The 72089-nt window shown below is 34.8% G+C and overlaps 1 protein-coding gene across 4 annotated transcripts; it reads left to right on the top strand.

The window, feature by feature from the left end:
- Positions 1 to 47797: 47797 nt before the first annotated feature.
- On the top strand, positions 47798 to 51180 carry LOC131077036 (B3 domain-containing transcription factor FUS3). 4 transcript variants are annotated; one of them, XM_058014400.2, is made up of 7 exons: positions 47798 to 48105; positions 48321 to 48937; positions 49085 to 49183; positions 49449 to 49549; positions 49699 to 49745; positions 49841 to 49917; positions 50441 to 51180. In XM_058014400.2, the coding sequence occupies exons 2-7, from the start codon at positions 48353 to 48355 to the stop codon at positions 50768 to 50770; spliced, it is 1239 nt and encodes a 412-aa protein (XP_057870383.2). In that variant the 5' UTR covers positions 47798 to 48105; positions 48321 to 48352; the 3' UTR covers positions 50771 to 51180. The 4 variants fall into 4 exon arrangements, with proteins under 4 accessions (XP_057870383.2, XP_057870385.2, XP_057870382.2 ...); XM_058014401.2 differs by lacking the exon at positions 47798 to 48105 and adding an exon at positions 48117 to 48203; XM_058014402.2 differs by lacking the exon at positions 47798 to 48105 and having other exon boundaries at positions 48112 to 48937; positions 49094 to 49183.
- The last annotated feature ends 20909 nt before the right edge of the window (positions 51181 to 72089 follow it).

The following is a 72089-nucleotide window of genomic DNA, read 5'->3' as shown; positions in this document are numbered from 1 at the left end:
ACTCTCCAAATACAAATGCACATCTTCACTATAACCAACCTATAACACTTGCCACTATTTTTGTCAAAACACAATAAGGAATTTAGCTTATGTTGTTATGTATTAATATTAGAATTAGAAAATATATTGTTGTGCATTAATATAGCCCAAAATATACATCCATATTCTTATCAACAAAAAATTATAATATATTAAAAAAAATCTCAAATATATCACCATCAAAACTTATATCCACTCTCACATCAATGAAAGTAGATTTACATTCATAGCAAACACATTTTTGTAGAATAAATTATTAACCTATATGATAAATGTGAAAGTTTGATGGATGCACACCATGTTTTTGACCAAATTACTTAGCGAAATACTTTTTCTCGTTATTATAAGTATCTTCTTTTACAAAACTCTATTATGAAATTTTATATATAATATTACTAAATATATTTAAATTTAAAATTATTTCATCAAATATTTTAATTTTAAATTCAAAATAATAATCACATCAACAATAAAGATTGGTAAACAATATTGCACTCCTCAAACTAAACCCAAATAAACCATGACAAGTTATTTATGACATTTAGAATGGATTGATTGTGAGTTCTTATGTAATTGTACCTATTTTATTTGTTGGTCTAGATAATCCTTTTACCACATCATTATAGTTAGATCAAATTTAAAAAAATTTAATGGTAAAGTCCATGTTGTAGATACCTAGATGGCCTTGAGTTCAAATCTTATGCAATTAAAAAAAAACTAGCAATTACACTTTAGTGTGCAACAGGTACGTTGAAGAGGTGTGGAAGGTTAATTGGGAAAAAAATTGGTGTATTTTTGCATGCTATGAATCAAAGGTCTCCCTAGCAACAAGTTGTATGTCAACTCTCTAGACATGACATGGATAGGTGTAGGTAAAGTAACAGGACCTACCTTAACATGCAAGGTGATGATACCTAGTGAAGATTTAGCATAGTTATCGAAACCACAGATGGTGAGAGAGTCAGGCTTAATAAGAGATGTATATGTTAGATAATTGATTAATCCCAAAGACACTAAGAGGGGGGGGGGTGATTCAGTGTCAGACCGGTAAATGAAAGATTTAAACTTATTTACAACTTTGTAACTGAGATTAATATGCCAGTAAGCAAACAAATGCAACAAAGAGAAATAAAGGAATCAACATCAATGCACACCATAACACAAATATTTTGGCAAGGAAACCCGGTAAAGGAAAAACCTCGATGGGATTTGTGACCCACAATATTTACTCACTGGCCATATGAATAAATATTACTTATTACAAAAGGGGCCTACACATGCAGGAAGGCGAACTGCCTAGAGCTCACGGACTACAACATCACACTGATGTAAACATAAAATGAACTCTTACAACTTGTATCAAAATGCTAGATGAGTTCATTGTTATGCTTTGTCTGATACCGATTCTGCCTCTGCCAAAAACCCTAGGCGGTATGCTGTCAAATGATTCCGCTTATACAGAATAGTCTTCGCTCTGGTTTGCTTCTTATTCTCTCCAAAATAAACACATCAAAATTCATATACAACTATTCACTATCATATCCTATATTATCTCATATTACCGCTTCCTTTTTTTATTCAAATGACCTACAATAACTCATAAATATATGAGTCTTTACAATACAACATGTCGGCCATACAATTATAATTTACATTCCAATTTATTTCGCATATACAATACTTATTGTCAAGTCGGCCTGGAATGCCAGTGTAATCTTTTGTCGGTGTAAACTGGATGCCAATATGAATAATCCTTGTTGTATCTGCTGGTGCCGATAGGTGAAGTCTATGGCCAGTTGAACCTATGGAACCTTGTTGCCATCAATGACAACATCCACCTTTCTCATCTGAGTGTATAATGCCAACAATATCAACATTAATCTTATGCAACAAGTTAATGCTACAAACATTAAGGCCAAAACCATTCTCAACTAATTTCCTTCTTATCACACTATCATTTATAATAACCACAATTATTAAGGGATCATATTGTTGTTGAACTTCACTAGAGGGAAGCTCATCTTGTGTAAACACAATCTGAGCCTTAGATGTTGTAATAGAGTGAATGAAGGAAGACATATTATTGGATGTCATTGTGGATGGGACATTCAATGTTTTCAAGGTATCATGTAGTATTCCATGATGAGTCGAGGAGGTTTGAAGAAAATCCCAAAGGGATATCTTGGCAGGAGTAGCTTTAAGTTGTTCGATAATATCATATTCCTTAACAAGGGTTTGTGAAATATGAGGTTCTTGAGGAAGAATGGGCTGACAATCGTGTAGAGGAGTCGAAAGAATCAAAGGAGGGTTAGGTTGTCTATTGTTTCTCATGTTATAGATATGGGCAACTACATTATAACTCTCCTTAGTTATTTGTCTAGCATAGCTAGAAGGACTCTTAGTGGGATTCGTTCCTTGAAATGTAATGATAAGTTTGTTTGGAGTGCTAAAAGAATCATGACTATACCCACCTTGAACCGTGAAAAGAGGTTGATTAGGAAGAGGCGAAGTTGGAGAAGGACAAGCACCTTGGACAACAAAAAGAGGTTTTCTATGTTCATTCAATACAAGAACCTTGTTGGTGATTTCCACCTCCACGAATAGCCAATAATGTACTGAAAATGTGTGTGCAAGAACCTTGTGTGTGTGCAAGATCCTAAGAATGGAAGTAAACAACCTATAGCAACCCTAAAGAGTAAACCCTAATTGCTTATAATTGACAAAGTAAATTCTCTAAATCCATAATGCAAAGTGATCTAAAGCATGAATATGAATAAAAATGAAGCTTATGCAAAGACATGAAAACAACATGAAACCATACCCAACCCCAAGGGAGAGGTACAAGCCAATCGTCAGTCGGTGATCTCCTATTGTTCTTCTATATCTTCAAAATCTCCCAATTGATAAAATGATGCTTGATGAATGTTTGATGGATGAATTTTGAATGTTAGTGAAGACTTCAAAGTTCTACTCTTTTGCTGCAAAGAAGGCTCTAATACTCCAAAAACCCGCTCTTAGATTCTTAGAAGAAGACCCCTTCAAATGAAGAAACAAAACTCTTAAGTATGAAACCCTAGATCTTAATTTCATGTTTAGGCCGACCTAGAATTTGAATTTCCCACTGATATTTTGGGGTTAAGCATTATTATATCATAGGATTGTGCTCCCAAAATTTCAGGAAAAAAGTCGCAGACCATGTGCATTCTCGCCATTGTCCAACCAAATTTTTACTAAATTTTTGGGGTCGTTAGATATGATGATATTAGATCACATCCCAAAGTTACAACTGATTTCAAGATGTTTTGATATGCGAAATCAAGCCTAAATGGTCAAAATAAGATATAATTTGGGTTTATGATTAAATGATTCATTGGAGGAACAAGATGAAAAGGGGCACACTTAGGGTAAATGGCCCAACTTTATAATATGAAAGTGATGAAACATGACCTTTGATTTAATTAAATGCTTAAAGGGGAATTATAAATACAAGATGCAAGACACACTAAGGTCGGTGCTAACCTAAGTCTGAAATTGTACCACCCTACCAAGGGTGTACAATTTATGACAATACAATTTAATCATTAATAAACTATATAAATCAAACATTAATTAATTAAATCAATAACAACATACTCACGACCCATCAAAAGACCACAACTCACTGGCTAACATGGCGAATCATGGCAAGACAACTGGCAACCAAGGTACATAACTTAAGCCTAGAGTATATGAAGGGAACTCATGCCATCTCTGATAACTTGCCATTGGGATTAAAGACACGCTCAAAACTGTGGAGCCAGGTTGATTCAATGTCTCGTACCTACAAATCTTGCATCCACCAATCCATGATACAACATATACAATAATATATCATTGAAATCAAGCTAGTGATAGATAATCGCAATGCCACATCATGCTCACAATGAGTGATGCGACATTGTCCCCATCACGAATACAGTCACAAAACAACCAAACACATCATAACGCCAACTCATCACATATAATCAGGAAGTAGGGTTAGCATAATCATAATACCATCAAATTCATAATTCATATAATTTATCTAGCATAGCAAGTGCATATAAAGACCATCAGATATAAATCCATCATATATCATGATCATCAATAACAAGATCATCATCCATACATACGTCATCAAATATCATATGTCCACATGAATATCTAGCATCATAATGAGCATCTGAAATATAAATGGAGTCAACACATAGTATGATACCATCCATCATTATCATAAAGTAAACTAGGATATGCCAATAGGGTCTATTAATGTACAAAGAGAAGGGTGAGTCGGGGTGGGGCACTACAACTAGATTGATTAAGTGATAGTAGAAGCCACATTTGTGTGTATTTCAAGGTGTTATCTCTTTGAGTTTTCTTTATTTGTTGTTTTGTGAATTTTTTTATTATTCTATTTATTAAAGAAATTACAATTTTTAATATTTAATATTTATCGTTTTAACAATAGCAAGGAAGGAAAATTGAGATGGGGGGGTGTGAATCACTTTTCACCAAATTAAACAATTTAAGAAGAATCTCAAATCTAATCAATTGCAACAAAAATAAAGATAACAACAAAAAAACACATAACACCAATATTTTGATGTTGAAATCCTGATCAAGTGAAAAACCACGGTGGGAACCTACCCACAATGAGATGATACTCTATAGCAGTATGTATAAATATTAATGGGGATGCACATGCATTGAGGCACACTGCCTAGAGCTCACTACTCAAAATACAATGAACCACAAAGTTAGCATCTGCCAATTTCTAATGACAGTTCCGGTTAAGCTCATATGTCTGCCTTGCATCACATACTTCTCAATACACCACATCGAAATATGAATTCACTTGTTTGCACACACACCACTCTCTGATAATGAAAAATCAACACCAACACCCCAATTACATGAATATTGCACCCATTTATACAATCATCAACCTTGACTACAAGGTCAACCAAACCATCAACACTTAATTACAAAATTACATCACATGATACATAAATCAACCAATCCAATATCATAGAAAACATAGTATGGACCTAAATCAACTCGTCTAATGCACACCATCACTAAAAATCTTGCCAAGATCAACCACAACACGTTACACCACTAAAAAATACCGCATAACATGAAGAAAATCACTAGAACCATAAGATCATCAAGAGCACACACAATGACCAATACAAACCAACAAAACAAATATGACATGATGATAAAACACCAACAAGAACATTAGAACCATCCGCAATAGCTGCACCAACACCAGTTAATCAAATCTTAATCGATCAACACACTAGCACTCAAGAACACTTATCAGTAGTAGCTCAAATAAAAAAGATAATGTGCAAAGCATTAAATCATGAACCATCTAAAATTAAGATACACACAAACATTTCAAACACTCTCCCAAATCCACAAAACAAGATATGATCATACCGGAGCACAATGGATCAAATACCAGAACACTGCAATACTGAACACTAAAAACCAATCTCCATACTGAAATCCTCAACTCAATCAAATCATCACATAGCATAATGAAATCAATAAAGAATGAAGTATCTCTAGTTGATTCAACATAGAAAATAGATAAACCAATCACATCAACTCACTGCAATTACCAGATCACCAAAATATTTCACTACAACACCAAAACACAAGAATATGTTGACATCAATGACAACAACATATCCTAGCAGCAACAATATCCAACAATCTCTCCCTTTTCCATTGATGTCAACATATGAGTGTTAAAAAAATCAATGCAAAGGAATAAATCAACACCAACAAACTCCAACAAGCTCCCCCTAAGATCATGCACACAAAGCTCCAAAGATAAGGCAATTTTTCACATGCTTCTCCCCCTTTGACAACAATTCCAAAGACATAAATAGATCAAGCTTCTCTCCCCAAACTAGATAAGATATCCCTCTAAGAAGAACAAACTCTCCCCCTTAGGATAAACTCATAAATTTGAACAACACACTAACTACTCCGACTGAGTAGTAGCATCAACTCATCAACTTGGATAAGAAGATAAGACTGTGAAGTCCACTGGATTGATGCATCTCCATGTACATAGTTCTCATTAGAAGGGGTAGAGACCCCTAACGCGTCTCTCAAATACACAAATGTATCTGTAGGCAAAGGCTTAGTAAAAATATCTACAATCTAATCCTTTGTAGATACATACTCCAATTTAACTTCCTCGTCACTGACTTTCTCCCTCAAGAAATGATACTTAATTGATATATGCTTCATTTTAGAGTGCAGTACCAAATTCTTGGAAATATTAATAACACATGAATTGTCAAAATAAATAATAGTAGGCTCATCATACAAAACTCTAATGTCTTTCAGCATCTGCTTCATCCAAACTACCTGAGTATAGTTACTAGTAGCAACAATGTATTCAACTTCAATAGTAGATAGAGATATAGCATCTTGGTTCTTACTTGCCCATGAAACCAACTTCTTCCCCAAAAAGGAAGCTCCACCGGTAGTGCTCTTCTGATCATCTACATCACCTTCCCAATCAACATTTGTATAAGCACATAGCATGAAATCATCATTCTTCGGATACCACAACCCATAGTCAATAGTCCCCTTCAAGTATCTGAAAATCCTCTTCACAACAGTAACATGACTCTCTTTAGGATCAACTTGAAATCTGGCACAATGAAAACAACATGTATAATATCTAGTCTAGTCTAATTCAGGTACAACAATCCACCAACCATAGATTTGTACAAGGTCTGATTAACTTTTTGAGATTCATCTTGCTTAGACAACTTGCATCCAATCAGCTTAGGAGTTCCAACAGGTTTAGAATCAACTAAATTTCTTCAATAGTTCCGTCACATACTTAGACTGAGAAATGAAAATGCCTTTACCAGTCTGTGTAATCTGCAATCCTAAGAAGAATTTCATCTCACCTATCATAGGAAAGGATGTCAACTACAACTAAAGTCTCAACCTGAAGTTTGGACATTCACTTTGTGAAGTTATTATCTCCATAACTGAATTTCATTTGTTTATCAACCCAGGGATGTATTACTTGAAATGGGGCTGCACTATATATGCACTAAGTTCTTGCAATAGGTATTATGCATTACTGCAACAACTAAACCTATTTGAAATAAGTAAGCAAGAATTGTAACAATTGAATGGCTACAGAAAAACTTTGCATTAACATAAAACCCAATTAAAGAACTTGTTAACTAAGTCCAAAGCCGACAAACAAGAATTAATCTATTTGCTTTGGCTGCAGGAATAATCATAGGATCTGTTTCCAGTAGCTGCAGGAACAGTCAATTGCCAGAACGACTACTGCAGCAGAAAGGGAAACTAGGTTAACAAATGCACATGAATACTCACCAAGTGGGCCCCCCTTGGATGAGTGTATCCAGGCTTACAAATATAACTCTTAAATATTTAGAATAACATCACTTTATTCATTGTCCTTCAAAAGTTGGTACAACATATAGAATGAAAGAAAGCTAAAAATACTCTACAACTTTATTTCTAAATCTTTTGTATCTCTTCCGCTTCTCTTCTTCTCTCTCTAACCTCAAAGAGGAGGCACAAACACTTATTTAAAAAAAAACTACAACAACTCCCTACAATCTAGGTCACGTTGATGAAACAAGGTGGAGAACATTTATGATAGAGAACAAATAGAGTTAAGCCACTGAAAAATTTGGATCACTACTAAACCACATCCAAGAATATAGCATGGTAGTATTACAATAATTAATGTTTACTGAAGACAGACATAAATAAGTCTTGTGTGCCCTGCTACTCCTTTGCCACTCCTTACACCCATTATTCTCTTTGATGATTTGAACTTTTAACCACCCCTTGAATATCTCCAATTGCCTTACTGACATGATAGAAAACTGCCATAGTAGCATCTTATTTATTCTTGCAATTAAAAAGATAGAACATACAAGCATACACATCTATCTATTTTAATTAATCAAAACACTTATATATTTCGCACATGATATCACCTATGATAATCTGCATGGCAACATGATTAATTGGTATGGCAATAGGAATAATTGGTCAAGACAAAACAAGATTTAATGATTTCAGTTAACATATGTAATGCATATAGTCAAACTTTAATACATCATTACTATCCCATTATACAAATTAAAACATGGTAAAAACTTATGAATTTCAAGAATAAAAAGAGCTAATATCTCAACTCATCATGCCCCACAACTTAGTGTCTTGTTGATCCTCCAGCAAGAGGAAAATTTCTGATTTGGGCACTTACTCACAAATCACCAATAGTTCCCTGTCTTGTCCCTCTTCTGGCCAAATTCCAATAAAATCCCTTCATTTTTTCCAGTCTGGCTCATTTGGCTTCTTCGGTGGCCTCCTCATATGGCTTTTCTACAACCCTGCATCCCAATAATGACAACATAATGATAGGTGGCTAAAATATCAAGGGTAGCCAGGTATTTCTCTTCACCCTACCCAAATGGATGTATTTAGGGGCTCTTTGTATAGCTACATGAAAATTAGGGAATGAATGAGGTTCGCCCTTTTTTAAGTCCTCTGCAAGATTATTCCAACAGTGAACCAGACAGTCCATTGCAGTTGTATTTTCATTTGTAATCAAATGTTCATATTCCTGGTACGTTTCCTCTCTTATTGGTAACACCTGGCTTCTTACATCAGATCTTGCTAACAATTTCTACCAATCATAATAAATAAGTCATGGATTTTTGGCTTCAGCTCTGAGTGGTAATGGACAGTCGAGTTCCAAATTTCTATATGTTTTGGCTTAAGTTCCCATGCTGATCTCATTTTGCAACCATGACATTAATGCTTTTATTTGAATGTCACCAATGTATAACAAGGGATTCCATTTACTGTCATAAGTTACAACATAGTTATGCAAATAGAATTCACATAACAAATTTTTAAGAGCTGTTGGAGAGGTTTGATAAACACTATAAAATTCTTCTAGGGTATCTAAAGAAGGACTAAGGTCTCTAAAAATGTGGTTTAGCTTAAAACTTAAATACTTCTCTTTTAGATGCAAAGCATAAACCCTTGGAGGAACCCTACATTGTATCAACTCAGGAACCATACTGGCAATTGTGTCAACTTTAGATTTTAATTCCTCAATCTGATTATCTCTCTTTTCAATTTCTTTCTGTTGTTTATCAATAATCCCATGTAACCTAGCCCTCTCTATCTCCCACTGCCTATAAAATGTAAGTGCAATAGACAAACTAGTGAGAGATGAAGGAGGTCTATTATTTGTTACCTGAGGGCGTGATATTTCTTCAACAGGTTCTCCAAATTGTTCTGCTACTTATGCCAGATTTGAAAGTCTGTCGGCACCATGTTCTTCCTGTGATTTAATCTCCATTTGACTCTCATGCCCTTCTTCTGATGTTTCTACTAAAATGATTTCCATTGTTTCCCCTATTGTTTGAACTTGCTTCTTACTCTACCGAGTCCTTCTTGTATACATTTTTGGAGTGGTTGTAGGAATGGTTCTTGCAAGAGGCGTTGCTGCAGGAGAACTTGCGCTACTTGAGGTTGTACTCTAGTTTCTCCTTTTGTGACAATTTTCTCTACTTCTTTCCCTTTTCCTTTAGAAGATGCCGCTCCACTTTGATGAGTGGAGGGATACTCAATATTTGTTTCCATAACCATTTCTTTTGCAATAGTCAAAGCTTCATTGGCAACAAGAGCATCATCCTCTGCAAAAACTCTAGGGTATGAGAGTTCTTCAATATCCTCTTCTTGGTTTGCTAATTCTTCTACAACAGGAGCATTTTCCTCCCTATATTGAAGTATATCTTTGAATACCCCCCATGCCATTTGAGAAACATCCCTAACAGAACATTCTACTAACAATTTTATCAAGCCATGATGACTGACATAACGATTTCCTCCCTTTTGTGTTTCTTTCGCACTTATGAAAATAAGGTGATATAGAAAATTGGGAACATTTACCCTTCGGCCATGTCGTAAATGACTAAGCAGTTTAAAATGGACTGAATGCAAGTTTGAGTACCTTCCATTACAGGTAATGTATTTCATCACATACAATGCCACCTAGGGCCATTCCATTGGAAGAGATATCTGTCGAGTTCCCTATTTGTCCATCCTTAGGGGTCCATCTGTTGGGCACCTAAATTCTGCCCTAGCGCTTCTTGCATCCTTAGATTCAGGAAACAACTCCCCTTCCTATAGAAACCCAGTAACTTTAGCTATTCGTTGCTCTATGGCAATAACTCTCAATCCCTTGACAAAGGTCTCTCCTTCATTGAATGTACACATGAATTCAGAAGTAATTTCTTCATTGTAATCTATTATTTAAAAAAAATAATCAATCCACCCATGCATACGGAAATAATGCTTAGACAAGACATCCTACAACAACATGTCATGAACTACAAGTTCATGGCAGATAGGATCTCCACCCATGACTAATTTGGCTCTGAAAATAATTTCGACAACAGAGAATGGGGAACTAAATTAACCTGCAGAGCTGAAAGTATTTTGCTTGAAAATACCTTACTTACTGCCAGTTTCTTTCAATGATTTTGGCGGCAAGATGAACTGATCACTCATGGCAAAGAATGTCTTATTCAAAAATGATGTTAGAAAAATCAAAATAGATTACTGACAAGGATGGATAATTACTTGACTTGGAAAATCGAACCATAAAACACCCCCCCAATTGATGATGGCACATGTCCACACATGTGGAAAGGACAGAGGGAAGGGTACGTGGATTTAAAATAGGTAATATTCATAGAAAAATAATAAATGCATAATTAAAAAAAAAAAATTATGTACATACCTGTAGTCATACCAATAAATGTTGCATGAAATGATTAGCTAATAAAAAGGGATGAAATAAGATGATGTGACATGAATGAAGTGATAGACAGATAGATGGAATGAGATGATGTGGATGGAATAAATTAGTATCGAAGAATAATATTCCCATAAGATATGGAAATATTTTTATGAAAGCAGGCTTGAAGAATTTATTGAATGCTAAGAACATTCCCTACAGAAGTTGCAGGAACTGCTCCCTTAATGCCTTCTCTAGTTGCTGTAAAAATTGTTCTTTGGTTGCAGGCTTATGATACAAGCATAGTCGATGACCATTGACTAGAAGATTGAATCTAACTGGATCTATAGTGGTCAAACGGACTGCCCCATTTGTAAAAACTTCATCTATTTCATATGGGCCTAACCATACTGTCTGCAACTTCCCTATAGTGTCTCTATATCTTGAATTGTATAGCAATGCCCAATCACCTGTTTTAAATTTTCTCTCCTTTATGTACTTATCATGCCACTTAGGTCTTTGATTTTGAACAATTTATGTATGTTGGATGACCATCTTTCTCAGCTCATCCAAAGCATTTAATTGCAAAATGTGGTCTATTTGTGCTTCAGAGAGAGTCATATTCAATTGAAGAGTTTTTCTAAGAGTTTTGTGCTCAAACTCAATGGGCATCATTGTTGTTTTTCCATACACCATTTCAAAAGGTGTAAAACCAATTGGTGTCTTCCATGTTGTTTTGTATGCCCAAATGGATTCAAGAAGTCTATATGACCAAAATTTCTTATGAAGAGCTACTGTCTTAGTAAGAATGGTTTCTAAATCCCTGTTGGCGACTTATACTTGACCATTTGCTTGTGGATGATATGGGGTAGACTTCTTGTGCCTAATATTGTATTCATTGACCAATGTTGCAATCAATGTGGAAGTAAACTGTGGTCCTTAGTCTGAAATAATCTCTCTTGGAACTCCATACCAGGTAAATATTTCTTCATAGAGAAAATCAGCCACTTTATTATCTCTTGCATGTGTCATAGCTCATGCTTCCACCCATTTGGTGACATAATCAGTTCATACAAGAATATAAGATTTCCCATTTGAAGGAGGATCAATTGGCCCAACAAAATCTAATCCCCATTTATCAAATGGTGCAACTAATATCTGGGGGTATAATGGCATTTCATCAGATCTGGTAGGTCTACCCATGCGCTGGCATCCATCACATTTTCTAGTATATTGTGTTGCATCCTTATATAATATTGGCCAATAATATCATGTGCTAAGTATTTTAAGTGTTGTTCTTTTAGCAGCAAAATATCCTCCACATGGTTCATCATGACATGCATGAAGGATGTCATATGTTTCATCCTCTCTTACACATCTTCTCAGGACTTGGTTAGGTCCAGTATAAAATAAACAATCAAAAATCTATGAGAAATTAAAGCTTTTCTCAACCAACAGTCTTCTTTCCTTAGAAGAAAAATGAATTGGCATCTTATTAGCAACTAAATAATTTGAAATATCAACATACCAAGGTATGTGTGCTTTTATAAGGAACAAATGTTCATTTGGAAAAGCATCATCTATGGCTACATGATCATCCTGCAATTGAAGCCGAGAAAGATAATTTGCAACTACATTGGATTTACCTGGTTTATCAACAATTGTAATGTAAAATTCTTGCATTAATAGTAACCAGCGAGCCAATCTTCCTATAATTGAAGCTTTATTCATGAGATATCTAATTGTTGTATGATCAGTGTGCACAAATATCAGATATCCTGTTATATAATACCTGAATTTGTTGAGTGCATATATAACCGCTAACATCTCATTTTTAGTGACAATGTAATTCAGCTCAGGCCCCTACATGTTCTTGTTGATAAAAGAAATTGCATTCTCCAAATTGTCAGTCTTTTGTCCCAAAACTACTCCTATGACATAATCTGATGCATTTGTATGAATATGAAAAGGTAAGGACCAGTTCGGACCCTTGAGCACTGGTGCTTGAGTCAATGCATATTTGAGCTGCAAGAAAGCTTCATTGCATGATGAAGTCCAATTAAATTCCATATCCTTGGTCAAAAGAGAATATAAAGGGGCTGTAATTTTACTGAAATATTTGATAAACCTCCTATAATATCTAGTATGACCAAGGAAACTGCTAACATCCTTTTGCTTTACAAGTGTAGGGAGGTTTTCAATGATTTTTATTTTTGCTGGGTCAACTTGTATTCCTTTGATAGAGATATGATGACCAAGAACTATGCCTTCCTGCATAATCATGAAGCACTTTTCACTGTTTAATGATAAATTGTAGTCTTCACACCACTACAAAATTTTCTTTAGATTCTTCAATGCCTCTTCAAATTCTAAACCATAGGTGGTAAAATCATCCATATAGATCTCCATGTTGTCCTGAGAGATATTTGAAAATATACTTATCACTACCCTTTGAAAATTAGCTGGACCATTACATAATCCAAAAGGAAAGACAAAATATGCATATGTTCCCCAAGAACAAGTAAATGTAGTCTTTTCTTGATCTTCGAGAGCAATTTTAATCTGGTTGTAGCCACTAAATTCATCCAAGAATGAGAAGTACCGCTTCCTTGCCAAGGAGTCTAATAACTGATCCACAAATGGTAATGGAAAATGATCCTTCCTGGTTGTTAAATTCAAAGCTCTGTAATCCACACATACCAGCCATTTACCTCCTTTCTTTGGAACTATCACTAAAGGTGACACCCATTGACTCTCCAAGATAGGGTAGATAAATCCATCATTTAATAATTTATACAATTCCTCTTTAACTATTTCTCTTAATGTGGGATTAATTCTTCTATGTGGCTATCTAAGTGGTCTACAATCCTCTTTTATGTAGATACAGTGGGTACAAATTGTAGGATCAATACCATGCATGTCTTTGTAATCCCATGCAAAATCATGTTGAAGACATTTAAGCAAGTCAGCTAGTGTTATTCTTTGAATCCCTGTGAGTTGATTATTGATATTCAAATATTTGTTTAGATCAACTTCCACTTTGACAGTAAGATCAACCTGAGATGCCTCAGAAAGATGAGAAGTGCAAACTTCCTGCGGCAATAGGGTATGCAGAATATCAGTGGCTGCAGGAAAATCTGATGTTGGAATATTTGATACCAACTCTTGCGACTGTTGCCTTGTCTTAACCGATTTGTTAGAATTTTATAGAGAATTGAATCATCATCATGAAGCTGTATGAATGATTCTCTATTAATCATCATAAGATGATTGACAGAGTCAAATCCTTCCTCAAATTCTTCTCCCACATTAGGCAAACGACTTGTTGTTGATCAAGTTGGGGCTGAGCAGGAGAATACAAAGCCAAAGTTTTGGTTGCATTTCTATCTAAAATAGTCATATCTCTTGACCGACATCCAATATATGCATTCTCTAGAGCAAGACAAGGTCTTCCCAAGATAAATAGATATCCTCCCAATGTAGCTTTAGGAGACAAGATCATAAAATCTGTAGGATATTCCCAAGAATTCAAAGTAATAACCACATCTCCAATCATACCATCAGGCCGAACTGTGGAATTTTCCGCAAGTTGCAGGACTGTAGGTGTAGGTCAAAGACTGGTTATGTTAAGTTTTTGCATGACATCTCTTGTCATTACATTGATGGCTGCTCCCAAATCTATTAAAGCATTCTTTATCTGAATGCCATTGATGACTATTTTCACAACAGGGCTACCAGGATCAGCAAATTTTGTAATCGAAACCTTTCCTAACATGATATCAGCCAATTGACCCATTACATGCACTGTTTGTAGATCCTTTTTCTTTTTACCAAGTTTCTTCAAACATGCCTCCTTAAGTGCCTTACCATAAATAGGGACATCCTTAATAGTTTGTAACAATGAAATTTTAACACATACGTGTTTCAGTTGATCTATGATATCAAAACTTATTTCCTCTTCTTGTAGAATCTCTTTAGCTTGCAACCTTTTAGGAAATGGGGGTATTTGCTGATTTTGAGGTATTTGAGCTGCTAGACTAGAGATTTCGTGTTCCTTTGTATCTCAGTTATAATTGGTGGAGATGGGTTGGGTAAAGCTGTCTCTGACCTGAGGTGAATATCAGTTATAGAAAGAGAATAAGTCAGGTATTGATTAGGATTAGTTGAATAAACTTGTTGTTGTTGCTGAGGCTTGTTATTAGGATTTGGCATTGGTTGAGTGGGCATTTGTGTAGGTTTAGGTGGAACAATATTGGCTGCAAGAGGAGGCATTATTGTAGGTGGTTGTGGCTGTCGCATAGGTTTTTGATAACTAGATGACTGATTTTCCCATGGCTGACCTCCTCTCCATTGAGGAGTAGGTTGCCAATTCCCTTGGAATTATTGCCATGGTCCCTGAGGTTGGGACCAATTTCCTTGTGGTTGTTGCCACTATGGAGTTTGATTGGCAAAATTCTACCCTTGGCCTTGAGGATTATACCAATTTTGATAATTTCCCAAATTTTAAGAATATGGAGATTGCCATTGATTATTTTGTGCATAGGAATTTCCACTATAACCAAAAAAAGAAAGTGGATCAGGAGGCATACCTTGTCTTCAAAAATTTGGCCTTCTAAGAGCAACAGAGAAAACTTGTTCATCAGCACCTTGTATTGTCTTGAAATCAGGAACTTCAAGATTTGAAACCATTTTACATCTGCAATCTCTTTTCCTTTGTTTACAATGTGGGCAAAATTCTACAAGAACTGCATCAGCTTCCTCATGCTTCTTCTTAGCTGAAAGTGTGTCCAATTGAGTAGCCATATTATTTATGATATCCTCCTTAAAATGCTTCAATAGATGGCTAAGCTTCATTCAAGAAACTCAATTACTGGATGTTGATGAAGAAACCCCTGACTTGGAATGCCTACTCTTCTTAGAAGAAGATTTGGAATACTTTTGACAAATTTGTCCAATGTCATTCCATATTGATTGTGTTATGTCACCTCCTCCTATAAGATCCAAAGCATTTGTGCATTTATCACTGATTCCTCTTAAAAATATTAACTTAAGAGACTCTTCATTTAGAGTACTATGCTTGGACTTTTTGACACTAAATAGAAATCTCTCAAGACAATCCTCTAGACTCTCATCTTCTTTCTGTGTCATTCTAAAAACATCATCCCCATGGTGGTCAGTCCCTCTACAATAATCCTTGTATTTCAAAAGAAACAACTATTTCATCTCATCCCATGTAGTGACTGATAGGGAGGACCCTAGATTGCTTGAGTCAGCTTGACTCACTCCAAGGCCTTTTACTAGCCTATCCTGAGAATACTCCTCTATATTCCCCTATTCCACTCTAGGTCCTCTCTATCGAGGGTTATTACTCTACTCTTTGTGAATTCACTCTCGTAAATCCACCAATTCACTATTCCACAATATCTAACCAGACACCTTGCAGGGTTTGCTCTACCATTTATTATGCCTACAACTTTTGCTAAGTTGATTTCTCCTCATGTTTGGATCTTCTCTCCCTTTGATCCCATCTTCCTCTAGTCTGAGGCTAACAACCTAGACTCTAGTCTACCCTGGAAGCGATTCCTCTTGGTCACTGGTACCTAGTCAGGCTATCATCAAGCTCGCCTAGGGCCAGTCTGCTGAAACGGCCTATGCCATTCCCTGTTCTGCTACACATAGAACTCTACTATACATGGTTGGCTCTTCTTGACAACCTGCATGGTTGTGTGGATCCCACAATGGAGAATCAAGATAGAGCCATGTTATAACTACTTGTCACCAATAGAAAATAAGAAACAAAATGACAACTTATTTACAGAGCCGAGCTTGGCATGACTTCAAAATTGGAACTCACAAAACCCAGAAGAGAAACATCTACTCTATCTACACTGGCATCTAAAGAATTAAGCCATTATTTACAGTTTACAAACACAATTTGAACTCTGAGAAAAAAAACCAGAAAATCGTTTACAGATTGGTATTCAAAAGATGTTCTTGTTCTTCATCTAATTGAATCCATCCAACCTCCTTCTAACCTTTTTTACAAAATTCCCATTGGGTCTTTTATATTCTCCTCGACATGTCTTGAATCATCCCTAACAGACAATATTGAACTCGACACAATTTGGTTTCCTGTTGTAACTATCTTTTATTTCGATTGGGTCATCGGGTTAGCACCGAAAAACTTATTCCGATGTCTACTAGCAGTTTACAACTCACTTTCTTTTCTATCGGGTCATCAGAGTAGCATCAAAACACTTACTTTGATGTCTGATGACATTTTACCAATTGCACACTTCCTCATCGGTTTCCATCGGGTCATCAGAGTAGCAACAAAACATTCTTGGTGATGGCCGATGGTGCGCTCCACTTCCTCATCGGGTTATCGGCGTAGCACCCAACCTGTTATGCCAATAGCCAATGATGTGCTCCACCTAGTATGCTTTCCCATCAGGTCATCGGGTTAGCTTCAAACATGTCTTGTTGATACCCGATGGCTCCACTCGGAACTCACTCCACTCGCTCCACTCCATTGGCAACCTCATCGGCTCATCGGGGTAGGTGGAAACACTTCCGCCGATAGCCGATGGTTCCGCTTTGACTCGCTCCAACTGCTGGCAACTTCATTGGGCTATCAGGGTAGGGTGAAACCGGTTGTTTTTATAGCCGATGGTAGCACTCCATACACTGGTGGTGTCATCGGGGTAAGTCTCATCGAAAACATGCACACCAAGCTCCCTATAAACAACCTGATGGACTTGAACTAGTCCTTATGCCAAAATTGAAAAGGGTATTTTCTCACCCTTAGGTGCTCCTGCACCATACTCCTCACATGAAAAATCAAGTCCCCCATGGGGGTGCAAGGCGACATCAATGCCGAGTCTTTTAAAATCGGATTCTGAAACCCAAGTGGCTTCAACTTTAGGTAAGTTGTGCCACTTGATTAAGTGTTCCATATACATGTCATGCCTCATTTGCTTCTTCACCCTAGAATCTAAAATTTGTTCTGCCTATGGTTTAGAAATGGGTGGTACTGGAATATCACTGAGAGTAGTTTCCCCTTTTGGATCGGTCCATCTGGAACTGCTACAGGATGTTTAAACTGAACCAAGTCTTGGACATTAAACACAGGGGACAATGCCAAATCTGTGGGTAACTCTACCTTATAAGCGTTGGAGCTATACTTAGCCAAAATTTTGCAAGGTGTTGTTCTCCTCATCTGAAGCTTACTAGGGACTCCCTTCTACAATCTTGCCTTGTTCAGATGTACCATAACCATGTCTCCCACTACAAATTGAATGTCTTTTCTCCTCTCATCTGCTTTAGCCTTAATCCTCTGTGTAGCATCGATCAAGGTTCTCTGCACTTGTTCATGCACCTCTTTCATAGAATGAGTGAAATCCTCTACATGTCCACTTCTTCCTTCCAGGCTTCCCAAATCTTGAAGTTCACAAACATCGCGTGGGTGGAGTCCATAAACAATCTCAAAAGGACTCTTACTTATAGTTCTGTTGACACTGTCATTATATGCAAATTCTGCCTGTGGTAGCACTTGATCCCACATTTGTCCATATTATTTTGTCAGACACCTCAATTACCCAATACTCAGTTAATGACCTCAGTTTGACCATTTGTCTGAGGATGGTACGCAAAACCAAAAGAAAGGTTAGTTCCCAGTCTTGTCCATAGAGTTTTCCAAAAGTGTCCCATAAACTTCACATCCCTGTCTGAAACTATACTGAGAGTTACCCCATGAATTCTTACCACCTCTTTGAAAAATAAATGTGCAATGTAACTAGCATCATGCATAGTCTTGCATGGAACAAAATGACTCATTTTACTAAATCGATCAACAATGACAAAAATACCATCCAGGCCAGTCTTGGTTTTTGGCAAACCCACAATAAAATCCATGTTGATGCACTCCCACGGTCTTTTGGGAATTGGTAAAGGTTGGTATAGTCCAACATTTGAACTAGTACCCTTGGCTTTCTGACACACAATACACTGCTCAACATACTTCCTAATATCTTTATGCATTTTCGGCTAATAATAAAATCTTTGCACCAATTCAAGTGTTTTATTCAAACCAAAATGTCCACTTAGACTTCCATTATGTTTTTCCTGTATGAGATTTTCCCTCATAGATCCTCTTGGCACACATAACTAACATCCCTTAAATAAAAGACCACTCTGCAATGTGTAATTTGCATACTAGCTATTGAAATGGTTATTAAACTCACTGCATACCTTGTATATCTCAGAAAAGTCTTCATCTTCTCTGTAAAGCTCCTTGAAACTCTCCACAGCTATGCTCTGCAAAGTCACTTCTTAGACAGTGAGAAGTTATCTACTTAAGGCATCTGCTACCTTGTTTAGCTGTCTCTTTTTGTGCTTGATAGTGAAAGTGTATGCTTGTAGGTATTCTATCCATTTGTTGTGTCTATTACTCAACTTTTCTTGAGAATTGATAAAACTCAAGGCTTGGTTATCTGTAAACACTAAAAATTCTTTGGGCAAAAGATAATGCCTCCACTTCCTAAGAGCTTGCACTAAGGCATAAAATTCTAATTCATAGGATGAGTATCTCTTCTTGGCGTCATTCAATTTCTCACTATAGAATGCTACTGGTCTTCCCTCTTGGTTTAAAACAACTCCTACTACTATATGACTAGCATCACATTCAAGGGTAAACAACTTATCAAAACTTGGTAAAACTAGGATGGGTTGGGTAGCTATCCTCTTTTTGAGCAACTTAAGCCCCTGGTTGGCTTCTTTAGTCCACCTAAACTTAGTTTTCAACCCACCCTTAATTGTATCAAGAACACGAGCACAAATTTCACTAAAACCTCGAATGAACTTCCTATAAAATTGGGCAAGTCCATGAAAACTTCTTACCTAGGTAGTAGTTTTCGGCGTAGGCCAACTCTATATTGCTTCCACCTTGCTAGGATCCATTTCCAAAGTGACTTGGGATACAACAAAACCCAGATAAATGAGTTCTTGTTTCATGAATTCACATTTTTCAAGATTGATTTCCAATTGTTCCTCATGTAATTTTCTTAATACAATCTGCAAGTGTTCAAGATGCTCTTCCTTTGTTTCGTTGAATATGAGGATATCATCAAGGTATACCACTACAAATCTACCTATGTAGTCCTTCAACACCTCATTCATCAACCTCATGAAGGTACTAGGGGTGTTATTAAGCCCAAATGGCATAACTAACCACTCATATAACCCCTCTGTAGTCTTAAAAGCTATTTTCCATTCATCCCCTTCTTTAATCCGGATCTGGTGATATCCACTCTTTAAATCCAGCTTAGTAAAATACTTTGCTTCTCCAAGACAATCCATTAAATCCTCAATTCTAGGGATAAGACATCTGTATCTTATGGTGATTTTGTTTATTGCCCGAGAATCAGTACATTTACCTCCTTTCTTGGTTGCTAAGACCACTGGCACAACACATGGGCTTATACTTTTTCTGATTAGACCTTAATCAAGTAGCTCTTGTACTTGTCTTTCCACTTCTTTGTTTTATTCAGGAGTCATCTTATATGCAACCTTATTAGGTAGTAATGCTCTGGGAATAAAGTCTATCTGGTGACTTACTGCTCTAGGAGGAGGTAGCGTTGCAGGTGTTCCATCACTCATAATGTCGTTGAACTGTTCTAACAACTGCTAAACCTCTTTAGGTAAACTTTCTTATTTAGCCTTCTTTTCTTGACTAGGTTTCACTAAGAGAGCATAATGTTCTCCATCTCCTTTCTTGAGATCTCTCAAAAATTCTTTTCCTCCGACCAACAACACATTAGGACCACCAGTCTTGGTTCCTTCATCCTCTACCAAAGATTGAATCATGTATGTCACCACTTCCTTTGTGAATGCATAGGAGTTCTTTTCTCAATCATGGATAGCTTTTCTGTCAAATTGCCACAGTCTGCCTAGCAACAAATGATAGGCATCCATGGGTAGAACATCACACAAAATTCTGCCAATATATTTCCCAATTGCAAATTTAACCCATACTTGTTCATTTACTAACTATAGCGTCGTAAAAATGTGACACTTGCAATTTCAACTGCATTTGGGTCTTCATGATGGTGGCGCAACGTTGAACCTGAATGGAGACCCCAAAACCTGTTTACGACATCAAAAACTGCATCTTTCTGCACCTTGGCCTGATCCTCCTTGCACCCTGCTATCCCGGGAGGTGGGACCATGGCGCCTAGCGCCCTGGTCCCTGGCCCTATTTTGGGCCCGGTCTCTTGTTGGGCATCGGGTCTTCAAGTTTGCAATTTGGAAAATAATGCTCCTAGGTTGGCCTAAGGTCAGAAAAATCAGTTTCCTAACCCTAATTGACAAGTATATAAACTACATTTCCCCTCCCAGAAAGGAAGGAGGAAAAACATATGTGTGCAAGAGGTGGAAGCGATATTCAAACATTCAAACATTCAAGCATTCAAGCATTCTTTCAAGCAATTGAGCATTCTAAGTCTCCATTCAAGGCTAGGTGTTGCATTCAAGACAAGGATTCAACCAATGAAGAGGAGATCACATACAACATACAACATACAACATTATTACACCTTCACATGTAAGAATACAAACATTCTTACAACAAGGTATCAGTACTTGATTACATTACAAACATTTACATTTACAACATTCTCATTTCTTGGTTAATTCCAAAACTGGGGTTTGACCTGAAGGCAAACCCCTAATCCCTAACCCCCCAATCGTCTTCTCTTTTCTATGTGTAGGTTGTAGGTACGTGGCTGTAATTGAAGATCTGAAATCCTTGTGCAGAGACGAACAGATCCCCCTTCGTTTCGCGGATTTTTCGGAGGACTGTGTGCACTCTAGGCGCCATTGTCCTGTCAACTTTCGCTCAAACTTGCAGGACAACATCATCTCGACATTTTACTACTAATTTCAGGTCCATAGCTTCATCCCGTGTCCCTATCTCTGTCTACAAGCGAATCTTTCTTACTTTTACATACACTCCTAGTTCAATCCTTCTATCTACATTCTTTACAAAAGAGGGTATCCTTGATGTCTCAACCCTTGAAACTCATTTAGAATTCAATCTTGCATTGTGTGGGATTGGATCTTGTGAGTTTCAACCCCTCTTTTGAATGTAAAGTCTCTCCTAAGTGAAAACCGTCAATCCTAGTGACCTCCTTTCTCTCTCCTTGGAGTGGGGGAACACCTAGGGTTCGATTTTCCACTTTACATTTTGGTGAACCCGACGTGAACATCCTAATTCTGATTATTCATGGTTAGATCTGAAAAAAAAATTTGCTTCCTTAATTACATTTCCATGTTTGATCTTTTGCAAATTTTAGAGGTTAATTGCATAAAAACCCTAAATTTTCTTTTTAGTAATTGAGCTTGTGAAATGTGTAATTGTTAATGCTTGTTTCAAATCTACCCTTCTATTGCAAATTGTCATTTCATATTTGTGCTTTAATTCTGAAAATTAAGTGGTTAAGTGTCAAAACCTTAATTTTTAAAACCCTTTTGATTCAACCTTTGACCGACGATTTCACTGATCAAAACACCTCCAAATCGGCTGTAACTTTGGATTCCGCAACAAAATCATAATATCTCTCATCCCTAAAAATTTTGAAAAAAGTTGCGAGGACCGTGTGCACCCCAAGCGCCATCGTCCCCGACATTTTTTCTGAAATTTCGAGAGCTAGATCTTACTGTATTTTTCTGCTAGAATCCAGAATCTTGGCTGATTTCATCAATTCTAACACTTTCAAAATTAAAGTCAAAGTTGGTCTAGTGATTGCTTGGATTAAGGCTTATAATCATTCAAAAATTGTTGAAATTGAAATTTTGTGTTAAAATTGTATTTCTTACTGTCCTAAATCTGAAAAGTGTGTTGGCCTTCATTCGAAATTTCAGTGCTTTATTCAAATTTTTTGCAATTTGTGACGTTTGAAATTCAGTGTTTAATTGCAACAACCTTGATTTCCACTTTCAAAAATTGAATTTTGCGTGAAATTGAGTCAACTTTTAAATTTCAAAGCTTGCATTGCTTTTAGTATTCCCTCTAAAATCATAAAATTCAAAATTTCAGTTTCCCTCTCTTTTTCAAAATTCAAATTTTGCATTCTTCAACAATCTTGGTAGGGTTCAATTTTGAGATTGCAACTTTAATTTGGCCTATCTACAGATCGTAAAATCACTCAATTTTTTCAGATTAGCTTTAAAATCATCATAACTTTCATCCCGACAAATTTCGAAAAAAGTTGCGAGGACCGTGTGCACTCCATTCGCCACGGTCCCCGACATTTTTTCTGAAACTTCGGGAGATTGTCATGATTGCATTTAACAGCTTAAATCTAGAAGATTGGCTGATTTTATTGAAATTTTCTACCTCTAAATTTGAAAATAAATTCAAAATTCAAGATTTCAATTCCTAGATAACAATTAAAATTAAGTGCTACCCCCTTGGCCCTAATTTTCAATTGCGCCTACCTTTCTTGGAAGTTGTGTTTCCCTCTTCTTTCACAAAGTTCAAATTGGATAATCATTATCTCATTGTTCAATTTTGCCAACTTTATTTTCAAAATTCAAAATCTTCTCTCTCTCTCTCTAGTGCATGAGTTTTACAACAATAAGCCCTACTTACACTATTCCCATTAGACGAAGCCTTAGAATTAAGTCTTTCCAAGGTTTAATTACCGAGGAGATGGAACCTAATTTGAATGAACTTTTTAACGAGGACATGGGTAATTCCTCTAATCCTCTTAATGATGAAGAAGCTCTCCATGAGGTTTCTGTAGAACAACTTTCGAAATTGGATAACCAATTTGATGATTTTCAGCAATGGATGTCTCAAGAATACCCCGATAGTCAAGCTCTTTCATTAATTGAGGGTCTAAAACGTATGGTTCAAAGTGATAAGAATGGAATTGATATTTTGCGTAGTATTGCACACATTGTGGATTTGAATGTGATGCCTATGAAGAGTTGTGCCGAAACTTTAGGTTATACACAACCTCCTACTCAAGTCAATCATTCTACCCCTTTGACAACTTCTATTGCTAGTATACCTACTTTTACATCAAACATAATGACTACTTCAATACAAAACATTCCACCTATGATCACCAATCATGGGGGCAATCCCTCTTCTTCAATCAACCCTCTTCCTTCATTCAATCCGACTTCTTCATTCATTCCTTCAATGAGTGTCCCTATTACATCTCCACAAATGAACATGACGCAAGGGGGCAATTCATTTAACCATTCCATTCCTCCTTGCAGTGTTCCCTCTTTCCAATCATCTCCTATGACTAACCATCATAGTGTCCTGCCACCTTACTCTCAATCAATACCTTCTTTCAATATCATAATACCTCCATCACAATCTAACATGTCTAATATGAACTCTTCGACTGAAGCGACCATTAACAATCTTGCACAAACTGTCTCTTCTTTACAGCAACAAATTGCCTCTATGAATCAATCTAAGTTTAGTGTGCCCACATTTGATGTTGCGAGCCCACTTTCTCTTGACATTGTTCAAGCTATCCCCCCTAAGCATGTTGAAATCCCACAATTGGAGCTTTATAATGGTAAAGGTGATCCTCTAACACATGTTAAAACCTTTCAAACAATATGTACCGATTTTGCTCATGACCAAAGGTTGCTTGCAAAACTGTTTACTAGAACATTAAGAGATAAGGCTCTACAATGGTATTTCTCGTTGCCTTCCTATTCTATTACTTCTTTCCAACAACTTGCAAATGCTTTTATTCAACAATTTCAAAACAATATAAGTCCTAAAGTTACTTTGATTGATTTAATGCATTGTAAACAAGGTGTTAAAGAAAAAGTGACTGATTTCATTGGTAGATATAAGCATTTATGTGCTCAAATTTCTTTTCCAGTACCTGACAATGATATTCAAAGAATCTTTATTTCTAATTTACAAAAAGATATTAGAGAAAAACTTCTATTTTTTGAGTTTACTTCTTTCCAACAGTTGTGTGCAACTCTTCACAATTATCAACTGACTGTGAGTCAAATGGAACAAGCAAATCCTATGGCTCCGAGTGATAAGGGTGATAGTAGTCAACAACCATTTGGGAAGTTTAAACCGAACAGAGAGTTCATTAAGTTCAATGAAAACATCACCAACAACAATGTGAATGCAGCATCAGGTGTGCCTCCTATTTCTAAGCTTTTCAAGAAAGAAAGAAAGTTTACTCCTTTGAATGAATCATTGCATAGTATTATGAATAAGTTATTGGAACAAAATGTGCTTACTCTTCCTCCTATAAAGCAAAGAGATCCTGCAAAGATTAATTCACCCTATTTTGATAACAAATCTTTTTGTCAATTTCATCGTCAACCTGGGCATGATACTGAAAAATGTTTTTCTTTAAAGGGTAAAATTCAAGATTTGATTGATAATAATACTATCTTTGTTTCAGGTGTGAATGATAAAGGCAACACATCTGTAGCTCCTCCTAACCAAAATCTTAAGATTTTTACTGATCCATTACCTTCTCATACCTCTAATGTAATTGAGACTAATGATTCCTCTTTCTCACCTGATAGTCTTGTGTCTATGACTCCGAATGTGATTAACTTTGTGGAGCAGTAGAAAATCCCTAAAGAGCCTTCCATCACATTTGATTCCTGTGAAACTATCAGGGCACCTAATGGTCCTTTATATATAGTTGCAAAAGTCAAGAATACACCTTACCGTGGAGTGCTTATTGATCCTTCTTGTAAGGTTAATGTCATTACTGAAGAATTTATTTTTACTTTGCAATTGAATAAAGTGATCTATGCCAAAAAAAATGTGGTTGTGAAACTATTTGATGCATTTTCTTCTCCTGCAATTGGTTCTATTACATTACCTATTGAGGTCCATAACAAATCCCTTGATGTGAGATTTGCTATTATTCCATCATCCGAACAATTTCGTGTGAAGCTAGGCTATCCTTGGCTATCTTCCATGAAAGCTATTGCTTCTCCTATTCACAAGTGTTTGAAATTTCACCATAATGGTGAAGTTGTTACTGTCAATCATAGTCTCTTTAAACCAACTGAAAGAACTTCTAGCGTTCCTATTGATTATTTTTGGCCTAAACAATTTCAATCTCTTCCACCGCGAAATGATCATCTTTTCAAATCTTATCAAAAGTGGAAAAAAGATATGATCCTATCTCTAAGTGAACCTAGAACACCAAAACTTGATATTCCTATCATTCTTGAGAAGGAAGTTCTTCCTTTGAAAGATAAAACTAATGTCTTTCCTCAAGAAGATTCCCAACCCATCCCTATGGATGTGACTATGTCTATGTCTAATAAACTTTCTAAAGGTAGACCTATACCTCCTCGTCATGATGGACTTGGTCTCCTTCCTAAACTAGATATTCCTCCTTTATACGGAGCAATTCCTCCTCCTTCCTCTTATAGAGAGAAGAGACCTTCCTCTTCTCCTATTGTCCAACCTAAGAGACCACAACCTAAACACCCAAGTGATAAGGATGAGAACATTCCTCCTCCTCAATCTTCTCAACTTCCTACTAAGACTAGACAAAATCATTCTATGCATGAACACCGACGAAAGCGTCGTCTTAGAGCTCATGCAGCTATTTCCCAAACTTTGCAATCCCCAAAAACACCTTCAGCTAGTATTATTCCATTTTCTCCTCAACCAAAAATTGAGCCAAAATCTCCTAAACCTAAGATGCATGATGGTTTTGATCCTGTGTGAGTTAAAGATCCTATTTTTATAAATCTTGATGATGATCTAGATGAAAATGTTATTCATGATGAAAATGTTACTCCTCTTTCTTCTAATAGTGAATATGAATATGTTGATGTTGATAACCATTTATCTAACGAATTTTCTAAAGCACTTATCCCAGCTCCTAGACAAGAACAACGTGGCTTGGAACATGAACATAGCCCTTGTTTGGATCTTGTGATAGCTCCATCTGCTGTGTTGGATGTTCCTCCTCTAGCATGTTTCCTACCTTCCCGAAATATTGATCAGCAAGATCGAGGGGTGGATGATGTGCTAGACTAGTTCATTAGCATAGTAGACTCTCTCCTCCTCTCTTGATCTCTTTTGTTACTTCTTCTATGTGTTATTCTCATTCTTCTATTTGTTGTCCTTAGTGTTGTCTACTTGAGGACGATGCAAAGCATTGAGATCTCTTTTGGTCTCTCTCATGTTGACTCAAAAGACACATGTTCCCTCCTTCTAGGTGACCTTCCTTGATTGGGGAATGAAGAACAATTATGCATACATACATATGATATACATGAATTATCATACAGCATACTGACCCCAAGGAAAGCAAAGTCACCTCGTGCTTTGTGTTTTGTGTCTATTATCCTTGGGTTTATCTCACACTTGGGGGCTAAATCTTTGTGATAACATTCTCCTTTCCCTTCTCATTTCTTATGTGTATCACTACCTTAAAGCAATCACCCCCGATGAGGCGTGTGCGATCGCTTTAACGTAGGGGGCATACACTCCATTCATATCTCTTCAAGATACTTAAAAATTTATTGGCGAACTTAGCTTTGCCTTGAAAATTTTTGGTATTTTTCTTGCATGACTCATAGTGAGGGAACCTTACTACTGATAGTCATGGTTCTCCCTCATGATCTTCCCTTTTACTTTTTCAATTGAAGTCGTAAGATCCTTAGTCCACTGGGGGCTTGGTGTATCTTGCCTCCTTGACGTGGTGAAAGTCTTTCAATGTTGTTTCCTTGTACTTTACCAAAAGTATGGGCGTACGCTTATACTCCCACTAAAGTGGGGGCTAAATGTAGTGTCGTAAAATTGTGACACTTGCAATTTTGATTGCATTTGGGTCTTCATGATGGTGGCGCAATGTTGAACCTGAATGGAGACCCCGAAACCTATTTACGACATCAAAAACTGCATCTTTCTGCACCTTGGCCTGATCCTCCTTGCACCCTGCTATCCCGAGAGGTGGGACCATGGCGCCCAGTGCCTTGGTCCTTCAGGACCATGGTGTCTAGCACCCTGGTCCCTCAGGACCATGGCGCCCAACGCCCTGGTCCCTGGCCCTATTTTGGGCCTGGTCTCTTGTTGGGCATCGGGTCTTCAAGTTTGCAATTTGGAAAATAATGCTCCTAGGTCGGCCTAAGGTCAGAAAAATTAGTCTCCTAACCCTAATTGACAAGTATATAAACTACATTTCCCCTCCCAAAAAGGAAGGAGGAAAAACATATGTGTGCAAGAGGCGGAAGCGATATTCAAACATTCAAACATTCAAGCATTCAAGCATTCTTTCAAGCAATTGAGCATTCTAAGTCTCCATTCAAGGCTAGGTGTTGCATTCAAGACAAGGATTCAACCATTGAAGAGGAGATCACATACAACATTATTACACCTTCGCATGTAAGAATACAAACATTCTTACAACAAGGTATCAGTACTTGATTACATTACAAACATTTACATTTACAACATTCTCATTTCTTGGTTAATTCCAAAACCGGGGTTTGACCTGAAGGCAAACCCCTAATCCCTAACCCCCCAATCGTCTTCTCTTTTCTGTGTGTAGGTTGCAGGTACGTGGCTGTAATTGAAGGGCTGGAATCCTTGTGCAAAGACGAACAGATCCCCCTTCGTTTCGCGGATTTTTCGGAGGACCGTGTGCACTCCGGGCGCCATCGTCCCATCAACTTTCACTCAAAATTGCAGGACAACATCGTCTTGACATTTTACTACTAATTTCAGGTCTGTAGCTTCATCTCGTGTCCCTATCTCCATCTACAAGCGAATCTTTCTTACTTTTACATACACTCCTAGTTCAATCCTTCTATCTACATTCTTTACAAAAGAGGGTATCCTTGATGTCTCAACCCTTGAAACTCATTTAGAATTCAATCTTGCATTGTGTGGGACTGGATCCTATGAGTTTCAACCCCTCTTTTGAATGTAAAGTCTCTCCCAAGTGAAAACCGTCAATCCTAGTGACCTCCTTTCTCTCTCCTTGGAGTGGGGGAACACCTAGGGTTTGATTTTTCGCTTTACACTAACACATGTCCTCCTTTATTCAACCATGTGATCTTGTAAGGATGACTATGTGGCATGCTACTCAACCCAAGTTTACTTACTGCTTCTTCAGAGATGATATTATTTATTGATCCTGAGTCAATGATCACTTTACAGACCTTACCAAGTATCTTGCACTTTACTTTGAAAAGAGACCTCCTCTGTTTAGGCTCTTCCTTAAGTGGTTCTCTGATTAGAACCCTTCTAACCATCAGATTCTCACCATTCTTTGAGTCAAGGTTTACTTCAGGAGACTTCACACTACTAGAATCCTCTTGCACATAATTGCTTCTTTTCTTTGAGCATGATGAGGTTGCCTTCTCGGGACACCTATAGGCAGGATGACCAAAAATTACCGCAATGGTAATACTTCATGTTTACAAAGTATGAACCTCTGCCAGGACTTCCAGATCTACCTCTGTTATGCTTGTTATGACCTCTTCCTCTACCATAATTTCCTCTTCAACTGGATTCATTAGTCTGCTCAATCAATTTTGACTCTCCTTGTGATCTTACTTCACTTCCTTTGCCACTGTAGCTTCCTCTATAACCTTTTTAATCTCGGCCTCTACCTTTGCCTCTACTAGTGTTGTCATGTTTCTTCTTATTATTTTCTTCTACTTTCAAGGCCAATTGATAACATTTGTGAATGGTATTTGGACTCAACAAACTTAATTCCTCTTGTATGTTCCATCTCAGACCATTCAGACACCTTGCTACTCTAATTCTTTCATCCTCCATCACTTTTGACCTTAGACACAACTTCTGGAACTCTTTGGTAAAGGTACTTACATCTAACTCCTTTTTCCTTAGGTTTTGTCTTTTCCTATGCAACTGCACTTCATAATCCTCAGGAACATAAGTCTCTCTGATTTTTCTTACCATCCCTTTCAAAGTAGAGATGGGGATCTTACCTTCTCTTTCTCTCTCATTTTGTATAAACTTCCACCAAGTAACAGAAACACCTCTCATTTTGGGCCTCAGTCACACCTTCACACTCAAAATGATTTTCCATACCCTTTATCCATTCCATTACCAATTCTGCTTCCATCTTGCCACTAAACAGTGGTACTCCTTCCAAAGACTTTCCATTGGTAGGACCCTAGATTGCTTGAGTCAACTTGACTCACTCCAAGGCCTTTAACTAGCCTATCCCGAGAATACTTCTCTATATTCCCCCTTTTCCACTCTAGGTCCTCTCTACCAAGGGTGATTCCTCTACTCACTGGTACCTAGTCGGGCTATCATCAAGCTCACCTAGGGCCAGTCCACTAAAATGGCCGACGCCATTCCCTGGTCTGCTACACATAGAACTCTACTATACATGGCTAGCTCTTCTTGACAACCTCCAATGGTCGTGTGGATCCCATGATGGAGAATCAAGACAAAGCCATGTTATAACTACTTGTCACCAACAAAAAACAAGAAACAAAATGACAACTTATTTACAGAGCCGAGATTAGCACGACTTCAAAATTGGAACTCACAAAATGTAGAAGAGAAGCATATACTCTATCTACATCAACATCTAAAGAATTAAGCCATTATTCACAGTTTACAAACACAAATTGAACTCTGAGAAAAAAAACCAAAAAACGGTTTACAAATTTCTATTCAAAAGATGTTCTTGTTCTTCGTGGAATCAAATCCATCCAACCTCCTTCTAACCTTTTTTACAAAATGCCCATTGGGTCTTTTATAGCCTCCTAGACATGTCTTGAATCATCCCTAACAAATGAGATTGAACTTGACATAATTCGGTTTCCTATTGTAATTGTCTTTTATTTCCATCGGGTCATCGGGTTAGCACCAAAAAACTTATTTCGATGTCTGATGGCAGTTTACAACTCACTTGCTTTTCTATCGGGTCATCGGAGTAGCATCAAAACACTTACTTTGATGTCCAATGACATTTTACCAATTGCACACTTCCTCGTCGGTTTCCATCGGGTCATCAGAGTAGCAACAAAACATTCTTTCCGATGGCCGATGGTGTGCTCTGCTTCCTCATCGAGTTATCGGCGTAGCTCCCAACCTGCTATGCCAATAGCCGATGATGCACTCCACACAGTATGCTTTCCCATCAGGTCATCAGGTTAGCATCAAAAATGTCTTGCCAATACCTAATGGCTCCACTCCGAACTCACTCCGCTTGCTCCACTCCACTGGCAACCTCATCGGCTCATCGGGGTAGGTGGAAAACACTTCCGTCGATAGTCGATGGTTCCAGTTTGACTTGTTCCAACTACTGGTGACTTCATCAGGCTATTGGGGTAGGGTGAAACCAGTTGTTCCAATAGCCGATGGTAACACTCCATACGCTGGCAATGTCATCAGGGTAAGTCTCGCCAAAAACATGCACTCCAAAAAGAAAAGAAAAATGCACACCAAGCTCCCTATAAACAACCTGATGGACTTGAACTAGTCCTTATGCCAAAATTGAAAAGGGTATTTGCTCACCCTTAGGTGCTCTTGCACCAGTGACTGTGCTACTCCCTAGACTCATAAACCATCTCAAAGATGACTCTTTCAAAGTGGCATGAAATATTTTGACTCTATGGGCATCTGTAGTACAATCAAAACTCCTACAGAGGATATCAAACTCAAACAAGAAAGTGTCGGGGGTCTTCTATCACTAATCCATAGAATTTAGGAGGGGAAGAAGCTGGAATGTTCTTAAGATTAGCATTATCATACTGATTAGAAATAGGAAACTCAAACGTTGGATTCACAGGTGGAGGTGGGTTATTCCCACTAGGGGGCGAATTTCCTTGCATTGGACTTTGAGGAGTTACCAAACGAAGTTCCTCTTCAGGAGTTCCAAATAGGAAATGGAGGTTGTTCTCCGGAAGTTCAAATTCAAGAGGGTTCAAATTATCTGGAGTTTGGTACAGTGCAGCAAAAGGATTTAAATTTGGGGGGTCATATGGATTGAGTCTCGTATGGTTAGGAAAACTGGGAGGGAATCTACCTTGAGCATCTCTTCTTTGTCTATGAATACAGATTCATGAGAATTACTTTAAACAACCTAAGTTTATTAAAAACAAGTATACTTAAAGCTAAAAATTAATAACCATAATAGGTTCTTAGCTTGACACCATCCCAGACAACGGCGCCAAAAATGTTTTCTTCACCAATAGGAACAATAACTACAACTGAAGTCTCAACCCGAAGTTTGGACATTCACTCTATGAAGTTATTATCTCCATAACTAAAGTTCATTTGTTTATCAACCTAGGGACATATTACTTGAAATGGGTTTGCACTATATATGCACTAAGTTTCTACAATAGCTATTCTGCATTACTGCAACAACTAAACCTATTTGAAATAAGTAAGAAAGAATTATAACAACTGAATGGCTACAAGAAAACCCTGCATTAACATAAAACCCAATTAAAGAACTTGTTAACTAAGTCCAAAGCTGACAAACAGGAATTACTCTATTTGCTTTGGTTGCAGGAATAGTCACAGGATCTATTTCTAGTGGCTGCAAGAATAGTCAATTGCCAGAATGACTACTACAATGCAAAGGGAAACTAAGTTAACAAATGCATAGGAATACTCACCAAGTGAGCCCCCTTGGATGAGTGTATCCAGGCTTACAAAGATAACTCTTAAATACTTAGAATTACATCACTTTATTCATTGTCCTTAAAAAGTCGGTACAACATACAGAATGAAAGAAAGCTAAAAATGCACTGCAACTTTATTTCTAAATATTTTGTATCTCTTCCCCTTCTCTTCTTCTCTCTCTAACCTGAGAGAGGAGGCACAGGAACTTATTTAAAAGAAAACTACAACAACTCCCTACAATCTAGGTCACGCTGATGAAATAAGGCAGAGAACTTATATGACAGAGAACAAACAGAGTTAAGCCACTGAAAAATGTGGATCACTACTAAACCGCAACCAAGAATATAGCATGGCGGTGTTACAAGATTTAATGTTTACTGAAGACAAACATAAATAAGTCTTGCACACCCTGCTACTCCTTTGCCACTTCTTATGCCCATTATTCTCTTTGCTGATTTGAACTTTTAACCACCCCTTGAATATCTACAATTGCCTTACTGACGCGATAGAAAAACCACCACAACAACATCTTATTTATTCCTGCAATTAAAAAGATAGAACATACAAGCATACACATATATCTATTTTACTTAATCAAAACACTTATATAGTTCGCACATGATATCACCTATGATAATCCACATGGAAACATGAATAATTGGTATGGCAACATGAATAATTGGTCAAGACAAAACAAGATTTAATTTCAGTTAACATATGTAATGCATATATTCAAACTTTAATACATCATTACTATCCCATTGTACAAATTAAAACATGGTAAAAACTTATGAGTTTTAAGAATAAAAAGAGCTAATATCTCAGCTCATCAGTAGTCACACTCTGGATCTCATCAATAGCAACAACTTTAGTTTTGTAAGCAGAAGGCAAGGATCTCAACACCTTAGCAACAATATCATCTTCTTCAAGAATTCCATTGGAACATCTGATGTTCATAACAAGTTCGTTCACTTTAGCCATAAAGGATGTTATGTTCTCATCTTCTCCCATCTCTTCAATGTCTCATACTTTTCTTTCAAGCTCTGCAACTTAGCAACTTTAACTTGTGCATCCCCTTCATACAAGATCTGTAACTTTTTCCAGATCTCATGTGCATTCTGAAGTCCCATCACATTAGTCATCTCTGAATTAGTTAAGGCAATGAACAATGCTTCTTTATCTCTTATGTTATGTTCAACTTCCTTGATTTCATCAGTAGTAACCCGTCCATTTAGAGGAACATTGTAGACATTCTTTGTAATCTTCGAATAATCTTCTCTAAGACACTTCAAGTGAACTTCCATCTGGTCCTTCCATACAGTATAATTATTTCCATCAAATCTAGGACTCTCCTTCTTGAGCACATTGGTTTCCATCCCGGATCTCCTCAAGCAGTCAAGCTTTTTCTGGAGGATCTAGCTTCAAGGAAAACGTAGACGGGGGCGTGAATCAGTTTCCACTAGATTAAAAAATTTAAGCACAATCTCAAATCTGATCAATTGTAGAAAAAATAAAGATAACAACAATAACAACAATATTTTGACATGGAAAACTCGGTCAAGGGAAAAACCACAGTGGGAGCCTACCCACAATGAGATGATACTCTGTAGTAGTATGTGTAAATATTACAATGGGGAATGCACATTCATTCAGGCACACTGCCTAGATCTCACTGCTCAAAATACAATGACCCAAAAGGCTACAACCCTCAGGAAAGGTTCACTACCTTACAAAGATATTTGGACTACAATCTACCAAAGATGAACTGCAAAGTTGACATCTGCTAATGCCTGATGACACTTCCGATTAAGATAATATATCTGCACTGCATCACATACTGCTCAATACACCACACCGAAAGATGAATTCACTTGTTCACACATACACCATTCTCTGATAATAAAGACTCAACACCAACACCCCAATTACATGAATATTACACCCATTTATACAAATAATCAACCTTGACTACAAGGTTGGCCAAACCCTCAACACCTAATTACAAAATAACATCACACAATACATAAATCCACTGTTGCACCAATACAATATCATAGACAACATAGCATGGACCTAAATCAACTCCTCAAATGTGCACCATCACCGGAAATCTCTCCAAGATCAACTACAACACATTACACCACCAAAATTACTGCATAACATAAAAAATATCACTAGACCCATAAGATCACCAAGAGCACACACAATTATCAATGCGGACCAACAAAACAAATAGGACATGATTAGAAAATACCAGCAAGCACGTTAGAACCATCTGCAATAGCTGCACCAACACCACTTAATCAAATCTTCATCGATCAACACACTAGCACTCAAGAACACTTATCAACAACAAATCAGACAACAAGGATAGCTTGCTGAGCATAAAATCATGAACCATATGAAATGAAGATACACATGAAAATTCCAAACACTCTTCCAAATCCGCAACACAAGATATGATCATACCAGAGCACAATGGATCAAATACTAGAACATTGCAATACTGAACACTGAAAACCAATCTCCATACTAGAATCCTCAACTTGATCAAATCATCACATAGCATCATGAAATCAATAAAAAATGAAGTATCTCTAGTTGATTCAACATAGCAAATAGATAAACCAACTAGATCAACTCATTGCAATTACCGAATCACCAAAATACAGGAATATGTTGACATCAATGACAACAACATATCCTAGCAATAACAATATCCAACATATCATTTTAATACAATCAATAATATTTGTTGATTATTTGTGTAGTTAATAATGAATAAAAAAATGAATTCATTTATTTATTTTCCAATAAATTATCGTAGTTTATTTTATTTTTAGCAAATGTGTTTCAATTCAACAAATATATTTTCTTTATGTAAGTGTGTTTCATTTCAACAAGCGTGTTGGAGTGTTTCTTTTTAAACAAGTGTAATTCATATTGTAATATTTAAACAATATTAGTTCTCAAGTAAAAAAAAATGTTGCTAAGCATATAGTATATCAAGACATGGGTCACAAGCTTATGTCCCAAGTTTTGATACACATTCAATTGAGGTTTATGATTATCTTTAGAAGAGATAGTCATAATCACATATTTTTTGTATCATTGTTGAGGCCTATATTGAGAATTAAAGATAGTGTGGTTGATTAGAGATATTAATCTTTGACTAAATAAATGTATGAGTCATCTTACAAATGAAAATTTGGTTTATTTCAAAACAACCTATTTTTCAATGTAGTTGTTACAATCTTTTCACTTTAAGATAAAAAATGGTCCCACATAGGGTCCAAGGTCTTCATAGTAAACAATTCTAAGTGAAAAATTAATAATGGAAGGAGTTAAAAAATGAAATCAAATTTTATTTATTTATTAAAGATATGTTTTAAGCATTAAACTCCTTGTTTTATTAGGTTAAAGATTTCAAAAATCACATTAACCATGTTGGATGGAGTCAAATTAAATCCATTTTAGTGCTTGGAGGGAAGTGAGAGTTGAAAACCATTAAACTCCACGTTGCATTTAGGGTTTTCCATGTACCCACATTGAGTCCTCTTTTAGTGTTTGATAGTTCTATCAAGAAAATGGAACCTCTCTGTTGAAAGCAATTGCATGCAAACTCACCCATGCCTATTTTTCATCATCAAGGATCAATGAAAGGGTACTGATTTGATCATGTAGAGTTTCATGCATGTGGACAGTAGTCTCAAGGTTAAGATCAGCTGAGAATAAAATAACAATGAGTTAGATTCAAGAAACTATGTGAGAAGGTAGGGTTTCATCCTGATAAGACTCTCGTTTCACAAAAAAATAAATGTGTGCATAATATCTTTCTATTCAAACAAATATTGCATTTATTTTATGATTTTTCCTTGTATTATAAGCATTTGTATTCATTGTTCAAAAATTAGAATCAATGGTAAACTACAAGGTAGAAAAAGGTTATTTGCATGCGTAATGATGTTCAATATTCAGTCACAGAGATGATAAACCTACAAATAAGAATAAGAATGCAGTCATCACAATAAGCTAGAGTTCCTTTTGTCAACGAGATCACAACACAATCAATAATTTTCAAAGTGAAATATAGAAATGTCATGTGCCATTCAAATGACCCATGAAACAATATACCCTTCTTACTCAAGTTCAAAGCCAATGGACAAAGCCATCAACATTGTACAAATATCGAGCAATGTGTATTTTCTATTTGAACACCTAGCTTTGTTAACACAAACTAGTTGCCACTACACAAAAAGCTCAAACTATTAGTGAGAGCAACACCGAAGAGGTTTGGGTGTCGGGAAGCATTGAGGGTCCCACACAACAACAGTTGCATCAACAAATGGAGGACTTATCTTAAGAACATTGCTTCATCAATTAAAGGTCTAATCAGTTTAGTCAATCATTTCTAATTCAATTTCAATTTAATTAAAGGGTTAATTATAAATGTAGGGTTTGACTTAGGTAGACCCCTATCAAAAACACCATTTCCTCTCTTTTTGTGAGTAGGAAACAAGTTCAGGAGCTATAATAACATAATCAAGAAAAGTAGATAGAGATGGTTAGATTTGACTTTATCAATAGAAAAAATCAGAGGACCGGGATACCCTGAGCAATCAAGTCTCACAAATTTTTGACAAACTTTTAGGAGATTATTTTGAGCGACATTCTGATTTTGAAAGTTTCATGTTTGTTTGCATCTGATAGTTGGAGGACCAGGGTGCCTGGGCCTCTCAATCCTATACTTTCGAGCCAAATTTTCAAGCATAGATTCCTCTTTGTCCCCTCGCCTCAAATCTAGTTTGGTGTCTGCACACTACATTTGTAATGTACTGTTTATGCTATTTTATGCCAATTTGCCATCATTTCCCCTTAGATCTAGCATTCAAAATCACATGTTCTCAATTGCATTTTCAACTCAATCAAAAGGAATAGAATTCAATCTACATTCAATCCTCTTTATAATAGTATTGAGGTTGAATCTATTGAGTTCATTCTCCTCTTAATGTAATGTGTGTGAAATAGGTCTAATTCCTAGTTTACGTTACTAAACTTGTGAACTCCTTTTTCCCAACATTACAATATCTTCAAATATGGGCATGATGTTGCGACAAAAAAATACCGATATGCATATGTAGCTAATTCATAGATTTGGGATAAATTTTGGACCAAGTTGTGCTCAATGTAAACTTACTATAAATAATAACCATATGTAAATGCAAGGTTGACAACATTTTCCTAACAATTTAAACTTGTGTACAATATGTTTGACTATAATCAGACTCATCACTATTACAAGCCAATGGTGACAAGCTCAACAATGGTCAAACAATGACTTTTGCACCTTCTTTTTTTATTGTTAGCACTTCAAGTTTTGACTTTATCAAGTCTTTCACTCTCAATTTAATGAATTATTCAATTAATCAATATTACTTTCATTACCACCCCCCTCCCTCTCTCTCTCTCTCACACACACACACACACATTCACTCATACACTCATGAAGATAACTATGCAATGATATTTCCTATTATAAAAATCATATTATAATTATGAATTTAACTAAACATTAATGGGTCTACTAGTGAAGTTGAGTAGTTTTAAATGAGCCCACTTGGAATCAAGTCTTATTGAGTGCAATGCTTTGACAACATAAAGGTTGAGATCGAGATCATACCCAGAATGATTTCATGAAATGAAAACCTGTCAATTCTTAACTTTTAGCCAAAGAAGTATTTGACAAGAATCATAATCCCATATTGAATAGCAAAACCATCTTATAAATGATATAAAATTCTCCATTAAAATAAACCAAATACATAATGGCACACATATCCATATTCTTATAAAATTAAAATAACACTAAAATTTATTTTTTATCACCAACTTTTCCCTTTTAGGAAGAGTGCATTAGAATGAAAAATATTGAGCTATGTCTCTCCTTCCTTTTTATGGAATTTCATTCTAGAATGTTTCCTCACCCATTTTTATTATTATTTAATGGGGCATTACATGCAATGTCCATGCAAAGGATGAAACATATAACCACGTATGTCCAACATCCGATGTATTGTGAAATAAATTAATGGGGTGATAAAACTACGTTTATTATTACTTATGCTATTTACTACCCATCTCTCCTACTTAAACCATTTTGTTATTTCTCAAAAACATGTTCTCACATACAAATAGTTTATTATATACTTTTTAAAATTATATAGTAATATTTATTTTTATTATAATAATTATGGATTATATTATTTTGGATTAAGGTAAAAATAGATTATGGATTATATTATTATTATAATAACTATGAATGGGTATCTTAACAATTAGAGTTAAGCCTACATTTATCTAACATAAACAAACATCTCCATTTTGACTAATTTGTAATATTTGAGACCATTTTTTCCAAAATGCAATAAGGAATTTAGCTAAATTATAGGATCACTCCCACCAAAATAGCCTCCCAACACAACATCCTATGAGAATTAAAAATTATCAATAGTTTAAATGAATATATCACTATTTTTTAAATTATACATTAATATTTAAATTTATAATAGTAATTATGAATTATATAATAATAATAAATACAAATGGACACCTTTTTAATGGAGGGTATCAACCTACACTCTCCTAATTCAAACCAACCAACTTCTAATTGGCACCAGTTTTACTAAAATGGAATAAGGAATTTAGCTAAACCATAGGAGCACTCCCCACCAAAATAGCCTCCCAACACATCTTATGAGAATTAAAAATTAACAAGAAGCTTAAATGAGTATATCACTACTTTTTTAATTATATTAATATTTAATTTTACAATAATAATCATAGATTATATTTTTAGTACCTTATTAACGAAAGTGTTAGCCTACACTCTCCTAATACAAACAAACATCTCCAGTTTGGCCAACTTGTAACATTTGAAACCATTTTGCTAAAACACAATAAAGAATTTTACTAAATTACAAGATCATTTCCCACCAAAATAGCCTCCCAACACAACATCTTATGAGAACTAAAAATTAAAGAGTTTGAGTATATCACTACTTTTTAAATTATATATTAATATTTAATTCTAGAATAATCATTATAGATTATATTATTATTATTATAATTGCAAAGGGACACCTTATTAATGGAAAGTGTTAGACTACACTATCTTATACAAACAAAAATCTTGAGGACATCTCCAATCTAACCAACTTGCAACACTTGACACCATTATTGCCAGAACACAATAAAGAATTTAGCTAAAGTAAAAGATCACTCCCCACCAAAATAGCCTCCCAACATGGTGAAACATCCTATGAGAACTAATATATATTAATATTAATATTTAATTTTATAGTAATAATTATAGATTATATTATTATTAGAAATACAAATGGACACCTTATTAATGGAGAGCGACAACCTACATTATCCTAATACAAACACACATCTCCAGTCTGATCAACCTAGAACACTTGGCATCATTTTTTTGCCAAAACACAATAAGGAATTTAGCTAAATTATAAGATCACTACTCACCAAAATAGCCTCCCAACATAGCATCCTATAAGAATTAAAAATTAACAAGGAGTTTAAATGAGTATAGCATTGGTTCTCTCCCTCCTAAGATGGGAAATTGGAATCCTTCCTATATTTTTCCACTTCGTATTTTTTTCTCTCCTTCTCTGGCTTTTATGATTTGTTTTTGTTCTTTAAAACTTTCTTCTTATTGTCTATGGATCTATTGTTTCCAACAATTGTGAGAATAGATTTTCTTAAACTTGTGTGTTTTGTAAACTTTGTTTGTAGTTGTCTTTGTGTGGTATTTGTAGCTAATGCAAGCACTTTCTTGCATTTCAAGATCAAGAAATGAACCTTTCTACCTCTCTCCATATATCATTTCAAGATTGAAATATTATCATTTTTACATATATTTCTAAAATTACAATAATATCCTATATAATTACAAGGATTTGAAAGTCATACAACACACCTATCTTAACCTCCTTTCACTTGTTATATATATTAAAAAAATCATAAGAAAAACATTAACAAATAAACTTTACCAAGTATAATATATTGCATAGCTCACATCCACCAAGAAAAACTATCTTAATGCTTATTGACAACATCTCATACACTTATTTATTCTACATAAATAACAATAACATGTGAATATTGTGTCCATAGATCTAGATTTTATCATGGCAAAATAGTGTTGATCCCCAATTCCATACTTAAGATTATATACATGATTTTCATAACTTCACATTTTGTTTAGTTCTCAAAAAATGTTTTCACGTACAAATAGTTTGTTATAGTATATTATTATTTTATATTATACTTTTTAATTATATATTAATATTTAATTTTATAATATTAATAATGGCATATTATATTATTATTATTACAATAAATATTAATAGACATCTTATTAATGGAGAATGTCAACCTAGCTCTATCAGTTGATACAAACAAACATCTCCGCTCTAATCAATCTGTAACATTTGGTATCATTTTTTGTCAAAACACAATAAGGAATTTAGCTAAATCATAGGATCAGTTCTTACCAAAAATAGCCCGTCAACACAACATCCTAAGAGAATTAAAAGTTGACAATGAATTTAAATGTGTATATCACTAGTTATCTACCTCATAAGATGGGAAATTGGAATCCTTAAAATGTTTCTCCACTTTGTATTTTTATTTTATTTAATTTTTTTCTAGTTCCCTTATTTTTTTATTTTTTTATTTTCTCTAAAATGTTTCTCCACTTTGTATTTTTTTTTTTTTTTTTTTTTTTCTGGTTCCCTTGTTTTTTCATTTATTTATTTTCTCTAAATCTTTCTTCTTGGTGTCTATGGATCTACTATTTCCAATAATTGTGACAATGGATTTGCTTAAACTTGTGCTTCTGTAAGTTTTATTTTAGTTTCCTTTGAGTGGTATTTGTAGTTGAATGCGAGCATTTTCTTGTATTTCAAGATCAAGAAACAATTTTTTTTGTCTCTTTCCATATATTATTTCACAATTGAAATATTATTATTCATGCATATCTTTCTAATATTACAATGATATATCCTATATAATTATAAGAACTTGAAATTTATACAATACACTTATCCTAACATCCTTTAACTTGACTAACAAATAAACTTTACCAAGTATAATATATTGCATAGGTGACAACCACGAAGAAAAACCATCTTAATGCTAGGGGAAAGGACCCAGTAGTTGTGCACCCTAACTTCGCGCTTCTCAAAATCCTACGTGGAAATTTCATTTCAAATCATTCCGATTTTTTTACAGCAGCTTACTTGGCAAGTCCCCTGCTTATAACTAAGGTTTTAGGGCCGCATCATCAAACATGATGCCACATCAACATGTTTTTTTGACAAGGTGTCCAAAACAACCCAAAAAAAAGCGAGACCAATAGGTGTGTTAAATGGCCCCAATACTTGTGCAACTGATGTGGCATCACATGATTGATTACTTTTCACAACAAATGGTATATTTCATTCAATTATTTGTACCTATCATACAACTATTGATGCAATATTATACAAAGGTTGGACATTAAATCAACAAGTATGGGGGTATTAAATCAACAACTTCTATCACAAGAATTGGAATGCGCTCACTTACTGAATCCTTTCCCCTAATTGACAACATCACATCTAAGGCACCTACTTTTTTTTTTCTACATAGAATAAGAATAACATGTGAATATTGTCACTATAGATCTAGATTTTATCATGGAACAATAGTATTCATCCCCAATTCCATAAGACTATGGGTATGATTATTATAGCTAACCATTTGATTTAGTTCTCAAAAACATGTTCTCACGTACAAATAGTTTATTATAATATATTATTATTTTATAATATAATTATATATTAATATTTATTTTTTATAATATAATTATGGATTATATTATTATTAGTCTATAGACTATTATTACGTGGGCTCTGCCCACCGGAAATGTCTCAAGCGTCTCATTTTAGTAAAGATATCATATTCACCCAAAAGAGTGGGACCCACAAATCCCCTTTAAACGCCATTTTAGGGGTCATTTTTTGAAATTATTTATATCTTTTTTCTTGAGAATATATATATATATATATATATATATATATAAAGATTTAAATGTTAATTTTTAATGATTTTGATATTTTTTAAACAACAATGTAATAATAGTTTAATAGTTAAATAACTTTTTTAAAAATTTAATATAAAATAATATTATTAATAATATTAAAAAACTAATTTAAATTTCTAAAACAATTTAATTATAGTAAAAAAAAACTATTTTTTAAAATAAATTTATAGATAATTGATACTTATTTTAAGTGATTAATTTTGTGATTATTAATTTTAAAATATTATGAATTGATTTTAATTTTGTAAAATATTTGTAAGGATACAATAATTCTTAAAAATAAAATTTATAAATACAAATAATAATTAATTATTAACTAAAAATCAAATATACATAAAAATTCTAACTATTTATTATTGATTGTTAATTATTCATTTATTTATATAAAACAGGTTTATTAATACTTATATCATATTCATTTGTACTAAATGTTATTTGAAAATTAAAATTTTTAGTCATTTGTTTAGTGTACAAATCATGTTCTTAAATTTTATTTTTCTATAATTTTACCAATATTTTCACTCAATAATATATCTTGATTATTATTATTCAATAATCAAAATTCTAAAAAAAAATATATACCAATATTTTCACTCAATAATATATCTTGATTATTATTACTCAATAATCAAAATTTTTAAAAATATATTTCTTAACAATAAATAGAGATTACTTGGAATGAATTGGTTAATTCTATCACAGTGGTAATTTTAATGAGAAAATACTGCCAAGAAATTGCCAAAATATGGGTTAAAACATAGGCTAACAATTAAATCAAAAAATGACAATTTAAAAAAAATAAAATCTGTAGGATGAGGGACAATTAATACGGTTAGTATTTGATCTTTGATCTGAAAAGTGTTGTTTGTTTGAAATTTGATGATCAAAATATTAACTGATTATGGGGTTCTAACTGTACGGGTAATTTTCTTTGGCATTTGCCTTTGATACATTTATGAGAGCTTATTTCCATTTTTTTCAAGGAAAGTCATCTAAGAGAGTTCAAGATTAGTAACCAACACCTACTACACTCAATTCTTCATTTGACATATTTTGTCTTCAATCAATTTGTTTTTTTTAATGTTTGATTATATCCAATATATATATTTAAAATTAAATATCTTTCAATGTAGATATCACACAAGGTTTTCATATTGAAAATTCCAAAATTTTCATTATATATCACTATCCGCTAACCATTGCACCCCTATTTGGTGCAAGTGCTAGTAATAATAAATATGAATGGACATCTTATTAATGGATAGTGTTAATCTACACTCACCCAATACAAACAAACATCTCCATTTTGACTAACTTGTAGCATTTGGCACCATTTTTGTCAAAAATAATAATAAGGAATTTAGCTAAATTATAAGATCACTCCCCACCAAAATAGCCCCACAATAGTTAATCCTATGAGAATAAAAAATTAACAAGAAGTTTAAATGAGTATATCACTAGTTATCTGCCTCCTAAGATGGGAAATTGAAATCTTTCTCATATTTCTCCATTTTGTATTTTTATTTTAGAGTTTTTTTTTTCTTTTTCTGAATTCCCTTTCTTTTTTTATTTGGTTTTTTATCTAAACCTTTCTTCTTGGCTTCTATAGATCCATTGTTTACAAGAATTGTGACAATGAATTTTCTTAAACTTGTGTTTTTTAAAACTTTGTTTTAGTTTTTTTTGTGTGGTATTTGTAGTTGAATTCCAACACTTTCTTGCATTTCAAGATCAAGAAATGAATCTTTCTATGTTTCTCCATATATAATATCAAGATCAAAATATTATCATTTCTACACATCTTTCTAACATTATAATAATATCCTATAATTTAATTGCAAGGATTTCACTGTCATACAACACGCATATCCTAACATCATTTCACTTGTTAAATTTAATAAAGAATATCATATGAAAAACAATAACAAATTAACTTTACCAATTATAATATATTGCATATCTCAAATCCACCATGAAAAACTATCTTAATGCTAGTTGACAACATCACATCTAAGGCACCTACTTTTCTACATGAGTAAGAATAACATGTGAATATTGTCATTATATATCTATATTCTATCTTGGCACAATAGTACTCATCTCAAATCCCATAAGACTATATGCACGATTATCAAACTCACCAATTTGTTTAGTTCTGAAAAACATGTTCTCACATACAAATAGTTTATTATAGTATATTATTATTTTATAATATATCTTTTTAATTATATATTAATATTTAATTTTATAATAATAATTATGGATTATATTATTATAATAAATATGAATATACACTTTATTAATGGAAAGTGTTAGCCTACACTTTCCAAATACAAATGCACATCTTCACTATAACCAACCTATAACACTTGCCATTATTTTTGTCAAAACACAATAAGGAATTTAGCTTATATTGTTATGTATTAATATTAGAATTAGAAAATATATTGTTGTGCATTAATATAGCCCAAAATATACATTTATATTCTTATCAACAAAAAATTATAATATATTCAAAAAAATCTTAAATATATCACCATCAAAACTTATATCCACTCTCACATCAATGAAAGTAGATTTACATTCATAGCAAACACATTTTTGTAGAATAAATTATTAAGCTATATGATAAATGTGAAAGTTTGATGGATGCACACCATGTTTTTGACCAAATGACTAAGCGAAATGCTTTTTTCGTATGATAGTGCACTTAAACCTCTGTTCATTATTATAAGTATCTTCTTTTACAAAACTCTATTATTAAATTTTTTATATAATATTGCTAAATATATTTAAATTTAAATTTAAAATTATTTCATTAAATATTTTAATTTTAAATTCAAAATAATAATCACATCGACAATAAAGATTGGTAAACAATATTGTACTCCTCAAAATAAACTCAAATTAAATCATGACAAGTTATTTATCACATTTATAATGGATCGATTGTGAGTTCTTATGTAATCGTACTTATTTTATTTGTTGGTCTAGATAATCCTTTTACCATATCATTATAGTTAGATCAAATTTTAAATTTTTTAATGGTAAAGTTCATGTTGTAGGCACCTAGATGGCGTTGAGTTCAAATCTTCAACAGGTACGCTGAAGAGGTGTGGAAGGTCAATTGGGAAACAATTTGGTGTATTTTTGCATTAATTTATGCAATAAATGTGGTCAATTGATAGGTCATTTAGAAAATGATATTGTTTGTAAAATAAAGCCTCTAAATAAGAAGGTCAATTGGGAAACAATTTGGTGTATTTTTGCATTAATTTATGCAATACATGTGGTTAATTGATAGGTCATTTAGAAAATGATATTGTTTGTAAAATAAAGCCTCTAAATAAGCAAGATAATCAAGTTCCATTGCCCACATGCTCATGTTATGTTTGAAATAGGGAGGAGGAGAGAGGGAAAGATGTGGATAGAAAGAGGGGGAAGAAAAAGAGAGAGATAAGGAGATATAAATAGGGAATAGAGAAGACAAAGATAAAGATGGAGATGGAGGATTGAGAGAGGGAGAGGGAGGGAAAATGATGGATAGAGATGACATAAAAAAAAAAAGAGAGAGAGAATGAGAGAGAGAAAGATAAAAAGATAAAGATAGATATGAGATAAAGATAGAGAGAGATGGAATAAACAATATGGATAGAGAGACAAAGAGATATAGGTATAAAGTTCTCAAAGAGAGAGAGAGAGAGAGAGAGAGAGAGAGAGAGAGAGAGAGAGAGAGAGAGAGAGAGAGAGAGAGAGAGAGAGAGAGAGAGAGAGAGAGCCTATTATGTGTAAATGTGGGTAGTGATAAAAGTGAGACCAAAAATTGCGACATACAACCTAATAGTTATAATATTATTTTTAAAATAAATTTAGTAATTTACATTATATAACATATAATAATGATACAATTTAATTTGTACTATATGAAAAAAATTATATTTTAATTAAATATTATATTATATTTATATTTAATAAGCTATATTATAAAATTTAACAGAAAATAATAAATACAAGTATATTATTATTTTAAAATAAATTTATATTATATAAAATAATATATAATATTTAATTAATCACATCTGATTAACTAATATTAAACTCAAAGAATGATTATTTAAGATAAGAAAAATAATGATGATTGAAAAAGTAAATTAAATTCAAACATTAAATTAAATAATAATAATTGAAAAAGTAAATATAATCAAATGATATGTCATTACATTAAAACTTATAAATATTTTAAATAAAAACATAAATAAATAAATAAATATTCTTTAAAACAATTTTTTTTTTTTTTTAGTAATCTAAAAACAAATTAATTGTTAAAAAAACACATTAAAAAACACACTGTTTTATTAATGGTAAACCAAATGTTAAATATATATAGATTGAGGTATGAGAATTGCCCTAAAAACTGAATAAAAATTGAGACCGAGGAATGTGACTTCATGCTCACGGTCCCTTGATAAAAGAAAAAATTAAAATTAAAATTAAAAAAAAAAACGGTGGTGCTGACTATATAGATTGAGGTATGAGAATTGTCTTAAAAACTGAATAAATATTGACCGAGAAATGTGACTTCATGCTCATGGCCCCTTCGATAAAAGAAAAAATTAAAAATTAAAATAAAAAATAAAAACTGTGGTGCTGACCATTTCTCTAGTCTGGTAATATACATGATAAAAATATAAAAATATAAAAATATTAAAAATTAAAAAAACATGAATTACATAAAATTAAATGATTTTTTACATGAAATTCATTTGAAATAATTTCTAACATACATGAATTATATTTTTATTATAATAAATATGAGTGGACACCTTATTAATGGAGAGTGTCAGCCTACACTTTCCTAATACAAACGGACATTTCCACTCTGACTAACCTATAACACTTGGCACCATTTTTGCCAAAACACAATAAGGAATTTAGCTAAATTATAGGATCACTCCCCACCAAAATAGCCTCCCAACACAGCATCCTATGAGAATTAAAAATTAACAATGAGTTTAAATGAGTATATCACTGGTTCTCTGCCTCCTAAGATGGGAAATTGGAATCCTTCCCATATTTCTCCACTTTGTATTTTTATTTTAGTGTTTTTTTCTCCTTCCCTGGCTTTTTTGATCTGTTTTTTTCTCAAAATCTTTCTTCTTGATATCTATGGATCTGCTGTTTCCAAGAATTGTGACAATGGATTTACTTAAACTTACGCTGTAGATTTTCTTTGTGTGATTTGTAATTGAACACTTTCTTCCATTTCAAGATCAAGAAAAGACTTTCTTTTTCTTTCTATCCATGAAGCTTTCTTGAACTTATCTTCCGTGGAGAGGGAGGAGTATTTCTCTGGTATGGAGGAGGATTTTAAAAGGAAAGATTGCTGTATGTATCCTAATATTAAGCTTCTAATAGCTGTCTTTCTTTCACTGTGGATAAATCTTAAAAAGTAGCCTCTAGGTCTTTGAACTTTGGCGTAATGGGTATTTAGAGCATTTGACATCCCTTGTAGATCTGAATGAATGTGTTAAAATGGCTCAAAAGATTTGGGTTTGGACCATGTGCATATTTTTACTATTTGTGTTTGGATTTCTTTGTAGGATTCTGTTATAGAAGCTAGGGATTTGAGGATATGGGTGAGAGAGACAGTAACCAGAACTGGATGAGCAGTAACCATTGCTTTGACAGTGATAAAAATTGGTCTCTTGCACCTTCATTGCAGCAGTCTCATTCTTCTCCTCTGGTTTGGAACAACACCTTATCATCTGCAGATGGGAGATTGTTTCATAGTTTTCCTGAATACAATTCTTTGTCTAGGTCTGCCTCTGGATCACAACTGAACTCATTGAACAATGTCCCAAATCAAGGAATGCCTCTTTCATCATCTTCTACTGGTGATTTGCCCTCCCTTCACATGAAGGAAGAAGAAAATGCAGTGGCCAGTTGTTTTACAAACAAGTTGCCATTGAATTCCCACATAGGAGGAGTCACTGCAACTCTGCAAAGTGCTGCTAGTGTCAGAGCCAACAGAAAGAGAAGAATGGCTAGGCATAGAAGAGTGAGTAATATGACCATGGAGATAAATTTGCAGCAGACCTCACCTCAGCAATCCCATTCCATGGCTAATTTAGAGGAGTCCCAATCCACTGTGCAGCGTCATAAGCCTAGAGGTAGAGGTTACATTGACAACAATGTAGACCAGAAAGTAAATGATCAGGTGGGTAGTTTCTTGCAATTGTTTTCTTGATCTTTTGTCGGTTGGATTTCACTTTACTGTAATCTTTTTTGGGTATTGAGAATGCTTTGAAGATGGTGAGGTGGGTGGGAAGAAAAATGCTTTGATACCCATTCTTTTCAATACTAGTCTTTGCAGGAGATGGTGAAAAAAGATCTCAAGTTTCTTCTGCAGAAGGAGCTCCGAAACAGTGATGTGGGGTCTCTCGGAAGGATTGTGCTTCCAAAAGTGAGTGCAATTTTTTATTATAAAATATTCAATGTTGAAAAGTATGCAAACCCCTTTTTTAATCATTTTTCTTTTCATTTGAATTTGTAATTCCTACCTGACTTCTGTCATCTTGAATGACACAAAGTTGCACTATATGGGTTCTCATTAATGTTTATTTAATGGATGAAGAAATCTAGGTTTGTATTTTGGTTTGAGAGGAATTAAAAAAATAGAAAAAGCCTCCATAAACACTGCAATATTTTTCTAAATGGGAATATTTCAGAAAGAAGCTGAAGCTCATCTTCCCACCCTTACTGCTCGGGAAGGAATGGTGTTATCAATGGAGGAGACTGATGGCACAAAAACATGGAACTTCAAATACAGGTTTTAACAAAACCCATTTTATCATAACCTAATTTTATCAAAACCCATTTTATCATAACCTATTTTTTTTCTATTTTATCTGCATTTCCTTGATGTGTATTGAATTTTGTACTACATCAATGAATTAAGTCAGTGCTGCTTCTTTCTAGGTTTTGGCCCAACAACAAAAGTAGAATGTACATCTTAGAGAACACAGGTGTGTGCATATATAATGTTTCTAATCTTGTTAGTTTCTGTGTCATCCTTTATTGTTGCCATTTAAACATAGATATAAATGTAATATTTTTGCAGGAGAGTTTGTAAAAACCCATGAACTTACTCGTGGAGACTTTATAATGATGTACAGAGATGCAGCTAGAGGAAAATATGTAAGTACTGTACAATATTGTTTCTGGATTGAATTGTTTTGGTGTTTTTTTCTTGTAGATCATTTTCGGTATATATGTATCTATCATTTTCTTTTTTCTTAGTTATGTTTTAAATCTTATTTGCCGATCTATCATTTTTATTTCTAGAGAATTAGAAGAGAAGAAAATGATGGAATGTGATCTGAAATGTTGATGCAAAACCTCCATCATGATGAAATTCAAAGTTAATAATGTTTCATATCCATCATTTTCTTCTCCTCTATTTCTGTCTTAGATCTTAATCACCGATCTATCATTTTCTTTAGAGAAATAGAGGAGAAGAAAATGATAGATCATGGAATGTGATCTGAAATGTTAATGCAAAAATTTCAACATAATCGAATCCAAAAACAATAATAAATAACACTGTGAATTGTAAAAACTTGATATCATTAACTACTGTAGAATTGTCTCATCTATTATAAAAAAAGAAATATACATTGAGATTCATGGTGGGAATGGTGTGGAATGTTTTCTGTAATAGGTAATAAGAGGAAAGAAAGCTGGAAACAGTCAAGAAAGTTCAGGCAATTCTGGTGAAAGAAACATAATTTGCCCGTCCTCAAATGCAATAGAAGATGGTAACAGCAATGTTAAATCTGTGAATGATAATGGCAATGAGGTGAACAGCAATGTTAACAATATGTCTCAACCAACAGTGGAAATTGCATACATGGGTTCTGCTGTGGAGGACATATTCCCTAAGGATTTTTCAATTGATTTTGCTACTGGCATACCCAATTCTCCTAAACTGGAATCCATTCCGAGTTTTGGCTCTGATGAAATGTCCATTGAAGACTTTTGGAATAATTAGATCCCAATGCAAAAGATTTATCACTTTAATGGGATTTTTTGTTTCTGAATTCCAGTTATGTTGGTCTTGAATTTCATCAGTGATATCATTTTGGAGAATTCAAGATTGATATTGTATTCTAAAAACGGACAGTTTAGAGGAGATATTTCCTCAATTTCTTTTGCAGCCTATCAATTTTGTGAAGGACAAAAATAGTTTTTCCCCTTCCTAAAATCTATCATATGGGGTTATTAATATCTATCATATGGGGTTATTAATATCTTTTTGATGTGAAATTCCTTCCTCAAACTATTTTTAGAGGTCTTAGTTAGTCTGGGTTGGAATGTCAATCTACGAATATGTCTGTACTTTTGGTTATTGTTCTATAATTAAATAGAACTAATCGTATCTAATTGTGAAAAGATTTTAGATTTTCAGTCTCAACATATCTTTTTGTCGTGTATTTGATTTTAGTTAGAACTCCATAATCTCAAAGCATTTTATTATTAAAAAATAATAATAATATAGTCACACATAATTGCTCATATTTAACAACATATTTCTATAGTATAGAATGGTTTTCCTTAGGGCCTAAGCTATATTATATAATTGTTTTTATGAGGGAAATAAATATATATAGAGAGATTAACTAATATCCTGGTTGAATTACTTTTTTTGATGTGAAATTCCTTCTTCAAACTACTTTAGAGCTCTTGGTCAGCCCCCTACGGCTGTGATGTTGGTTACTGCTCTATATCATCAATAGAACTAATCTTATCTAATTGTGAAAAGATTTTAGATTTTCAGTCTCAACATATCTTTTTGTCATATTTTTTATTATAGTTATAACTTTGTAATCTCTTTTAATTTGTGAAAGCATTTTATCATTAAATAATAATAATAATACACACAGTCACACATAATTGCTATTTTCATATTTAACACCATAGTTCTATAGTATACAATGACTCTCGTTAGGGTAGGGCCTAAGCCATATTATATAATTTCTTTTATGAGGGAACTAAATATATATAGAAGTAGATTACCTTTTTATGAGGGAAATAAATATATATAGAGGGAGATTAACTAATATCCTAGTTGAATTACTTCTTTTGATGTAAAATTCCTTCCTTAAAACTATTTTAGAGTTCCTTGTCAACCAAGGTTTGAAATTCGACTATATTGTCGGTTACAAGATTTTAGATTTTCAGTCTCAACATATCTTTTTGTCATGTTTTTTATTTTAGCTATAACTTCATAATGTCTTTTAATTTGTGAAAGTGTTTTATTATTAAATAATAATAATAATACACAATTACAATTCCATTTACAAATCCATAGGGCCTAAGCCATATGATATAATTGCTTTAATGAGGGAAACAAATATCCATAAAGCAAGATTACTACTTTATACCATGAATATAACTAATCATATATGATTGTGAAAATATTGTAGATTTTCAGTCTCAACATATTCTTTTGTCATATTTTTTATTTTAGTTATAACTCCATAATTTCTTTTAATTTGTGAAAGCATTTTATTATTAAAAAATAAAAATAAAAATACACTTAAGTCACACATAATTAATATTTTTCACATTTAACACCATATTTCTATAGTATAAAATGATTCTAGCTAAGGCCTAATCTATATTATAATTGTTTTTATGAGGGAAATAATATTGGTTACTTATTTGAATCTCTAACCACCTTCTAATGAATCATTTTAGCTACAAATTTGGCATCTCTATTAGGTTGTAAATCAAATGTTGCAATTCTTCCAACATAAATCCTTTCTCTTTCTTTTTCTTTCTTTATTTTTAAACTCCATTTTATAAATTTCATATTCATGTACTTTTTACCTGTTAAATCCCCATGTTGAGTTCTACAATCAATATTTACAATTGAATATCAATGGAAGGTACATTGTGTAAAACGTCATATTATGTAAACAATAAGTTTTCATATAATCTCAAAGAGAAGTGAAACACTATGAAAAGACGAGGTTTCATATTTCTCGTGCAGCACTACAACTCTTTTGAATTTTAATGGAAGGTACATTATGTTAAACATCACATTATGTAAACCTCAAAGAGTTTAGGTAATCTAAAAGAAAAAAAGTGACACATCATGAAAAGACGAGTTTCCAAGTCACAAGTAAAAAAGTACTTTGACAAACACTCATATTTCTTGTGTAGCTCTACAATTACTTGCCAAAATCCTTTGAAAGTTTGATGGTTTTCTTTTTGGTGGGACTGTGGGCTTTCCATAGTTATGCATGTGTTTGCACTTGCATGTTTTCTCTAAATGTTACCTATTATTTATAAAATAGGGTTATAAATTGTCCTCAAGGGTGCATAATCATTGTAAATTTTATTTTTCTCTCCAAAAATCTTCTTAGTCCTTTTATGATACGCCCCTAATTTTGTAGTATGTATTAGGTTACAAGTATCCAATTTAGGTCCTTGTAGGGGTTATAATTAATTATCTAAGTCAACATAAGTGGAAGCAGGGGAATAATCAGATATATGTATAGGAGAACTAGTGAATTATGAAGTTGCCCCCTCAAAGTGACATGCTAATATCAATTATTTGTATCATATTTCATATTATATGTTTTTTGTCCAAGTTGTTTCATTACAAGTGGCATCGAAGCATGATCTTGGCACTATGAAAGCAAGATAAATTAATTTAATTTTGGAGGTAATTATTGGAAGCATATACTTCTCTAATTTTGGAGAATTTATTCTTATTTTTAAAGGGTTGTTGAAGATCATGTTGAAGATACTAAAATATAAATATTTAAAAAATTGAAGAAAAATTCAAGGATTTATTGCAAAATTGGGGTTACATTAGGGTCTCCATTTAATTTAATCCCAAAGCTAAAAATCATTGATCAAAAAAATCAAGGATCAATTTTTTTTTATCTCTAAAGGGTTTATCAAGAATATATTTATCCTATTATAATCTAAATTTTTGAGGTTATTTGGAGTAGAATTAGGGCATTTATTATAAAATTAGGTTTCCACTAAATTCACTCCATTGCAAGTTTACCCTAGATTCATCTAGACTTCATACACCTCTTGGTTTTCCATAGTCTTTGCATCTTCATCTTATCCTTTCATTTTTGGTCAAGACTTTAGTCTATGATTGAAACCCATTCACAAAGGTCTAGAAGGGAAGCCAGAGAAGAATTAAGGTCTTTAAACATGAGTACCTATGAGTTTGATGGAGATGAATTCTACAATCCATTTGACACCGCAGTAATATACTAGAAAATGATAATAACAATGGAAATGATAATGACAATGACAATGTATTTGTGGGTTCTAAAGAAGTTGAAGAAACTATCATGGATCCCCATTTTAAAAAATTGGTTCAAGAAACCATGAAGAGGGATAAACAATATTTCCTACAAGTTATGGCACAAAGTGGAACAAGCTTACCCCATGATTTTTATATGTCACAGATTTTGGAGGATGATACAAACCAAATAAATTAAGTTAATACAAGACAAAGGAGGCCTACTAATGGTGGTAAGAAAGAGCATCTCATACTTGATTCATCTTCCTCCCTATTTCAAAAACCTAAGATTCTAAATACATACACCCATTCTCATGCCAATTACGATAGAACCTCTCATGAACAACTCACAGTCATCCTTTCCCATGGAGAAGAACTACCACCATGCATGACCAAGATGATACTCGAGATCATACCAATGCATACAATTACACTCAATCGCACATTAAAAATCATGACACAAGGAAACCTGCGTCAGATTTGTGGGCAATACTCAAGACCATTCTTATGATACCTCATATCCTTATGATCATGACATGTATCAACCTAGACCTAGTGCTCCTCATTACAAAACCATACCAAGTGATCCATATACAAGCTATACATATTTCCCTCCTCCATACGAACACATCTATGATCAATACCATCCATATATGCATATTATCCCTCCTCCTCCACCCTGTGGCTCAAGCATGGGACTAGATCAAAGAGAAAAGACACCACCCAAGAATGACTTGCAACAATAGATAAAGGATTTACAAAAGAAAATGGCGGACATGAATACACCAAAGCAACAATATAAAATGAAAGATATATGTCCTTACCCATTTGATAGAATAATTCCAATGCCTCCATTCCCTCCACATTTTGTGACACCAAAATCTGATAAGTACAAAGGCAAAGGGGATCCTAAGGCACACATAAGACATTTTTTCACAGCTTGCATTAAGGTAGCAGGAGAAGACACATACTTGATGAGATTGTTTCCACAAAGCTTAGGCGAACAAGAAATGGAATGGTTCTCCCAAATTTCACCTGGAATTAAGTCATGGAGTGATCTAGTAGAGGCTTTCATACAACATTTCTCATACAACATTGAAACAAACGTGTCAGTGGCTACCTTGTGCAATACTAGATAGAAAAATGGGGAATCTTTTTCTTCATTCTTATAGTGATGGAGAGGTCTTGCTAGTCGATGCTCTTGTAATATACCACAAAAAAAAATGGTAGAAATTTTCACTCAAAACATCAACAAGGATATCGAATATGAGCTAAGAAAAGCTTGTCTGTCTACCTTCAAAGAGATCATTGAGAAAGGAATGGCGACAAAGAAAGTTCTTATTGAACAAGGTGTCATAAAGATATTCAAAGAAAATAAAGAGGAATCAAATGGGAAAGACAAACCCTGCTTTTGGAACAAGAATAAGAACACGGTCAATGACGGGGTAGTAGATGCAAATGTTGTGAAACCTAATATTACTTTCCCCCGATACAAGTTATTCCAATATGAACAATCAAGTGAACAATCTAAGGCAATCAAAACCCCGAAGAAAATACACTCCGTTGGGAGAACCAATTGAAACAACATTCAAGAAGTTAGTGGCAAACAAGCTCATAACACTACTAGATAATCCACCATATGAGCCAAAAGTAAAACCAAATTGGTGGAATGATGATGAATATTGCGAATATCACAAGAGAAAAGGGCATCTAACTAGCAATTGTCACAGATTGAAGAATATTGTACAAGATCTGATTGACAGAGGCAACATAGAAATTGATGGTCATACCTCCAATGAAGAGAATGTGATGTTTAAGGAGCCATTTTCTAAAAATGACAAGGGAAAAGCCAAACCTACAAATAATCAAGCCAACTATACCAAGACGCCCTGTGATTATGATTCTACTATTAATCACATTTCAATGGATAATCATGTTTCTACTATCATCATAAAGGACAAAACTCTTGAAGGTCCTACCCAAAGGAGTAAAGTTGTTTTAAAAGGCATTGGACCATCTTACTCATCTTCTAAAGATGAAACCTCTGAATGTAATGTCACAACCCATTGAGGTAAAGTCACCTTACAAGGCATTCCATTCAAACTCACAACCTCTTCATCCACCAAAAATGAGTATGACCTTGTAGATCGGCTAGGGAAAACACTAGCCTTCATATCCATCCTTAAGCTTTTAGGCATATCCGCTTCACATAAGGCTATCCTTGATAAAGTATTGAGAGAGACTTTTGTACCCACTGATCTGAATGAGGACCAGTTTCAAGCTATGGTGGGATACCTTTTCGTTTCACATACCCTCACATTCATAGAAGTTGATGACGCATCTGTAAACCAACCTCATGATGCACCTCTATATATTGAAGCCTTTATCCATAAAAACTGAATAAAACGAGTCTTGATAGATGGAGGAGCAGGTCTGAATATTTGTACATTGAACACTATTAAACAATTGGGATATTTTGGAAAGGCTATGAATTATACACATGTTATTACCATAAAAGCATATGATGATGAAGAGCATTCATCCAAGGGTACAGTCACCTTACCTCTCAAATTTGGGCCAGTACGAAGGATGTGGTTTGTCAAGTCCCTAATTTAGAGCTCACATACAATATACTCTTGGGACGTCCATGGATTCATGAAATGAGAGCTATTCCTTTTACATATCATCAATCTATTAATTTCCCACACAATGGAGTTCAAGTGACTGTTAATGGTGATCTAAATCCATTCATATATTGCAACAACCTATGATCAAAATTGGAAATAATAATACCAATCAATAGAGAAGCAACTCCATCATCCACATATGTTGATCCCAAATCACTAAAACCTTCAACATCAAGAAAAGGTGAGCTTAAAGGGAAATGTCATGATAAAGGCATGAGAGAGTACACTCTAATCAAACTATGTACCCAAGACAATTAATGGATTCTCCAAAAGAGTATAGATGACCACATCCTTCTAAAAAGGTATCTATCATTACACTAAAATAGGATCCTACTATATTCCAGAAGTGGGGTGAGATGAAAGAAGAGGACCTATATAAAATTCTTTATAGAGAACTCGAAGAAGATACACAAGATCACATCAAGATACCATGTGAAAATTATGGCAAATGGTTCAAGCTCTTGCAAAAAATTGAATACGATGGTAAGAGCCCTCTTGGCTTAAGAAAAGAAGGTATCACTCAACCTTTGCAACCAGAATTGACATTCAAGAATCAACACTCCGAAGGACTTGGTTTCATACCTTTCAGGTTAGATACTCATAAATCTAAAGAAGCATTGCAAATCATAGACTCTAATGATCAACAAGAGAAACGCTATTGCATCGACTCCAATGAATGGGAATGGGGTTCAGAAAAATCATTTAGTGATTATGAGCTCACTGAAACATTCAAAGAACTAGGTGAACCTACAGAGGAAGAGGAGCTCAATAGAAAATTTAGGGTTGGTCAAAATAATTCAGAGTCTACAGCTCAAAAAGAGGATAAGAAATGAAAAACTCCTAAGGATCCCAAATAGTCTCTGTTTCTAGGTTCTAGGTCAAAATCATGAAGAGTGAGGACTCCCGTTGCTGAATGTGCTTCTATTGATGTCAATTTGGATTCATTTACGATCGAGACATATGAGAGTGCTAGCGATGACCTCAACAATTACCTTGATATCCCTGAAGACAATTGTTTCTTTACTCTCACTCTCGCTGACTTTCAAAACATTGATGACCTTCCCCTTGTTCACCGACAAAGCGGGGTACACTATATAACTCAATAGTGTAGCATACTTTGGTGAGGGTGTTGGGCCTTCTAGTCACAAAAATATAAAAATAAAAACAAATCATAGGTCTTACAGTGAAAACCACACTATGGTACTATTTGACTCTAAAAAAGTAAAAAGTAAGGACGTATCTGAGGGTGAAAACCTCTCTGAGGCACCCAAAGATGGAAGGCTCAACATCCTCCTGATGGCTTCATATGAGGAGAAATAATCCATGTTGGTGGAGGAAACTATCAAAACAAACATTGACACATAAGAGATTCCACATAACATATTCTTAGCACAATCCCTGATAGAAAACGAAAGGCCGAGTTCATAAATTTCTTCACAGAATGACAAATCAATTTTGCATGGTCATATGCATATATGCCTAGACTAGAACCTGATCTAGTAATGCACCATTTGATAGTCACACCAGGAGAAAAGTTGGTGAAGCAAAAATTAAGGAAAATGCATCCACAAGTGGCACTATTAGTAAAGGTATAACTTGAGAAACTATTGGATGTTGGATTCATAAGACCAATTGATTACCTCGAGTGGATTCTAACTTAGTACCTATCAGCAAGCCAGATCGCAACATCAAAATATGTACGGATTTTAGAGCCATCAACAAAGCTTGTCCTAAAGACAACTTTTTGTTGCCAAATATTGACTTGATAGTGGATCTTACAGTTGGTCATGCAATGTTATCATTGATTGATGGATTTTCTAGCTACAACCAGATAAAAATTGCACCTAAAGATTAGCACAAAACAACATTTACTTGTCCTTGGGAAACATTTTTGCTAGAATGTCATGCCCTTCGGACTAAAGAACATGGGTGCCACATACCAAAGAGCTATGACTACCATATTTCATGATCTTATGCATGTTACTGTGGAAGATTATGTTGATGACCTCCTAGGAAAATCATTACAAAGAGAAACACATTTGGATATCCTTTCAGTGGTCTTCAATCGGCTAGAGAAATACAAAGTAAGATTAAATCCTAAGAAGTGTGTCTTTGGAGTAACCTCTGGGAAACTCCTTGGATACATTGTCTCAAAGAGAGGAATTGAAGCCGACCTAGCAAAAGTCAGAGCTATATTAGAAATGCCACTACCAAAGAATATCAGTCAACTTCGGTCTCTACAAGGAAGACTCCAGTCTATACGAAGATTCATAGCTCAACTTGTAAATAAATGTCATTCTTTTCAACATCTACTCCACAAAAACATCAAATTCAAGTGGGATGATCAAAATCAACAATAGGCTTTTCAAACACTCAAATATTATCTCCTAAATCCACCAGTTTTGATGTTGCCAATTCTAGGAAAACCCCTATTACTATACATATCAGCTACACAAACAACACTGGGGGCACTCTTGGCACAAAAGGACAATGAAGGCAAAGAAAGAGTAGTATATTACATCAGTCACACTTTGGTTGGCTATGAGCTTAACTACACACTGCTTGAGCATGCATGTCTTGTTGTAGTTTTTGCCTTGTAGAAATTATGACATTACATGCTAACTCATAAAACCAATCTCATCGCAAGAATAGATCCACTAAAATATCTTCTCAATAAGGCAACACTCACTGACAGATTAGCTAAATGGGTTATGATCCTAAGTGAATTCGACATCGAATATATGGATAGAAAAGAAATTAAAGGAAAAGCTATCGCAGATCAATTTATAGATGCACCCATGGTTGATGATACTCTAATAACTTTAGTTTCCAGATGAATCCATTCTGACAGTGACACACACAAATCCTTGACAATTGTACTTTGATGGTTCATACACGCAATACGATGCAAGAGCTAGCATCCTCTTTATCACACCTCAAGGGGATTCCATTTCTAAATCCTATCGATTGTCATTTCCTTGCACTAATAACATAGCAGAATATGAGGCATTAACAATGAGATTACAAATTGCATTTTAGTGGAAGATCCAGGAACTTCATGTTTTTGGGAACTCTTTACTTGTAATTCGTCAAGAAAATGATGAATACCAAAAAAAAGATGAAAAATTATTGCCTTATAAGAAGATAGTAGATGATTTCAAACAATAATTCATAGAGATAATCTTTGAGCACATTCCAAGGGAAAACAATCGAGCTACAGATGCCATGGCTACTATCGCTTCATTGATTGATCTACCACATAATGAAACCCACTATGAGTTCTTGATGGACAGCCTTTTGGTTCCCTCGCATGAGATCATTCCTGCCGAGATGATATGTGTTGTTGGTCTTGATTCCCCTTGGTATGGTGTCATTTTTACATACCTATGCAACAATACCCTTCCTCCTGACCTATCCAACAATCAATGTTGTACTTTCATCCACCAATCTTCTCGTTATGTCATTTTAGCCGATACCCTTTACCATCAAGGTTTAGATAGCACTCTTCTTAGATGTTTAGAAAGGGATGAAGCTCAGATTGAATTATGAGAGGTTAATGAAGGTATATGTGGTTCCCACTCTAGTGGTCCGACCTTAGCCAATAAACTTATCAGAACTGGATACTACTGGCACACTATGGAAAAAGATTCATATCAGTTTGCCAAGAAATGTAAGCAATGCCAAATTCATGGAGACCTCATTCATGCACCAACTCAAGAACTTCAACCAATTGTGACTCCTTGGCCCTTTTGTTAGCGGGGACTCGATCTCATAGGAAAGATTCACCCTCCTTCCAATGGCCATAAATTCATTATCACTACCACAAAATATTTCATGAAATGGATTGAAGCTATTCCTCTCACTCAAGTCACTGAAAAACAGATTGCCACATTCATTCTTAACTATATTATTTGTCGCTACGGTGTTCCCCTTTCCATTATTATAGATAACAAACATCCCTTCAAGAACCAAGATGTTCATGACCTTTGTGACCGCTTCTATATTAACCATCGCTTCTCCACTCCATACTACCCCCAAGGTAATGGTCAAGCTAAGGCGTCTAATAAAACCATTCTCAGAATCCTCAAAAAGATAGTCAATGATGCTGGCCGAAGTTGGCACATCCAACTTAACCCCACACTTTGCGCTTATTGCATGAGTATTTGCACACCTATCAGAGCTACCCCTTATTCACTTGTCTATGATGCCAAATCTATCTTTCCTTTTGAGGTCGAGTTACCATCCTTATGAGTCTCTTTGCATGATATAATTAGTGATGAAGACTATAGGGTCTCCCGTTTACAAGAACTAGAACTATTGGATGAGTGACGACAAATTGTTTTTCATCATCTTAAGGCTTATCAACAAAGAATGAGTCATAGTTACAATTATAAGGTAAAGCCTTAAACATTTGAAGTGGGTGACTTAGTATTGAGAGAGAATCCTAAGAATCACTAGGATTGAGAAAAGAAAGGAAAATTTGAGCCCAATTGGCTTGGTCCTTAAATCATCACAACAATCTATGGATCAAGTGCATATAAGCTCTCAACACCAGATGGAGAACCTTTGGAAGATCTTATAAATAGCATGCTCCTTTGCAAGTTTTACGCATAGCTTTTCAAAATATCCCATCAGCAAAAATACAAAAAATACAAAAGAAAAAATACAAAAAAAATGAGAAATAAATTCCTCCAACGATGAAAACCACTTCGGTGGCACCCTGGGAAAGTACCATGGTGAAAACCATGTTACCGACACCATGTGTAGAGACATTTCTCCGCCCTCCTTCAGGATTCAATCCCTTTCCCACTCCACTTTGCACACACTCACAACCTACCCCTCCATAATAAATTTACCCATTCCCATCATGGCTTGTTATTGATCTACCTAAGATTGGTTAGCCATTCATAATAAACCTCCCTTTTCACCCCTTTCCTTCCATAATAAATCAATTCCAATCTATAACTAGGGAAAAATCCTAAGTCTAGTGATGGAAGTGGTACTTGGAGCATCACATGTTTTGAGGAGCATCATCTTTTCATTCCTTCTTTTCATGCACAATGCACAATAAAAGATTTCTTGCATTGCCAATCCACATTAAAGTTTTTTTCTTCTTCGCAATAAAGTATCAATTTCATGGATTCAATTAGTTTTAGATGAGATGTAATCAGCAGTGGGCTTTCAACAAATCAAATCTTATAACAAACTTTGGCAACAATAGGGTTTTCAGCATGATCTGTCCTTTTTAGGATGACAACATTGTGACCAAATCAAACATGTTAACATATGTGGAAGAAACACAAATAACTTGAAGATTTCATTGTATGTTGGTGTCAAGTCTAGGTTTTCTTTTGATTTCATCTTTTAAGGTGACATGTCTTTTATCTTTTCCAGGATGTCTTTGACTAGAGATTCTATCTTTAGGATGTCTTTGACTAAAAAGGTGAGGATGGGGTATGTTCACCTATTGCTTTGTTGTATGTGCATTATCTCTTAGCAAAGCTATGACTTGTCCAAGGATATGAGGACATTGTGAGTCTAGTGTGAACTGGGGCATTCCTTGTTTGAGACTATATGATCTCCAAGCAAATGGGTATAATGAATTTCTTGGTTGAACCTATACCTCGATTGTCATAACCTATTTGTCATAATAAAGATCAATGATGATAAAGCACAAGAATCTCTTTCACTTCCATATCTTCTACCTTCCATTTCCCTTTCTTGATTGACCTCCATTGTCCTTCCCAAGTCTGTGTAGCCTACTATCATATGACTGAGTATAATGACATTCCAAAAAGAACCGCATTTCATGTAGCTTTCACTTGCATCATTACATGTTAGCACATAATACACATGCATATAGATATCATAATCACATTACATCCTACACACACTACTAATTAGCATATCATATATACATTTTCATTCTCATCATGTAAATAATCATAACATGTTTATTATCATACATCCATTTACATTTAGTACATTCACATTTGCATTATAAAAACAACAAAGAACAAAAACGTATTGCATATCATCATATACATATTTGCGTCCATAACATAAGCTCATCATATAAGATCATAAACATCATAAGCATCATAGAATCATTATAGGAATATACATACATAAACTACATCATCATAAAGCATATAGAACATCACATAGCTACACATGCATATAGCTGCCACAACGAATGAGTCATCTCATATATATATATATATCAAAAAATCATAAGTGTCATAATACAATGATGTTAATATCTCATAAGGCTGCAAAATCACCCGAAGGTGTCTACATCATCACACAAAAACTGATACAAAATAAGATCAAAGAGATTTATGATGAAGACCCTCCCTTGAAGCCAGTTGGCCTCAGAGGAATCTAAGCTCTCGAAGTTCCTGATCCAGGATCCCCTCCTCTATCTCCTCCTCCTGGTGGTGCAGGTGGTCCCATAACCCCACCACTAGATGCTTATTTTTTGTCCCCTCCCCCTGTGGTAGTAGTCCTGGAAGCTCTCTTGAAGCTCCTAGCCTCAGCTCTAGAGGAACAACTGCGTAGTACAAGTCTCTCTTGTATGTTATCTCCTCTCCTTCTCATAGGACATATGCATATCCGACCCCTATGTCCTCAGTTGCTCTCCTGCCTACCCTCAGTACCTCCTCAACCTCAGTGTACCATTGGATGGTCTAATCCCTCTCTTTTTGCATCTCTGCTAACTGTCACCTCAATTGAGTCATGTCTCTCTTGAGATCTTCGATCTCATCAGCATGTCCTGCTACAATATCTCATAGCGCTAGCAACTCATCCTCCTCCTCCTCACTACCCTGAGTGCCCTCCTCTTCCTTTGAGTGTCCTTGTACCTATTCCTAGGCATCTCTCCCTGGTACCTGCCCTGTACCTATCCACCAGCCTATAACACTTGTCCTCCTCTACCCCTCGGTTGTCTCAATGGTCTCCTTGTGTGTGGATCCTATCTGGCCTCATATCTCTCTCCAGCATCCCTTTGTCCACCCCTACCCCTCACCACCCTCCTCATTTCTCCTCTCCTCTTCCTCCTCCATCTCCCACCACCCATGTCATCATCACCTTCTTCCTCATCATCCTCTACTGTTACATGTTCATTTGGATCTATCAACCTAGGTACCGGATGTGCTGCAAAATAAGAATCATACTCTGCATTTGTCCCTCCATCAACAATATCCCTCAGTAGATCCCAAGGCATTAGAACCATCTGCTCAAACTGTGTCACTATAGTATCGTAAGACAAAATTGCCCCCCAGTGAACCTACTCCCGCACTATCCGTGCAAACTCTCCTGAACCTTGAGGCATCTTCTACTGTCACCCAAACTGCCTGCATACCCTATCAATCATATGCCTATCAAGTATATAATGCATCCGCCTAATCATATACCTTCTCTTGAGAGCATATGGTAGCTCTGTGGCATATCCTCCTCCCAATCCTCACAGTCAATATAGGGTCTCCATATGACACTATCTATGTCATGAATAGCCCTTCTCCAATAGTCCACCTTCCCAATCTGTGTCTAGGAAGTGATCATACTATACAAGTGTGCATAGGACAGTCCATGTCCTCACCCTCTGAAGTGTACTGGTCTCATCACTGCAATGTACTCATATGACCACACGTACAATAGAGTCACTCCACAACCTAACTTACAGCCGCTGAAATGCACAAACTGGTGAAGCTCATGATATAAATGCACCAATACACATGAACCCCATGCATACCTAGTGTTCTCTATCACCAGTGTATCTAGAGTCCTCCCCCAACCAACAACCATACCCCATGTCGCCCTATCTGGACATAGGTAACCACTAATTACTCCAACTATTGTTGGTAGTCTACATTTAGTAGCTAGCATAACATCCCAGCTAACATGACCCGATCTCATCTCCAACTCTAGGTCTCCAAAGACTCATCTCAGTGCATCCATGTCTCCCTCTTGGTCATATGACACTATCTCATCATGGATAGGTATCCTTAGGATCCTGTAAACATCCTCTGAAGTCACTGACATATTGCTAGTTGGAAAATGAAACGAATAGGTCTCAGAGTGTCACCTCTCTATTAGAGCAGTCAATAATCCTTTGTTCACCCAATCTCGAGCAGATACATGATGTGTCTCAAACCCATACCCTTGATAGTTTCCTGCTCCTCAAAGGTCAACTATGATTGTAACCTCTGTGTCATAGGGAATCTCTCCCATGACTCAATTTGGGGCAAGTACTCCTGGATCCAAACAAACCAATCATGTCAATTCTAGTGGTGCTTATGTCTATCACATAGTGCTACTTTTGTCCTAGTGCTTATGTTTATCACATGGTGTTGCATCCTAGTGTATATGTTCATCACATTGCACTTGATCCTATTTAGAGGCCTTGCTCAAGTGAATCCTCCCAGCAGCTTATCCAATTGGCAACATATGTTCATCATAGATTTTTCAATTCTATCCTATGCTCAATTTCTCTTCTATGCGACACCTACTTGAGCGTACCCTCTCTGCAACTTATCCAATTGATAGCGTATGTTCATCACAGAACTGCTGACCTATGCCTACTTAGACACAAATGCATTTTTACAACACAGATGTGGTTTCTATCAACCCAAACATACTTTCCTGCCCTAGATGTACGTAAACATCATAGACACATAACTGTCCTTCACAAACGCATCTTTGAGACACATACATGTTTTCTACACATGAACGTATCCTTACTGAACATAGGCATGATTACATTCATAAACACGATCATACTTGACCTAGATGCAACTATCCATCCTAGACATGTCAAGCACTAACCTAGATGTGTTTCTAGTGAAAAACATCGATTTTGCATTTTTGTTTATCTACTCTAAAATGCATTAATAACAACAATAAATGCAAAAACGTATAAAGTGGCTTTGAGGTACTTACCAGCTCACCCATGTCATCTAGTCTCTAATATCGTCGGACTCAATCGAACCTGTGACCTCTATCCATCATCACTGAATGCTCTAACTGCCTAATCTCTCTCTTTGCACTCTGATCTCTTAAGTGTGTGGATACAAATGAGGATGTTTTCCTTATGGCCCTATCTTATAGGCTACTTAACCCTAGTCTCTCGTGTCAACCTCTTTTTCCTGTGTTACCTTGTCACCCTATATTGTCAATCATTTGTAGCTTTTCTTTCTTATCGAGAGATTATCTATGATCTTTTCAAACATTTTCATCCTATCTCTCAAGGGGGCATATCATTCCCATCATGGGGAAACTTTGTATCTTTTATCTTATCTTCTTTGAGCGAATGCGACAAGTTGCATTGTCTCAAAGAGGGGCAAAATGTAGGCACCTAAAATTGTCATGTCTAGTTAAATAAATATTTTAATTTATTTAATTATTTTATCCTAAGTCTTCTATTAATTATATAAATTCTTGTTTATTTAATTAATTCATTAATCCTCTTCTAAGCCTTTCTTATTTAAATAAATACTTTTATTTATTTAAATTGTGCTTTTTCCTAAATTAAATAAATACTCTTATTTATTTAATTGATCCCACTTCCTCTATTAATTAAATAAATCTTTATTTATTTAATTAATTCAGTAGCCTTTTCTACCCATGACAAATGTCATTCATCTCTTAATTTTTCTCTTACCTACCCCCTTTATCATTTAGTTTTCTCTACCTACCCTTTAATCCTAGCCGACCATTTATGTTTACACCTCTTAATCTTATTCCTTCATTTCTTACAGTGTCTTCTATATAAGAGGATACTCCCTTCATTATCAACCCTAATTTGTCTAATTTCTCTAATTTATCTAATCGTCTAGTTGTCAAATCCCTTATGCAATCAAGCCTTCTTGCGATCAAACTATCAACCACAATATGTTCTTTGTTGAGCTCTTGTGCACACATAAAATCTAAGAGCAAATATATCAAACATGATCAATGGAGATAGGAGACAATGGAGATTGAAACCCTACTTGACATGTAAATGGTATATTTGGTTTATTTTGTTTATTTGCATGGTCTTAGGTATCTTCATTTATGTATGGTGGATTGCTTTCATTGTTAGGCTAGGGTCGTGTGGTTGAATCCTTGTTAGTCTTTCAATATTGTTGTTTTTTACTATCCATTTTCACCGCATATAACTGTTATATCCAAAATCAATCACCTATTCACAAGTGAATTTTTTCAAGCAAGGCAGATCATTTAGGTCCAAATGCTAAAACTTTTATGAGATCTCAAAGCCTATTACCAATGAAGAACATACAAGAGGATGAAGTAGTGGTACTATAAGAGAAGAAGAAGAAGGAAAAAAATGGTAAAATAGTAATAATAATAAGAACAAGAAGACGAAAAAGGAGAAGACAAAGAAGGAGAAGGGGAAAATAAGGAGAAGTATAAAAAGAAATACTATCCTTTCATAAATTATCGTACATCTTGGAGAAATTAAAAAATAATTACTTCCTAAAGGAGATCCTAGTCAAGCCATTCAATCAATGCTAGGGTACCATCTAATATCCTCCACCTTTTCCTTGAAGGTACACCAAAAGTTTGGAGAAATGGAAGAAGGCATTCAAATCCACTTGATGTACCCTCTAGTCTCAAGGAGAATAAGGAAAAGAGACAAAGCATAATGAAGAGGCAAGTAGATTAATATAAAATTTTAACATGCGGAAAATTCTACCTAAGCTAGATATAGAGAGAAGACACATCTTAGAGTCAAAAGTTAATTTTCTAGATGCACAAGAATAATTTGAGGGCTAGGACAATAAAAAAATATTTCAATTTATGGAAATAATACCAAGAAAAGTTGCCATATGAAAATATGAACATTTCATGCAAAAGCATTCACAGTTGATTGTGTTGAGGATGACACTTTTGTAAAGAGAAAAACATGATACACTCCTAATCCTATAGTGTGTATTGGGTTAGGAGCAGTAATCTTCTAGCTATCTTAACTCTTAATTAACTTATATAATTGTACATGGGTAATTAGGTAATCCTAGGTGCTATAGTTGAGTATCTAATTCAGTATGGGTGAGAGCCAAAGTATAATTGGGTAGCTATAAGAGCTAGTAGCCAATTATTATGATAATTTTGAGTATTGTTTATTATTTAAGACAATTAGAGGTATCATTTTTGAAGTGGATTATGAATTTTTCCCTTGAAATGACATATTAATATAAATTATTTGTAAAATATTTCACTTAATACGGTCATACACTTTGGTAAAGTCAATTTTCAAGAAAATGGCCTTCTATTAAGAATGTTGAGCCTGCTCCATGACTTCCTAGAAGATAATGATATTGTCTATAATGTATCTAGATTTGATGAAGACCATTTTATTAAGATAAAAAATCTAAGGAAGAGGATGGTAGAATTTTAGAGCCAAAGATTTGGCAATGATTTTATAAGAAACATTGAGCAACATTATTGGCTTCCAATCACAAACATCTTCAAGATTATTAGTTTTAGGTATGAATTTGGTATTTCCTTTATTTGTGAATTTTCATAATGATTTTGAATAATAATATTTGAGATAAATGTTATGGTCACTCCCAACATAATGCTAGAGGGCCTTGTAGAACTCACAAGGAAACCCATTACACTCAAGGGCTTCATAATCCATCATAGAGATAACAACCTCCTTGATGTGTTTTCAAGTGTTTGATGTGTCTTCTTGCCAAAATAAAACAATCACATCCAAACATTTTTATCCTAAAACAATCAATTTTTGGAATAAAAATCCTTCAAATAAATGTTATGGTCACTCCCAACATAATGCTAAAGGACCTTGTAAAACTCCCAAGGAAACCCATCACACTCAAGGGATTCATAATCCACCAAAGATATAACAACCTCCTTGACGTGTTTTCAAGTGTTTGATGTGTCTTTTTGCCAAAATAAAACAATCACACCCAAACATTTTTATCATAAAATAATCAAATTCTAAGAAAAACACAAGGTTAGAATTTAGACTGTAGCCTTCTTGTGTAATTGATCCATAGAACTACACACTTTGATCTTTTTTTCTATGCACTAACCTTTGTTCCTATGCACTCGATCTTTATTCTTGTAGACTTGATTTTTGTACCTATGCATTTGACCCATAGAGAAACGTATTTGTCTATTCCTATGCACTTGATCTTTTTACTTACGCATTTGATCCATAGAGCACTGCAATTGAGTCATGTTCCTACATAATTTATTCATCTTCCTCCACTTTTGATTCAATAAACCTCCAGATACAGTTTATCATCTACCAAAAACTATTTGTTCATCAAAATTGCTTCCTTAAGGTTACAGACTACATTTGTACTTTTGATTTACAGTTTTCCACTTTTTTCCAATAGCTTGGTGCATCTGTCCAATATTTTGGAGCATGTTCAATATTTTGGTGTTTTTGACTAATAGAGTGGCATTTTTTCACCATCTTATTGTGCATTTGAATCCTATTCTTGTTATTTTTCTCTATGTGAGTATGCATTTATAGCTTTTTGTTATTCATTTGAATTATCTTTTTGTGCACCTCTATTGTCTATTTGCATATTTGATCTCTGTTACTACACATTTGATTATTGTTCCTATGCATTTTGAGTATAGAGAGTACCTGGGTAGGTCTTGACTATTAGCTCTACATTTTTAAACTTCTTAAGTTTTAAACCTATCACAACACATCCCTTCATAATCATAGCTTCATATACCCTCACCCATAGGATCTTTGACTTGACATTAGACTTGCACATCTCATCACACTACTCCTCTTAACCAAACCAAAACCATCAAACAACATTTTCATCAAAACAAAAGTTGTCTTTAGCTATTTGGATCTTACACTTTTGTCACCACTAGTTGGTATTTATTATTTGGGATTCTTTGAGTAGGATATCAATCGAGTTCATTGAGTAGGATAGATTGGCTTTGGGTTTATCATCTCCTTGTTAGGTGAATTCCTCTTTTATCCATTAGCTTGTGGCTATCCATCATAATCCATTTTAACCTTTATCTAAGCTCTAGAGAAACTTTTGACATCTTTTTATCACCAAACCAAGTGTCCATCTAACTATCACCCTATTCTACCCAAAAACCAAGTCTAGAGTCATTACTTTAAACATATTCCTACACTTTTTAATATCTCATAGGTTGAAACTCTTACATGCCTATTCAAACTGCAGAACAAAGAAAAGATAAAATGGATCAACAAAAACATCCCAATTTTATCAATCCCACAAGTCCTTTCAATCAAAGACCTCCTAAGAATGACCCACCACCAAGTGATGACATAGATGATCCTATGCCAAAAGACATATTGGGTACCCAAGAACATCCTCGATTCAACAAAATCCTTGATGTCATGCTAAATTCAAATCCAAACAGTTACTTTTTATCAGTTGCCCAACAAGGTGCCAAGTTACCTTGCAACTTTGATGTGTCATACGGTAAGGAGACCAATAATTTTAGTGATAGTGGCACTAATGGATACGCATTTAGACATAATTGAATCACCATCATCCCTCATGCAAACCACCACCTTGTATTACCATGAGACTTATCTATGACTAATATCAACAACAAAACATAGGAGCACAACAACAAACCCAACAACACACTAAAGGCCAACAACATACAAATGATCAAAACTTAGGTGGTCAACAACAACCAAACAACCAACAATATAACATTGGTCAAAACATACATCAAAACATGGATCCCCACCATCAAAATTTCACCTACCAAAATCACCAAAACCATCATTAGAAATATTCAAATTACTTTCTTCCTCCACCTCTCCCTTCACAACAAAACATGGCAATACCACTAGGAAATCCATCACAACCACTAGATGTCTTCACACAAAATTTCAACATTCAAATGGGGTCCCAAAATATTTGTGTAATTAATTATTCTTCTCAGATATAATTACACTTTAGTTAAGTTTACTTAGATACATGCATAACATTGTAGTTTGCATATGAGACACTTAGGGAGATGTGCATACATTGGGAGTGTTTATGTAGGAGAATTTCCACCTTTTATGGTGTGATCTTGTTGTTGCATTCCACCTTTGGTGGGTGATCCACCTCTTGTGGAATATTTTATTATTTCTCCTACCTACCCTTGCATCTCATTGAGCCACATGTCATCATTGTGTGCTCTCTTGTTTCTTAGCCTTTCCTTTATAAGTAGGCTCATCATACATTGTATGTAATGATCCTTGATCTATTTTGCATATGCTAAGAGTACTATCTTATTCTCTATCTCTCTTGTTATTGTGCTATCTACTCGTCTCTTTGATCTTGGTTGCTTCAAGCATAATCTCACATGGTTTCAGAGTGGTTGGAGCACCATTGCATATCCTTTGGAGAGATTTTATTGCATCTTTGAAGGAGGTCAAGAGGAAAATATGAGGAGAAACAACTTATATAGGTGTCATAGACCAGATCCAACCTCACCATTGCATTTGGGTGGCCGTTTCCATAAATTTTGACTATAAATTTGGCCTATTTAGGAGAAAATCAGTTTTGGAGGAAAAAATTACCCATCTAAGGCCGCATGATATGATCTGCAAAAATAATAATATTTTATTACATATTTTGTAATCTTTTATGTTTAATTTTCTTGCCAAATTTTTTTTAAAACTCAAGGTGGTTGTAAAAGGTTTTTTTGATTTTTTTTTTTAAATATATATTATATTGGAGGGAGGGTCCGCAGACCACCCCTGCCCTCGTACACCCCCTACAAACTTGCAGATTGTACCGTCATCATACAAAGACCTGTCGGATCCCATCCGACTGGCTACGTCTATTTTCTAGTAGTCACACTCTACACTCTCTCTGGTTCCACTGCGTGTGTCAGCCACCACCTGCTCCATCCTCTGCATCGCCCTCAACCACTGTCGACCTCTGCCTCGCCGCCACTGTTCTTCTCTGGCATCCTCGACTCGTGCATCTGGTTGTTCCTCCATCTTTGGCCCCAGTTGTTCCCTCATCACCATTGACATCCCACATCCACCACGTGGTAGGCAGCCATTGCCTAGCGTCTGCACACTTAGCTGCCATATAGGCAACATTACACTTGTACTTGACTATCCACATAGCTCCATGTGGCACTCTCTCATTTATTAGATCCAACATGAAGGACAATTAGATTTTCCAGTCGAAGGACACGTGGTGCTACTTGATTCACCCATGCAGGTGATTTATTTGCCACATAGTAGGACATGTGGCAACACCTCATTAGGTCACACATCATACAGACTAACACATCATTAGTCCAGTCAGCAATCAAGTCATATGGAACGTTAGCATACGAGGCCATGTCAACCTATATAGTCATCA

The sequence above is a fragment of the Cryptomeria japonica genome, chromosome 9 (assembly GCF_030272615.1).
Source record: "Cryptomeria japonica chromosome 9, Sugi_1.0, whole genome shotgun sequence".
Classification (NCBI taxonomy): Eukaryota; Viridiplantae; Streptophyta; class Pinopsida; order Cupressales; family Cupressaceae; genus Cryptomeria; species Cryptomeria japonica.
This window is presented reverse-complemented; position numbering and strand designations above follow the sequence as displayed.

What these genes read in the sequence shown, in the direction of transcription:
- LOC131077036 (XM_058014400.2), top strand. Translation starts at nt 48,353, where the DNA reads ATGGGTGAGAGAGACAGTAACCAGAACTGGATGAGCAGTAACCATTGC. An exon ending in GAAGGATTGTGCTTCCAAAA is followed by an intron (nt 49,184 to 49,448) that starts GTGAGTGCAATT and finishes GGAATATTTCAG; the next exon opens with AAAGAAGCTGAAGCTCATCT. An exon ending in GTACATCTTAGAGAACACAG is followed by an intron (nt 49,746 to 49,840) that starts GTGTGTGCATAT and finishes ATATTTTTGCAG; the next exon opens with GAGAGTTTGTAAAAACCCAT.